Source organism: Helianthus annuus, chromosome 3 (assembly GCF_002127325.2).
Source record: "Helianthus annuus cultivar XRQ/B chromosome 3, HanXRQr2.0-SUNRISE, whole genome shotgun sequence".
NCBI lineage: Eukaryota > Viridiplantae > Streptophyta > Magnoliopsida > Asterales > Asteraceae > Helianthus > Helianthus annuus.
Window position 1 is genome coordinate 152772918 of NC_035435.2, and position 72089 is coordinate 152845006.

At 37.3% G+C, this 72089-nt stretch overlaps 4 protein-coding genes across 4 annotated transcripts; 1 reads left to right on the forward strand and 3 right to left on the reverse strand.

The window, feature by feature from the left end:
* Positions 1-26153: 26153 nt before the first annotated feature.
* LOC110930117 (4-coumarate--CoA ligase-like 6) lies at positions 26154-30224 on the forward strand. The gene is made up of 6 exons (XM_022173344.2): positions 26154-27312; positions 27400-27589; positions 27709-27854; positions 27930-27997; positions 28401-28503; positions 29874-30224. Exons 1-6 carry the CDS (start codon positions 26212-26214, stop codon positions 29985-29987), a joined length of 1722 nt encoding a protein of 573 aa, XP_022029036.1. The 5' UTR covers positions 26154-26211; the 3' UTR covers positions 29988-30224.
* Positions 30225-30329: 105 nt separating this feature from the next.
* LOC110930118 (probable H/ACA ribonucleoprotein complex subunit 1) lies at positions 30330-31918 on the reverse strand. Its single transcript, XM_022173345.2, has 2 exons — positions 30856-31918; positions 30330-30759 (listed from the first exon to the last, which is right to left on the reverse strand). Exons 1-2 carry the CDS (start codon positions 30959-30961, stop codon positions 30479-30481), a joined length of 387 nt encoding a protein of 128 aa, XP_022029037.1. The 5' UTR covers positions 30962-31918; the 3' UTR covers positions 30330-30478.
* Positions 31653-32996, reverse strand: LOC110930116 (glycine-rich cell wall structural protein). Its single transcript, XM_022173341.2, has 2 exons — positions 32817-32996; positions 31653-32734 (listed from the first exon to the last, which is right to left on the reverse strand). Exons 1-2 carry the CDS (start codon positions 32929-32931, stop codon positions 31653-31655), a joined length of 1197 nt encoding a protein of 398 aa, XP_022029033.1. The 5' UTR covers positions 32932-32996.
* Positions 32997-33123: 127 nt separating this feature from the next.
* Positions 33124-37975, reverse strand: LOC110930115 (phosphoribulokinase, chloroplastic). Its single transcript, XM_022173340.2, has 5 exons — positions 37068-37975; positions 35837-35921; positions 35646-35730; positions 34861-35105; positions 33124-33548 (listed from the first exon to the last, which is right to left on the reverse strand). Exons 1-5 carry the CDS (start codon positions 37616-37618, stop codon positions 33297-33299), a joined length of 1218 nt encoding a protein of 405 aa, XP_022029032.1. The 5' UTR covers positions 37619-37975; the 3' UTR covers positions 33124-33296.
* Between the last annotated feature and the right edge of the window lie 34114 nt (positions 37976-72089).

The window sequence follows — 72089 nt, forward strand, 5'->3', positions numbered from 1 at the left end:
AAAAAAGAAGAAGAAGGGCGTCCAGATCGAAAATGTTGCCAGAGACAAAGACAATGAGGTCGAAGACGATGAAGAGGAAGATGAGTTTGAAGATTACAGTAGTGATGATGGATCTGAAGAAGAAGATCAGTGGGAGGAGGTTTCGGAAGATGATGAGGATGAGTAGTTTTTTCTAAATGGACATGCGAATTTATACGAAACACATGTGATTTTCATATTCATCTGTTTATATCAGTTGTCATGCGATTATAGTTTTAAACATGCGATTTTATAATCTTCTGTTTATAATCATTTTTACATACGATTTCACTATTATTACATGCGATTTGTCAGTTATCTTGTTTTTGTTATGTGACAATGATGGCTATATCATTCATGCGATTTAATATTCAGAGCAAACATAATATGTGTTCAAAACATGTACCCAAAATATAATAATAGTTATTGTCTAACACAGCCATAACCACAAAACGATTAAAAAGAGATTTTAGTTACTTGAAGCAAATATTTTGTCACGTTCAGAAGAGCTGAACTCCATCTTCTCCTTCACAGTGTTCAGAGCATCTGTCAGGAAAGAGAAGGCTAAGTCATCAGCTCGAGATTGCTCTTTTATGTGATCCAAAGCTCTGTCTCTGAAGCTTGATGGTGGTTCTTGAAGTAGCTTTTCCCATACTGCTTGTTTTTTCTTGATTTGTTCAAGAATTTTGCCTTGCACATCAAGAACCAGATAAGAAGAGGTGACATCAGTGCTTATTTCTGTCAACGTGCGAGTTGACAATAGCTCTTTGATTGCAATGTTTTTTATTTTGTCTAAATCTTCAGATGCCATTTTTGTTGGTCTGTGTTTTTGTGTGTGTTTTTTTTTTTTTTTGGTCTTCTATGTCTTAATATGGAAGGTAGTTATATCTAGGTTTTTTATATTAATATAGTAAATTTATTATATAGGTAGGGTGGTAAGTTCAGTAGTATTTATTGTAAAAATGATCATTACATGTCAAATTATAGTCACATCGGTAATAAATTAAGTTTTTTTTTTATATAAAATACTACTATTTTTAGTTTTTAAGATTTGTAATTTGTTTTTTTTAGATTTTAAAGTTTTTTTGTACTGTTTTTATTCAAAATCGCATTTGAATGGGAAACAAATTCGCAAACTTTAATAAACCTAAATATAATTATCTTTTTTTCTGATATCGCATGTGTACAAGCTGAAATCGCACACTATATGAAATTTCAAATAATACTTAACATTTTACTGAAATCGCATGTGCACACTATATGAAATTTCAAAGAATACTTAACTTTTTACTGAAATCGCATGTGCATTGTTATGAATTCGCACACTATATGAAATTTCTAAGAATTCTTTTTTCATTGAAATCGCATTTGCATTGTCCATGAATTAGCACATGATATCACAACCTGCATCATCTTCTTTGATAGTTAGTCCATCGATTTGTTTCAGTTCAGAATTTCTAAATTCATCAGAAGTTTATTTTCACAGAAGGATTTGGTGAATAGGAATCGATCGATTTTTTTATTAATTGTTATAATTTCGATTTCGGTTTTGATTTTAGAATCTTACGTTATGATTTTTGAGGTTTTGTTTGTTGATTATCAGGGGTTTTGATCTCGCATTTGACGATTTTAACCTTGGCGGTTTCTTTTTATTAATTTTAATTTGATAAATTTAATAGTAAAACACGCTGTTTAAATGAGATGATCCGACGGTTGTGGATGAGGCGTACATAATGTACGATTAGGTTATTTGTATGATAACCGGCCTCTCTCTCTCTCTCTATATATATATATATATATATATATATATAGGATTAGGTTCAAGAGTGAACACTAGTGTAGCTTGCGAACTGAGTGAATTAATCCTGGCCATACATGTGTATAGATCAATGGCCAGGATTTGATGTTGAAATACACTAGTGTATTTTACGATTTAATGATGAGATCCTGGCCATACACATGTGTAGATCAATGGCCAGGATTTGTTCACTCAGTTCGCAAATACACTAGTGTTCACTCTAGAACCCCACCATATATATATATATATATATATATATAGGGGGCTGCTAGAATGAGAACCACCTCGAGTTGTAAGAACCGCGAGAACTACACCCCACGGAGCGCCGTTCGCCATGATTTTTTTTTTACAAGTAGATGTGTATATTATAAACACAGCCGTAAAAAATCATGGCGAACGGCGCTCCGTGGGGTGTAGTTTTTTACACCACAACTTTGGTGTTTTTAATTTTTTTTCTTTTTTTTTCACCAAACTTGTGGTGTAAAAAACTACACCCCACGGAGCGCCGTTCGCCATGATTTTTTACGGCTGTGTTTATAATATACACATCTACTTGTAAAAAAAAATCATGGCGAACGGCGCTCCGTGGGGTGTAGTTCTCGCGGTTCTTACAACTCGAGGTGGTTTTCATTCTAGCGGCTCCCTATATATATATATATATATAGTATGATATTAAAATTACCGATATCCCACCCCAATAACCGATATCTCAAATATCAGTCCTTAACCGATATCTGATATTTTACCGCATTAACTGCTTAGCTTGGTTGTTTTATCAAAAACTAAGTACTCTAGAAATATAAGAGCAAATACACAAGAATCTTCCACGCCTTTGACAAATTAAATCTCTAGTTAGAGAGGCTTTGGTATTATGTACATATATTTCCCAATATCTTATTGTATGTATAAAATTGGTGAACAAAGTCGGATAACATTGTATGATCAAATGTATCTCTTTATATTAAACACCTTTTATTGTGGTTATATAAGACATGCTTAATGTATCTCTTTATATTAAACATCTTTTATTGTGGTTATATAAGACATGCTCAAAATAATGAGGGTGCAAACTAAATAAAACCAATACTTTAGTATAGGAGATAAGTAGCTACAATGAAATCCATATTATACAATTGTTGTTTTATATAAAACCTTAGTAAAACAATATACCCACTATATATATTAACGTCTCACCATACAAGGTAATATTTTAAGATGTAGTTGATAAATTAATTAAACAATGTTGTGTGACATATCTCTCCTTAGACTAATAGGTGGTCAAAACAAACGGGTAGAATCACGTACGGCGTCACAGTCCGTGTATATTTATTTTTACGATGGTAACAAATTCATCAATTAATAGGTTTTGAGGTCATTTTCAAACTTTCAGTTGAACCTTAATATATTTTTTTGGTAATACAACGGAACAGTATCAAACCTGCAAATATGTTAGCAAAACCCATGACTATCTATGTTTGAACCGAAAACAAACCTGCCGGAAAAAAGAACTGGCAAACGAGCGCACCATGTGCGCCGCCGCCTTTGGTGGTTTGTAAAGCAGAATCTACAAACAAGCCTACAAGGGGAGTCGGTCGTCAGGTGACCACCGGAGGACGCCGAAATTCTGCCGTTCTTAGAGAGAGAGAAAGATGACCGTTCTTAGAGAGAGAGAAAAAAGGGATTTTAGGTGAGATGTGGGCTCATCTATGTTTGTTTATTTTTTTATATCGAGTGGTAATTTAGTAATTTTACATGAATTTAATTGAGAAATCTAAGTAATAAGAATCATCCGAGTGTGAAAATTGCAACCACTGAAACCAACTCTGTAAGGCCCAAGGGGGCGGTTCCGTTATTTTTATCATGGAAAATGTATAACGCGTGGAACAATCAAATTCCCACCCCCACCTCTTGCTATAACGCGTTATAGCATCACGGGAATCGATTTTCGTTATTTTCTTCACGCGTTATTCTTTTGTTTTGTGAGGGTAGTTGTTGGTTGGGGGGAAATTGTTGGGTGTGGTGGCGAGTGATGATCACCCCCACTAAAACAGGTTGCGTGTGATGGAAAAATGGTTGATGACATGGCGAAACTTAATTGGTGCTTGTGAGTGATAGAATTCTATCACTAGTGACCACCTCCCTCCCCTAATTATTGAAGCACTAAGACCAAAACCATAGATACCAACTACACATTTAACCCTTTCCCATTATAATGAAGGTATTTCAAGCTACCAAAGTGAAAATGTTATATTATGCCGACCAAGCTTTTTCAAAGCCTAAAATAAACCTGCCTTTTATCATATAATAAATTACAACTTTTATCCTTTATATGTATAGCAAATTTTTGGTTTCGTTAAATTAATAACATAAATTGTCCTTTACGTTTTTATTTTGTCACATGTTTCGTTCTTTTTATTTGCAAGCTTTATTTTTTATTTTTTAAATCTAGTCATGTGAAACACATGATGGTATTTTAGTTTTTTACCCTAGTAAGAACTATTTGCAAGTAATTGAGATGTTAACATCTTATTTAATTGAAAGCCCCATAAATCAAATATAACTCCTCTATGCGCGCACATTCTCTCCGCCTCTACAAGAGTTTGAAACTCACAAATCTAAAATCTATTTTGACAGTTTTTTTAGACATAAAAAATTTGACATGAAAGTGTAAAACTATACATAAAATTACTCAAGGCATGCTCATTTTATTTTGTATTATCACTTTCACAAATTAAATTTTCAAGGTCATGAAATACAAATTTCAACTTACTACAGTGGATACTCCATGCTACGCGACAGGAATTTGATTGGTATCGTTTCATCTCATTATGTTACAGTACCGACGCTCGTTATAGTAACCAAAAAAGAAAAAAAAAACAAATAAATAAGATTGTGATATGACCAGAAGAATATCAACATATGATCTACATTGATTCAAAACAGTTGTTTGGTAGGAATCGGTTCGGTTCGTCAGGGTACCACCTCGACACTGGCATGCACTCATATAACATATAAAAAATAAAAGTACACTCTATTTTGAATGCAACTCTGCTCTCAACAAAATTTACAACAAAACGCCTGAAAAAAAAATTAAGCAAAGTTACGAATTTAGTTTTTTTTAAGTTAACAAACACGAGTTATTGGAGAAAATTATATAGCATAAATTTAAAAAACAATAAAAAAAAGTTGTCACGTGACAATTTCTTAATGATCAAACCACTATTCATTAGGTTTGTCTTTTAATATATTGATGATAATGATAATAATAATGATACTGATAGTGATAATGATAATGATAATAATTATTTTTTTAAGTTAATAAACACGATTTATTAAAAAAAATTATATAACATAAATAAAGTAAACAATAAAAAAAACGTTGCCACGTGGCAACTTCTTAATGGTCAAACCACTATTCATTAGGTTTGTCTTTTAATATATTGATGATGATGATTGATGAGGTTGATTGATATTGATAATTGTTTTTAGTTAAGGCTGTAATTGAACCAAATGAATACGAACAAGGATATGTTCGTGTTTGTTCCTTAAGGAAATTAGCATGTGCGTGAACTATTCACGAGCGCATATCGAACATAAGTTTATGTTTGTGTTTGTTCGTTAAGGAAACTTCGTTGTTCGCGAACAGTTCGTGAACACTGGTCTCGAGCACAAACGAATAAAAATGAACGTAAACGAACATTTAACTTGAAAACAAAAAATAAAAACATTGTTAACCTTAAACATTGGACATAAGTAGTTAAATACAACGGTCATATGATAAATCAAAACATAAGAAGTCTACTACAAGTTTACAACCACCAAACGACAAATCAATTTTAACTAACTTAGACATAATTATCACAAAAAAAATGTCTTGAATGTCCAAATTTTAATTAACTTAGAAAAAATAAGGGTTCAAGTTTTCAATATATTTAGATAAAAGGTTTATTATTTATTATTTTTTTAATATAATCAACCGAACACGAACAAACGTAAACGGATGAACATGAATGAACGTAACCGAACATATTACCGAACGTTCACATGTAACACCCCAAAAAAAGGGCTTGGTAATTTAGAACCCCGGTAAGATAAAGGAATGGGTAAAGTACCGTTAGTAGTAAAAGTGAACCCATAAATAAAATAACTAGGAATAAACTAGCCTAGTGGTGTCATGTATATAAGTAATAAGATGATAAGTTTTTAGTCTCGTATGCAATCACAACGAAATTGAGGGACCAAAAAGGTTAAGATGGAAAGATGGGTTTTAATTATGAAAGTTAACACACATAAACACACACATACGTGTGTTCTAGAAACGACCAGGAGCTCTCATGAGAGCTCAAGAAACCCTAAACGTGAAGAATCATCAAATTGAAGGGCTAATCAAGGTCTAAATTCATGAATGAACACGGATTAATGATCACCTTCTCATGAGGATCGTAAGGTATGTCTTAAAGATTTGATTGGTGATCTTTCACGAAGTGGGTTATAATGTAAGTTGCGAATTTGTATGAAATTGGGAATGGTTGTGTGTTAGAATCATCATATAGAACATGTAATATGCATGGTTTAGGTTAATTTGATGTTTAAGGGTGAAACCCGTTTGTTATGGTGAAGATGATGACATGGGTGAATCATCCGTGTCCAAATTCTTGCTTATTATTGATGTATTTTGATATATATGATGGATTCTTGTTAGAAGAATTGAAAGAAATATGATACTAGCGGGTTTGATGTTTATATATGAATGATTCATGTTAACTAGTAGGAGGATTTGATGAATTATGTATGAAATTAGGAGATTGTGCATGAATTAGTTGTACTTCATGTTTAGAAGGTAGTACATACACCAAGGGTATGATGAATTAAAAGATAATTGAGTGTAGATCACTAGTAAGTGATTAACAATGCAATTATGAAGTGGGTTTTAGATGATGTAATGTAAATTGATGATTTACTTATGTTAATGATGTTTGAAATCATACATATGTGTGAATGTTTAAAGAAATCGGATAAGAAATGATAGATTAGCATGTTATAAGGTTGAATGATAAATTCCATATAAGATCCATGTAATGAAAAGGTTGTAATGAATGATGAATAAGCTAACTATCTTGAGAATGATATATGATAGTTGATGCTTAATAAGCGACATGGAAGCTCGGGAAAGAAGTGGGTCAAATGGAACTTATATGCACGGGAAGCGTACTCGGATGCAAGGTAAGTTAAGCTTACACCCTCCTTGTAGAATACCTATTCATTGTAGAGATTATAAATGTGATAAGTTTATAAATGAGGTATGAAGTTCCGATAAGTTTTGATACGGGTCGGAACGTGTGTTCATGACAAGAAACTAAGTTTGATGGGTAAAAGGATATATGGTAATTTTGGTTGTAAGTTAACGAAGTAATAAGTTACATGGATGGGATAATGAATAGCTAATATCCCACAAGGATTGAATGGACTTTTAGACTTAACGGGTCAAATGGTGAAGATGTCACCCTTTGGCGTTATCGACTAATGAATTGCTTTGTTAAGTATTATGAATTCATAGAATATATAGGATAAGGATTTGCGTTGCTATTATCTAGCAATTTAGCGGATGAAGTATTAAAACGGGTCATAGCTTTGATCCGAGCCAGGTATGTGCATTTACAGTTGTAGATAAGTCGCATGATTGGTTAATTATGCAATGAAGTCTTTTGTAGTAAAGGATGGGTCAAAGTTGAAAAAATCGCCCTTGATGGGTAAAACGGGCAAATGGTCTTAAAAGTTGATTAGGAACAAACTATTTGATTTAGTGAATGTTTTGAAAAAGTAGGAAAGCGAGAAATATGATTTTCGTAAGCCAAGGACCTTAAAATGCGGAATATACCTTTAACGGGTCAAAATAAGCATATGAGCGAAAACAGGTTAAGAATGCGTAAGAAACACGTAATTCGAACCTAATATGATGGTCAATATTGAAATGATGTATCTCATGAGGTTATAGATCTAATAAACATGTTTGTTTGATATAAACACGAACGGGTCAAAATTTGGTAAAAAGGGTAGTAAGTCGAAGACTTAAAAGTCTGAAATTTTATTAATCCGGATGTTGGGTTTTAACTCCATGAGATGGAGAATTAAATTACGGACGCGTAGGAAAAAGAATCATGTAAAACGGATCAATAACGAGTGAGTTATGGTCGTTTCCGTGAAATCGGGTTGAGCTGGGTATGTACAGCAACTGATTAAGCATCAGGCTGTGAAAAAGGGGGCCTAGCGTCACGCGACGCCCCCCCCCCTGAATCCCAAAAATTGTTGTTTGCTCCGTTTTGTCTTGGGAACTCGTTTAAACGCGTTTTAAGCTGCGTATGATTAATTTAACTTACGTTCTTATGAGCATACGTGTATGCACATATGTAGATAGGTATGTATGTATGTTTGTATGTATCTATACAGGTATGTAGAAGTGTATGTAAGCATGTATGCGCGTAAGTATGTAAGTTTATAAGTGTATGAGCAAATACACGCGAATATATGAAGGTGTATATGAGTAGACACGTATGAGTTGGTTATGTTGCAAATAGGGACATATGTATGTATATATATATAACGTAATGAGTGAGCGTAAAGATGTAGGTATGGGTGTATGTAGATATGCATGTATTAACGTAAATGTGTTTATATGTGGGTATGTATGTATGTATGTATGTAATTGATTATGTATGATCGTAAGCGGGTATGAATGTACGTAAGTAGGTATGTAAGTATGCATGTATGTATGTATGTACGCAAGGTTTCAGTATGCCTGAATGTGGATATTATTATTAATGTACCTTGTGAATGAAGTGTAACGCAGGTACAATAAGAAAGTCTCACCACAGGTTGTATAATCAGATGGAAGGATGGAATGTAAAGAGAATAACAAATTGAAAAGTAAATAAGAATGAATCTTGTATGTTACAATGTGTACTAATGTTATGAATTTTGTGGTGAGCGCAGGTAGTACGAGTCACGAAGGATCATCAAAGAGTCGAGATCGAAGACCGAGTCACAAATGAGATTGTACGGGAACGTTGATGCCTATAATGTAGTAAACATAAGCTATGTATTTACTTGGTAAATAAGTCGATTGATGGATTTATGTGAAAGAGTTATGTTAAAGTTAAATTTTAAATGAGTCAATGTATTCATAATGAAAGAAATTTTATGGCACGAATTTCCGCTGCGACTCTTTGTTAAATACGTATTAGGGTCTTACATCACAAACACAGTCGAACGAACAAAACCTTTGTTCATGTTCATTCGCTAAGCTAACCGAACGAAATATTTTGTTCGTGTTCATTCGTTAAGTTAATCAAATGAACATAAACAAACTTCTCGCAAAACGGCTCATGAACTGTTCGCTAAACGTTCAGCTCATTCACAACCCTATATTTAGTTATTAATAATAACCCTGTTACCCACCTCCAAAATCACATATGTGTTGCAACTATTAGGGTGAAGGGGGCGGTTGCGGGGTGAAGGGTGGTGAACCACTTCACCGTGCGGCAACATGAAAAAGCGGGGAGGAGTCACCGCATGAAAAGATGACCGTTGGAGCATGTCGTTTGACTTCAACGGCTATATAGCCGTTAATATTAAAAAAAAAGGTTTTTTTATATATTTAAACTATATAAACCCAACCCATTTTAAACAAATTCACACCAACCTATTTCCTCATTTCTCCAAAACTAAATCTCTACCCTATTTTATTTAAAAATGGTGGAAGAAATACCATTGTTTTTCCCACCGATAGCAATGATTTATCCGATAGTAACATAATTTTTTTCCAAAATCTCATCGAAGAAGCCGGACTACAAGACACGTGCACATCTAATAAGAAACATTTTCGTCGTAATCGTGAGAGTGGCCACGAAACCCTTATGGCGGATTATTTTGTCGAGGACCCGAAATACAACGAAGATATTTTTCGTCATAGGTTTTGTATGTCAAAACATTTGTTTCTAAAAATTGTGAGTGACGTGGAAGAGAATAACCTGTGATTTGAAGAGGGCGTGGATGCGAGAATTAAGAAGGGTTTTACACCGTTGCAAAAAGTTACATCAGCTATTAAACAACTTGCAATCGGTAACCCTCCAGACGAGAACAACGAATATTTACATATGGCCTAAAAGACTTCCCGCGAGTGTCTATAATATTTCTGCGAAACGGTATGTAAAATATACGCTACCGAGTTCTCACGTAGGCCAACAAGCCACGACATGGCGCTTTTGTACCAAGCTAATGAGGATAAACATCACCTTCCTAGTATGGTAGGTAGCCTTGATTGCACCCATTTCGTATGGAGAATGTGTCCCACAAAGTTTTGGGGCCAATGTATGAGAGGAGATCACCGTTACCCTACAGTTACGCTCGAAGTGGTGGCCTCTCAAGATCTGTGGGTTTGACATGCTTTTTGCGGTCCACCAGGTGCACAAAACGACATCAATGTGCTTCAACAATCTCCATTATTTCATACCGAATGAATGAAATGGAACGGCCCTAAAGTCCATTTTACGTTAACAACCACTTATACAAACGTGGTTACTATCTCGTGGATGGAATCTACCCTACATGGTCCGTGTTTGTCAAATCATTTCCATATCCTCACCTACTAGACAAAAAGAAGTTCAAGAAGCAACACGAGATGGCAAGAAAAGACGTGGAACGGACTTTTGGTGCTTTTAAGTCAAAATGGTGTGTAATGAATCGGCCAATGCGTGCTAGGAGTGTGAAAAAAATTAGGTACGTGGTGTATTATTTTACATAACATGATTTTAAAAAAACGAAGGAAATGCGATAGCATCGGTACACATTCGAGATCCCCCAGTCGAGCCGCTCTTTATGACAGTGTGTTAAACGAGCTTATGAATGAAGATACGCATTGGAGAATAAAACATGATCTCGTTGAGCATTTCGGAAGAATAGATTTACCCCACCTATTGGTGGAATCCGACGAAAAGTAGTAATTTTAGTTAGTTTAATCTTGTTTATTTTAAGTATTTTTAATTAATGTAATGTTTTTTATTTTATTTTTAATTTAATGTAATGTTTTTTTAATTTATTATATTTTTATTAATTAAGTAGTTTAACAAAAAGAAAAAAAAAATATTTTACCCCATGACATGAGTGGTGACCACCCCGTATAATTTTTTGGCAAAAGCGGTGTAAAATAGGGGAATTGACATGTCATCTTATGATTGGATAGGTGAAAATTTTACCAAGTTCACAAAATTTTGCTACATTAATTACAAAACGAAAATTGTCAAACTTCAATTATATCTCTAATTAACAGAAACGAAACTTGTCAAATTTCAATTTCTTTGTCATCATTGTATATCAATTATATCAACATCAAAACCCTAGTACCAACCAAAATAAATCAAGAGCCTATTTCTTATATGCAATAGGCCTTAGGTGAATAGACGTTACTTGTCCCAATCGGTGACTAGGGTTCCCGCTTTGACAGCGGCGGTGTTCCCGATCGGTGACTAGGGTCACCGAACCCCCTTCCCGCGAACGCCCCGTACACCCTAACAAGATGAAAGTCTTACACATGAGCATAAATTAACGCATAATCATATATCCTATGAACGCATACATAACATCTCATCTCTGGATTATAAGTTATCCTGTAACCCGACCCGTGTCGTCCCCGCCCCACAAGGAGTCTGATTCCCATAAACCTTTCTTCCACATTCTTTTTTTTCAAAATCTTGCAATTCGCTTCTTTAAAACACAATCAAATTAATTTTGTTATCATGAAAGCGATGAATGGCATTCCCACCTATGACTATTATTGTGAACATAGATTTGTTTTGGTTTATTATTTCTGGTTAATTTTATGACTTTTCTGCTACAATAGTTTTATACCATTCTAGTTTGAACTATGTATGCTTATGATTTACCAGCTGTGAGGCCTCCCGGCTCCCGAGTTTATGATCTTACGATGGGTACATCCATTGCTTTTGCTCACTTTCCAGAGTTCTGCATCCGATGCCCCATGAACGCTACTTAAATCGCTCTCTCAATTTTCTAACGTCACCATCAATCTTTTTGTCACTCTCACTAGATTTTCTGACGAAATCCCTTCAAGTTCAGGGAAGTTGTCACTCTCACTATATTTTCTGACGAAATCCCTTCAAGTTCAGGGAATGCAATCACTCGATTTAGAACCATAGATCTGTGATGACCGTCATTCAAGTCATGCAAAAATCTAATTAACTTAGTTAAGTAGAGTAAGTAGGGTTTGGTATCCAGTAGCAGCTTTTGGTCAATATTATACGTGTCGTTTGATTACTTATACCAATCCTTACTTTAACTTGAACTTTCATAAGATGATCACCCTTAGGTTCAGTCAGCTTTGTAAGAGTCGTTAGGCGTTACTCAGTCGGTGGGGTACGAACTAGCGATTATTCGGGATTAATCGCGATTAATCGGATTAAGATTTTTATATGTAATCTTTAGTTTTATATATACACACACATACATTTTTATGTGTATTTTTTTAGCAAGACAAGTTTTAACCCCATATCGGCATATACTTTTAAGCAGACAAGATTAATCACCGAAATTTACAAGGTTTGACTGGAAAATGATCAGGATTTGACCTGTAATTGGCCAGAATGTTAATCGGTGAACCTCTGACGATCAATTAATAGACGATTAATCAGATGCTAGTCAAGATATTTACAACCATGGATTCAGGTTTAGAAGCTAAAAGTATAACTTAGGTTAATTACTAAATTGGATGATTACATAGACATAATGTCATAATCATATTCATATCATGGTTTTGAAGGATAAATGCAAGACCGAAGACCCGGTTGCAAAATACTTGCTAGGACACTATTAAACCAATTATCTCTTAACCAAAGTCCAAAGACCCAACCTATTGTCATGGTTGTTGATGTCTCAGTTACAAAATAACCGCCAGATCATAAAGTTGAGTTATAGAAAACTAGATTCTTATGCTCTTCAAAATAAACACATAAACTCTTATAATCAAATACAAAGTTCAATGATTAAACACGTGCCTTAACATTCCCGAATCTGCCTCGGGCAACGTGCAACACCTGCATGTAAGATTTAATATATTATGTTTAATATTTAATCTATAGCCATCTTAATCATTTACATTATAGAGATCAAAATATATTAGAACCTATTATTTAATTAGTTGGTAATTGTTGATGGACCATATTACCCTTAGTAACTAATTAGGTTTCCACCTGGGTGCTTATATAAGGAGAGTTATGTGGAGGTTAAAGGGTTACTCAGTTACACAATTCACACACCCCATAAGCCATAACATCATCACGAAACCTCCTCTCCTAAACCGATACCCTTTTCGGTTTCTAAGTCACCATCATCAGTCAGCACCCTAAGGAGGAACCAAATCAAGATGACAGGCATGTCGAACTCCCTCACTGGATTCTCCTCTGCATTGTCTGCGGTGACAGGTATGATTTATATTGTTTTCCTTTATGCACAAACAGAACTGAACCAACATGTGGTATCAGAGCATATGTTGATTAGTCAGTTCTGTTTTGTATCCATAAATCTGGAATAAAACTGGAAAACAGGATTTGAAAAACCATAAGAAAAAAATTTTCGGTTTTATCATCCGAGACGTTCATCTCGGATCTGTTAAACAAACCACGGATCATGTATTGATTCGTTACAAGTGTTCCGAAATCATCAGTTTAAGAAACATGTTTAAATGTGTAATTAAATTCCAGATTTCGGATGAATATTTAAGTATTTTTATGATTAGGGTTCATCATGTTCATGTGAAAATTCGAAAATTCTGTTATGATTTGGAATGATTTAGGATTAATGGGTGTTTTTTCCATGTTTGATCTAATTTTATCTTTTAATTTTATTCGAAACTGTTATTAGATAAACGGTTATTATTTTTCGAAATATGTTGATAAAATTAGATCACTTTAAAACAGGAAATAATATCCCATAATCCCTTAGATTTCGAATTTTCGGTTATGATATCACAATTAACAGCTGTTAGCGAGGTTGCTACTCGCAACCATGAGGTTGCTACTCGCAACCATGAGGTTGCTACTCGCAACCATTACGTCATCACTCGAGACCATGAGGTTGCGACTCGCAACCATAACGTGATTAGTCGAGACCGTAGTTGCGACTCGCAACCATAACGTGATTAGTCGAGACCGTAGTTGCGACTCGCAACCATAACGTGATTAGTCGAGACCGTAGTTGCGACTCGCAACCATAACGTCATTAGTCGATCCGCGCTAACGGGTAGTTTGCTATTAAATAAATGGTTTTGTAATTTACTTAGTTAATTAATCAGAATCAGATAATGTAATGTTTTACAAAACCAGAAATAGCTTAACTTGAATGAGCTTTTGATATATCATTTCTGGCTAAAGCTGACTTGATACATCTACTTATCATTCAAGTATTACGAAAGCTATGCTAAGTGTGCATCATAAGCATGAATATTTTAATATCTGGCCAAAGCTGATTTAATTCTTTCATAGATGGCATACCTAGCAAGTGCATAACTAAAGTGATTGTTTCAATTTCTGGCCAAAGCTGATTTGTTACAACCACTTTGCACATATGCTTAAATGATTACACTTCTGGCCAAAGCTGTTTTGTTTTCGTTTAAGTAGAATTTTTTAGTTAAGTCTATTATTTTGATGTTAGTAATAGACATTATCACAGCTTCGTTATGTAAAATGGTCATTATTTTGCCTGCCTTAGTTTAACGTGCCCATAGATCACATTAGTTTTTCTTCCTTAGTATCATAACTTGCTCATCTTATTTCCACTATCAGCACCCAACTGCGGGATTCCACCTTTGACTGGTGATAACTTTGCTGCATGGAAGGATGCTCTCATGCTTACTCTCGGCTTGCTTGATTTTGATTATGCTCTAAGAGAGAAAAAGCCAGCGGACCTTACCACTCAAAGTACTGCTGCTGAGCAGTTAACTCATGAAAAGTGGACTAGGTGTAACCGCATGTCTCTCATGTTTATGAAGCAATCCATAAGCAATGCAATCAGGGGAGCTATTCCTGACTCTGAAGATGCTAAAACCTACTTGGAACATGTGGAGGCTCAGTTCAAAGGGACGTCTAAGGCGCACGCTAGTACTCTTATTCTCAAGCTGGTGACAACTAAGTATGATGGGAGGAGCGGCATTCGCGAGCACATCATGATGATGAATGACATGGCCAATAAGCTGAAGGGGCTGGAAATGGAAATCAGTGATGGTTTCCTTGTTCATTTCATCATTACTTCGCTTCCTTCTTCTTTTGAAGCATTCAAGATCAACTACAACACTCAGAAGGAAAAATGGACGATGAGTGAGCTGGTCGCTATGTGCGTACAGGAGGAGGAGCGTATGAGGATGGATCGCCATACTGATGTTGCCAATTTCACTACCTCCAATCCTAAGAAAAGGAAGCACAATTATCAGAGGAAGGATGCTTCTAAAGTCCATAAGTCTAATCCTAACCCTAATACAAGTGCACCTTCCAGCTCTAAGAACTCCTTAGGCAGTATCCGCTGCAAGTTCTGTAAAAAGACAGGACACATGCAGAAGGAATGCCCTGACTTTAAGGAGTGGCTGGCTAAGAAAGGTAACGATTATTTTATGATACTTGAGTCCTATAATTTAAGTGTTCCTGCTAATTCTTGGTGGTTTGATTCTGGTTCTATGGTTCATGTTACCAATTCTACTCAGGGATTCCTTTCAATCCGGAAGCTGGAAAGAAACCAAAGAACGCTTAAGGTTGGGGATGATCGAGAATTAGAAGTGAAGGCCATTGGAACATTACAATTAGTTATGAAAACTGGTTTATGTATTAAACTTTATGATACCTTATATGTTCCTGAGGTAACTCGGAACCTTGTATCAGGACCAAAGTTAGACATGGACGGTTTTATTGTTTCCCATGGTCATCGCAAACTCTCTATCCATTATGATTCTGTTCTTTATGGTACTGGTGTTCTGGATGGAGGTCTCTATAGATTAGAACTAGATGATGGCTTTTCCAAATCTTTGTTGTCATATAACATTAATGAATCACTCACAAAGATGGAAGAGAAACGAGACTTAGAGACTTCATCCATGTTGTGGCATCAGCGTTTAGGCCACATTTCAAAAGAGCGATTAAATCGTCTCGTAAAGGATGAAGTCTTACCTCCTCTCGATTTCTCTGACTTTGGAACATGTGTCAAATGTCTTAAAGGTAAAATGACATTAGCGAATAAGAAAGGTGCCACTAGGAGTTCTAATTTATTAGAACTCATTCACACTGACATTAGTGGTCCCTACCAAATCGCTGGCATAACAGGACATACTTCATTTATCACTTTTATTGATGATTATTCTCGTTACATGTACTTGTATCTTATTAAGGAGAAATCTGAATCTCTTACAACTTTTAAAGATTATAAGGCTGAAGTTGAAAAGCAATTAGATCGTCATATTAAAGTTGTGAGATCAGATAGAGGCGGTGAGTATTATGGAAGACATACTGATGTGGGTCAAGCTCCTGGTCCATTTTATGAGTTTTGTAAGGGCCAGGGGATTGTGAACCAATACACCATGCCTGGTACACCTCAGCAGAACGGTGTCGCTGAAAGAAGAAACCGTACCCTTATGAACATGGTGCGCAGTATGTTAGCCAACACTAACTTACCATTATTCCTCTGGACTGAAGCGTTAAAAGCAGCTGTTCATATACTCAATAGAGTTCCTTCTAAGTCTGTCCCTAAAACTCCTTATGAACTTTGGACAGGAAGGAAACCGAGTCTTAAATATATGAAAGTATGGGGCTGCATTGCTGAAGCAAAACTTTACAATCCTTTCCTAAGGAAACTTGACCCTAAGACAGTTACCTGTTTCTTTATCGGGTATCCTGAGAACTCTAAGGGTTATCGTTTCTATTGTCCTTCCCATGTCACCCGTATTGTTGAAACCAAGCGTGCCGCGTTCCTGGAGGATTTCAAGGTCAGTGGGAGCAGTACCAACCCTTACGAAGAATTGCAAGAAGTACAAGACGCGGGGGGGAGAGACTCGTCGCTTACCATTACTCCGATTACTCCTCTTGTACCCAATGCAACTATTGCACCTGAAGCTACTGCACCAACTCCAATTTCACCTCTACAATCAGAACCCATTATACCTCATGACGAAGGCACATCAAACGCTCAAAACCAAGACAACGCTGAACCCGATAATCTACTCAGGAGGTCATCCAGGCAAAGAAGGCCTCCTAATTGGGATGATTATGTTACCTACCTGACTGAAATGGATCCCGGAAAGCTCAATGATCCTATCTCTTACAATGAAGCCATTAGCAGTGATCAGTCTTCTGAATGGAATAAAGCAATGATTGATGAGCTTGATTCCATGAAGAAAAATGACGTTTGGGATTTGGTAGAATTACCCAACGGAGTCAAACCCGTAGGATGCAAATGGGTGTTCAAAACAAAACTGGATCCGAATGGGAACGTTGAACGCTACAAAGCGAGATTGGTTGCAAAGGGCTACACTCAGAAAGAGGGAATTGATTATCAAGAGACGTTTTCACCTGTCTCTCGTAAAGATTCATTAAGGATCGTCATGGCCCTAGTAGCTCATTTCGACTTAGAGCTGCATCAGATGGACGTTAAAACTGCTTTCCTTAACGGAGACTTGGACGAAGATGTTTACATGAAGCAACCTGAAGGCTTTGAGCCTGAAGGTCAGGAGCATCTAGTCTGTAAGCTGAAGAAATCCATTTACGGGTTAAAACAAGCATCACGTCAGTGGTACCTCAAGTTTGATGAAGTCATGAAGAAGCAAGGTTTTATGAAGAATCAAGTGGATCAATGCACCTACCTCAAGATGAGTGGGAGCAACTTTACTATACTTGTCCTTTACGTTGACGACATTCTATTGGCAAGTAATAGTTTAGACATGTTGCATGAGTCGAAGCGGTTACTCTCGCATAACTTCGACATGAAGGATCTCGGAGATGCATCTTACGTCATTGGCATCGAAATTCACCGAGATAGAAACAAAGGGATCTTAGGATTGTCCCAAAGGGCCTACATAGATCGTGTCCTTACACGGTATAACATGCAATAGTGCAAACCCTCCGTCGCTCCAGTAGTTAAGGGAGATGTTTTCGGTTCGTTTCAGTGTCCGACAACAGAGGTTGAGAAGGAGCAAATGAGCCAGATACCTTATGCATCAGTAGTCGGGAGCTTGATGTATGCTCAAGTCTGTACTCGTCCAGATATCGCTTATATTGCTGGAATGCTAGGCCGTTATCAGACTAATCCTGGCCTAGATCATTGGAAAGCAGCTAAGAAGGTACTTCGATATCTGCAAGGGACGAAAGACTATAAGCTGACTTATAGAAGAAGTGATCATTTAGAAGTGGTGGGCTATTCTGATTCTGACTTTGCCAAATGCAAAGATGACAAGAAATCCACTTCGGGCTATATCTTTATGTTAGCAGGCGGCCCTATCTCTTGGAAGAGTCATAAACAACAGTTGACCACAACTTCCACAATGATGGCAGAGTACATTGCTGTCTATAACGCAACCTGTCATGGAATGTTGATTAGAAACCTGGTCACTGGACTCAAAATTGTTAATTCCATTTCTAGACCATTGAAGCTTTACTGTGATAATTCAGCTGCTGTTAGTTTCTTGAACAGTAACAGTTCGACTGGAGCTGGTTTATATCTCGATACGAAATATCTATTTGTACGTGAACGTGTTGAGGAAAATAATCTTTGTATCGAGTATATTAGTACTAAGGATATGCTTGCGGATCCGATGACTAAAGGTCTCCCTCCTAAGGTTTATGAAGAACATGTTCGGAATATGGGATTATGTAAAGACCTTATTTGAGCATATTGTACTAGCTTATGTTTTATGTTTAATGAAATTTCCTCAAGTTTGATTTTGTATGTCTATTAGAATATGTTCAACCGGTATAATGGCATATAGACAAATAAAAGTTACAAATCAAACAAAGGGCTTACGCGTATTTTGATCATGACGACTAGGTTTTAAATTAAGGCTATAGTATGATTAATGGGGGTCCTGAGTCGCATAATGATTCAACGGCTGTATTTTTCTGCTATAGTACTTGTTTAAGGCTAAAATGAGTGTTAACTCCTGATCAGGCTTATCTAATACTCATAGTAAATGATTACTCGGCTAAGTGGGAGAATGTAAGATTAAATATATTATGTTTAATATTTAATCTATAGCCATCTTAATCATTTACATTATAGAGATCAAAATATATTAGAACCTATTATTTAATTAGTTGGTAATTGTTGATGGACCATATTACCCTTAGTAACTAATTAGGTTTCCACCTGGGTGCTTATATAAGGAGAGTTATGTGGAGGTTTAAGGGTTACTCAGTTACACAATTCACACACTCCATAAGCCATAACATCATCACGAAACCTCCTCTCCTAAACCGATACCCTTTTCGGTTTCTAAGTCACCATCATCAGTCAGCACCCTAAGGAGGAACCAAATCAAGATGACAGGCATGTCGAACTCCCTCACTGGATTCTCCTCTGCATTGTCTGCGGTGACAGGTATGATTTATATTGTTTTCCTTTATGCACAAACAGAACTGAACCAACACTGCAGCCAAGAGGCCGAGCCTCTTTTTCCTTGTCAACCTCGTAGCGGTCGAACTCTTACTGCCCAAGAGAAACCCGTTAAATCTTCGTTCGTTTTGGTCCAGTAACAACACATCATGCCAAACCATCAAGCCGATTTAACTATTTGATTTACAGCCCATGTTTTCACCTGCCAATTCTACTTTGGCCGGCGCTGAGAATTCGTGTACCATGTTCGAGCTCGAAAAAATGTGCTCTTAGGCCTTAACGAAATTGAGTATTAGGCTCACTAAAGGTCTAAACCTAATGCCAATTTGCTAATAACTAATTTAAACCATAAAATAGTTTTGTAAGTGGGCCTATGTTGGCGTTTGTATGGGTATACCCCATTAATTTATTTTTTTACATATACATATCGATTTTTTTAAATAACGTGTACTTCGAAATATCGAACTCTGTCCGATGGTCCTCCTAACCCACCCTCAGGGCCGGCCATGCACTTTGATTTTTTCAAATTCAATTTTTTTTTTAATTCTGTTTACTCATTCCAGCAGCCAAGACAAATTAATTGGCTAAACTAATTAATTAGCCACCACTATGCACCAACTGGCAACTACTTATGCCATACGACTATTATTATTATTAGTATCTATGCACCAACTGTAGACAAAGTGAAATGAAAGTATCTCTTAATAATCAAATGAAAATAAAAAAATAATATGAATTACTTCAAATGTTAATATCTAATATTCTCAATTTAATATTCTCTTCATTGTCTCTATATTTTCAATGAACCATTGGTAATTCATTGGTTTGAATTATTTTTACTATTTTTACTAATAATAGACAAAGTGAAATGAACAGTATCTCTTAACAATCAAATGAAAATAAAAAGATAATATGAATTACTTCACAAAGTGAAATGAACAGTATCTCTTAACAATCAAATGAAAATAAAAAGATAATATGAATTACTTCAAATGTTATTATCTAATATTCTCAATTTAATATTTTCTTCATTGTCTCTATATTTTCAATGAACCATTGGTAATTCATTGGTTTGAATTATTTTTACGCAATTTAACACATATATTTAAAGCTGCACCATAATAAAAAATAACAACTTTGCAAATTAAATTTTGGTTATTAGATTTCAGTGAATATAATAGGATTTATGGCTACCCAAACTATTAAGAACGGTTCTACATCTGGTTCAAGACGAACTACTGTAGGTATTCAATCTATGTAATGTAATGTAATGTACTATGTAATTTCAGTTATATTAATAATATTTTAAGTATTTAACCCGTATAATGTACGGGCTATTATGGTATTTTAATGTAACTAATTATATAGAGGGCGATTTTTATGGTAGATTCAAATTATATCGTAATAAAAAACCTCAGTGATTTTTTTTAGATTATATAATTATATTATTTTATTGTATAACACCTTGTAATACACGAGTTTATACTCTACTTTCCATCAAATGAAATAATCTTCACAATTGAAAAACCTCACCAAAAAACCTGACATAAGATTTGAATGTCAATCATCCATATCTCTGTTTTGGTAGCTAAATTGCATATTTTTATTCGTTTTCATCTCGAATCTCAATAAAAATAAAACCACATCAAACTAATATATTTGTTTCAAAATAGTGATGTAACATGAGACTCTGAAGGTGCGCTAAGGTGTACACAGAATTCTCCTATCAAACATCCTCAATTTAATCTTTTCCGTTCTAGAAAAGAATTGCAAACCATCCATATGTTATGAAAAAAATATATGGGAAATTGGATTTTAATAATTTCAATTTGTATCGGCCGGGATTAATTTAAACTCGAGAAATGTTTACAGATAGTCCCAACTGTTTTCCTCTAGCGGTCCCATACTAACTGAAAGTCTGAAACCAACTTTAAAAAATTAATGAGGTTAACTTTCAATATGAGATCGTTAGAGAAAAATACATTCAAATTTGGTATTGTCTATAAACATTTCCTGAATTGGGATTATTATTAGGCTAACAGGTTAAAGTTGGGATTATTAAAATTTGATTTCCCAAAAGGCACAAAAAAGATTGAAAACTTTAAAGTTTTATATAGAGATATATAATCCATTAATCCATGACTCTGTAGTCTAGTAATATTTTGTTTGTCCCTACAAGAATGATATGAATTCAAATCATCATTAAGTAAGTGTAATGCTAGGTTGTTATTTTGAAAAATAATATTTCTTATATTATTTTAATGTTATTAGACATTTTCTTCCTACTTGAGCATATAAATACGAACTAGAGAATACAAAATTATAGAGATATATAATATGTCTTATATTAACTTAATGACACTGATTAGACATTTTCTCCCACTTGTAAAAATATAAATATGAGCTAGAGAATACAAAATTGTAAATACTACGTCCAGCGGCGGATCTAGAAAATCCGCCAAGCCGTAACATTTTATAAATAAGCCGTAACGAAATCGAAAAAACCTCAAATTTTTCCAAAATTTACACTAATTTTTCCAAATTTTTCCGCGCCAAGCCGTAGCGGGCGTTGCCCCCCGGCCTAAGGTATATCCGCCACTGACTACGTCAACTTTGTATCATATATATACCCCGTTTACTGGTCATTTCTAATGCTACGAAAGTGATAAAGGTATGCAAGGGTTGACTAAATGTTTTTAAGGGCTTATTACGAATCTTCCTTTTAAAATAATGAAATTATCAAGTGGAAAGCAAGTTTTGAAGAAATTGTCAAAGACATGAAAACAACACATAAAAAAAAAAAAAAAATACTCTAAGACATGTTCAATTCACTTTATAAAATCAATCAACTTGTTAAGTTCACCAACTTATTGTTTAAAGTCAATCATAATAATCCTACTATCCACCTTGACAATCAGATAATCACTATTAATGGAATATTGGATTTTCATAATCTCAGCTATTTGTTATTGGTCGTCAACAGTCCTAACTTAAAAAATAATCACTGACAGTCCCAACTATTGACATATTGGCCACCAATGGACCCTGACTAACAGAATCCTAATGTCTTCGGTCGCCGAAAAACCATTTTTGGCCAGAAAAAAGTTTCTAAGGTCCGATCTAAGGTTACAAAGAGATTTGGGACGAAAAATGTTGAGTTTTCCGGCCAAAAAGTTGAGATTTCCGGCCAAAAAGAAGTTTTACGACGAAAAAAGAGTTTTCTAGTGACTTCAATAATTGAGGTTTTTACTAGAAAAAGGTTACTAAAGACTCGTAATAAGGTTAGAAAGAGGTTTGGGACAACAAAATGTTGAGTTTTCCGGCGAAAAACGTTTTTCCGGTGATCAGAGACTAACGGCGTTAGGGTTCTGTTAGTTAGGGTCCATTGGAGGCCAATAGGTTAATAGTTGGGACTGTCAGTGGTTATTTTTGAAGTTGAGACTGTTGGCGGCCAACGACGAATAGTTGGGATTATTAAAATCCAATATTTCTTAATTAATGTATCTAATTTTTTTAACGGTTAAATATTACACTCCTCGGGTAATGAACCCATAATCTTCCCTTTTCTAAGGCTAGTCGATGTGGGGACGTCCCCGGGCCGGCTAAGTGCGGCGCCGTTCCTGCACCCCGCCCCCCTCGGGGCGTTCCCATTTTCTCTGTCACCCCAAGGACGATAGTGCCGGGCCTCTTTTCAAAAGTATAGCCGTTACTAACGTCTAGTTTCCAATAAAGAAATTTATTTAATTTCTTTATAAATAATAACAATTTACCCAACTTTTCAAATCAAATCAACCCAATCTCTCTCTCTCTTTTATACAATTCTTCAACTTTTATTAAATTTTAGCCATGGATCCATACAATCAAAACAACCCGAATCCGAACCCGAACCAAAACGTTTTCTCGGTACCCGGCTACTATCCAATGATGGATCCGAGTTGGTCAGCATCGTAGTTTTCTCCCAACAGAAGGAACTATGGAATAAGAAAGAAAAGAAAACCATGCCTGAAATGAGAGGGTGAGGCCTTTATTTATCAGGGTCTGAGAGGCAAGTGTGCACGGTCGTGCTTTGTACTGTTGTCCCCCAGAATCTTCAAGAAAAGATCCTTTTTGTCTTCGTTATGGTACTATGCACGGGTGTGACAACATATACATGACCGTACATAGGACATATGTCCTGACAAATCTCGCAACAGAAGTACTTCTGGTCACCTAGATTTTGTCTTGTCTGAAATTCTGAATTGTCTTTAGTAGGACGCACGGTCTTACATAGGGTATGCATGAGATTGTTTGTCCTTCTAATCTTTCCCACCACGATTATATGATTTTTGTTAATTTTTCTTTAGGCAGGCTGAGGCGCTTAGGCATTGCCATGCACCTTGGGGTGCATAAGTGTTCATCTTGGAAAGTTGTATTTTTCGTCCGTTTTTCATTGTCTTTTTCTTCTTTTTAGTTATGGACCTTCAAATCTTACAAAAACCGAAAAGGAACGATTTAGGTAGTCTTTCCTCATAATATCACCTTAAAATTACCTATAAATGAAGATAAATATGCAATAAATATGTATAATTGGTGGCACATCAAGACCCCATTGACGATGAAAAAGCTCATTTTAAAAAAAAGTTCAAGAGTCGTCAAGAAAATATATCAAAAGGGTTTTCGGTGTTCTTTAGAAATGTGGGCATTTTGTAAAGTAACAGTATCGACTTTTGACAAAGGATAAAATAAGAAATGTTATGTATGCCTCTATCATCTTACATGATATGATTCTAGAGAACGAGAATATAATTCATTATTAGTACTTAGTAGAAGTACCAATGTTTTAAAAAACCAGATTTTTAATCGTACTGGGTTGAGCTTAGAAAGGGTAGAAATACCAATGTTTTTTACAAATGATGTTGTAAGAAGTATTATTGTAATTAATTGAAAATTAATATCTTATTAAATTATAAAACCAAATTTGACTTCCTCTAGTCTCTACTCTCCTTGTCTCTTTACAAAGAATGATTGGAACCCACAAATCTAAAACTCATGTTTTGTGGTTTTGGGATTTTGGTCTCTACTCTCCTTGTCTCTTTACAAAGATTGATTGGAACCCACAAATCTAAAACTCATGTTTTGTGGTTTTGGGATTTAATAGTTGAAATACGACATTCACGTGAAAGATAACAAAGACGGTGGGTTGTGATCTCAAACTCTAAAGATCATCTTTCACCTCATTTTTACTTTGTTGCTTCTTCATTATTTCACATTCGGGTGCAAATTTTTCAATATAACCTTTTTTTTAGTTATAGAGCAATTTTTAGACGTAAAATAAGTTGACATGAAACTATACATAAAAATACCCAAGACATGCTCATTTTCTATTACTTTTCAAAGTAATGAAATTCACATTTCAACTTATTGTTTCTTGTGTTTACAGTCATTTATAATAACCCTACTACCCACCTCCAAAATCACATACGTAATGCAACTATTAAGTATTAGAAATTTTCCTACATTAATTATAAAATAGATGAACTATCAAACTTTGTCAAACTTCAATTATATATCTATAATTAACATTAATTAACACAATATTATATTGCAACACCAAACCCCTAATATTAAACAAATTCAATTGGCGACCTAGTTCTTAGAAGCAATAGATTAACCTTAAGTTATACATGTTACATGTCACATATTATACGTATTTGTATACACCTTAACAAGATTAAAATCTTACAAGTGAGCATAAATTAATGTACAATGCTATAACCATAATCCTATAAACCTATATATATAATATTTCATCTCTGAGTTAAATTTTAACTTATTTGTTTATAGTCATTAAAAGTATACCTACTACCCACTTCCAAAATTACATACGTAATGCAACTATCAAGTATACTAATATGAACTAACAAACTTTGTCAAACTTCAATTATATATCTCAAATTACCACTAACACAATATTATATAGCAATACCAAAACCCTAATATTAAACAAAATTTATTGACTATTAACTATATAGCAATACCAAAACCCCAATATTAAACAAACTTTATTTGACTATCAACTTCTTACAAGCAATAGGTTGACCTTTTAAGTTACACGTAACCTGTCACATATCATACTTTTTTATATACACAGTAAGAAAATTAAAGTCTTACGCGTGAGAATAAATTAACACACAATACTATAACCATGATCATTATCCTATAAACAAATACATAATATCTCATCTGGAATTTGAGGTGGGCAGTGACGAAACTTGACCCGAATAACGGGGGTTGAAAAATTTCTATAGAAACGGGGAGGGGGGGGGGGTGGGTCGAAAACGTATACACCCAAAAATTTCTATACGAAAACTACATATATAACACTACTGAGCGAAAAGTTCGGGGGGAACGGGCGCCCCCTCCCGCCCCTTCTATACTTCGCCCCTGAAGGTGGGATAAGGCTTATGACCATCAGCCCATCAGGTCATGAGTTCGATTCTCACAAGGGGGTTTTTCTCAGACTTATTGGTTTCCTCCTGGAATTGGTGTATAAGCATTATCGGCATGATTTTACTCCAGTGATCCGTCAGTGATCCAAATTTGTCGTTAAAAAATGTTATACCTTATCCGGTAACCCAACAACTATCCGACCCGACCCGAATCCCCTATATATACTCCCCACATGGTAATCACAATATCTCGTTCCCACCCATAAACCTTTCTTCTTCCACCATAATTCAAAAATCTTGCGATTCTCACCGTCAATGGCTACTACTAGCTTCCCAAAAACGCAATCAAATTACACTCATTCTTCTTCAACAAAACATGCTGAATTCGCAACCTCAAATCACCAATCAAACCCTCATAAATGGTACTCTGATCAAACTGGAGTATACAGCAGCAAACACCCACCAGTCAGCCTCCCTCAAGACACATTTCTTGACGTTGTTTCCCACGTTTTCTCCCACAAACACAACGGAAAAACCGCACTCATTGACGCTGCATCCGGGTTTTCAATCTCGTATCCGGAGCTCCAACGGTTGGTGAAATCAATGGCCAGTGGACTTCATCAAATGGGTGTTTCAAAAGGTGATGTTGTGTTGATTCTTTTGCCGAATTCTGTTTATTACCCTGTGATTCTTTTGGGTGTGTTGTATCTTGGTGCTGTTGTGACTACAATGAATCCGTTTAGTAGTTTCTCTGAGGTAAAAAAACAAACACTTGGTACGCATGTAACTATGGCTTTTACTCTTGTTGATAAAGTTGATGAATTGAAGTCATTGGGGATTCAAACTGTTGTGGTGCCGGAAAACGTTCCGTTTGACGCAACCCATGTTCGGTTTAAGCGTTTTTACAAGCTTATTTCGGGTGATCATGGGTTGGTTCCGCGTAGAACGGTTAGGCAAGATGATACTGCTGTTATTTTGTATTCATCTGGTACTACTGGTGCTAGTAAAGGTGTTGTTTTAAGTCATAGGAATTTGATATCCGGGGTTGAGCTTTTCGTTCGGTTTGAGGATTCGTGTTATCCGCTTGTACCCGAGGAGAACGTTTATTTAGCGGTTATACCGATGTTTCATATCTACGGGCTTACGCTTTTCAACTTGGGGATTTTGTCTTTGGGGACGAAAATTGTTGTTATGAAAAGGTTTATCCCCGATGAGATGGTTCGGTCTATAGATAGGTATGGGGTGACTCATTTTCCTGGCGTGCCGCCGTTGTTGACCGCCTTGACCAAGGCGGCAAAGGGTGCTCTTGGTAGAAGTTTGAAAAGCTTGAAGCAGGTTTCTTGTGGTGCTGCACCGTTGAGCACAAGGACTATTGAGGAGTTTATGACTTATTTTCCTCAAGTTGATTTCATTCAGGTAAGGAAATTATAATTCTTTCCTATTGTATATGCGCATTAAAACTGGCGTTTTGCACAATTTACGTGTTTAAGTTCTTGTTTTCAGGGTTATGGCTTGAGTGAATCGACGGCTGTGGGAACACGTGGATTTAACACGCGAGATCTGCAGAATTATACGTCTGCTGGATTATTAGCTCCGAATACGCAAGCCAGAGTGGTGGATTTCGTTACTGGTTTGTATCTGCCACCTGGAAAAACCGGTGAACTTTGGTTAAGTGGACCGGCTATAATGAAAGGTAAATATTCCATTCCACATATTATAATTCATGAAATATCCTTTATTTCCTTATTAGTTTATGTTTCATTCAACATATGATTTGCTTGTGACATGTTTTTCGATATAAAAATTTGCTAGAATATTTGAACGACGTGGAAGCAACTTCATCGACTATTGATAAAGATGGCTGGCTACATACGGGAGATATTGTTTATTTTGACCAAGATGGTTATTTGCATATTGTTGGACGTGTTAAAGAAATAATAAAGTACAACGGGTTTCAGGTAATCGAGCGAACTGGAAATTAAAAGTTATTAAACGTGATTCCGACGGAAATTAATAATATGATTGGACTGCAGATCGCTCCTGCTGATTTAGAGGATGTTCTAGCAACTCATCCAGCCATTCTTGACGCTGCAGTAACAGGGTGAGTGTGACTAATTTCTTCCTGATCTTGAAATCAGTCACAAAAAAAAAAAAAAAAAAAAAAAAAAAAAAAGAAAACACAAGTTTTGTTGCATTCATGGGGAGTTAAATGTCATTAAATATCATTAAAAGCGATATCTAATATGTTGAGTTACTACTCTTGAAAGAATATTGATTTGTAGGCATATATCATAGTCAAACTCTGTTTGTACTTCTTGTAATGATATTTTATGTGGTCATTAATTAGCTCTTGAAAATGTACCAAATCATATTAATATGGAAGTCAAAGCATACATTTTTTTGACAAAAAGGATGACCAAAATCCCATTAAGTAATAAGAATTTGAAATTTATTTCGTATTTCATTTGGATTTATGATTGTTGTTGGTTCTCTCTATCATGCAGAGTCAGAGATGATGAAGCCGGAGAGGTTCCGGTGGCTTTTGTAGTGTTGAAGCCTGGAGCCGAAGCTTCCGAGTCTAGCATCATTGACTTTGTAGCAAAACAGGTCTGAATTCATAGTCCTGACCCATATTAAAAGTTACTTGCTTTAAGTTTAACCCGTAATTAGTCAACCCAAAACCTGTTTTAAACGGTCAACCTGAACACGACCCGTTTTAAAAGTTGCCTGCTTTGTAGCAAAACTGATCAACCCGAACACGGCCGTTTTTAAACGGGTCGAGTTCATCAACCCAAAATCTGTTTATTTTTGTATAGTTATTATTTTGCAAAATAATAATTTAAGAACCATATTATTACATAATAAATTATTTTTTGGCAGTTGAATTCACATTGGATGACTTTTAACCAGTTTGACCTTCTCGACCCATATTATTATTCGTTTTAAGGATCTCAACTCTAACCCGCACACACATAAATTCGGGTCAACCCAAACACGGCCCGTTTAAACCATTTTTTTTAAATGAGTCATACACGTTGACAAGTTATAAGTGGGCCGTTAGGTTGTAGGTTATCGGTAACGTGTTTAATGATGGGTATGAGTGTGGTGTGATGAAACTAACATTATTATGTCTAAACATGTAAAACGGAAAAGGGGAAAAACAAAAATAAAACTATAAAAGTTTTTTTTTCTAAATACTTATACGGGCTAACAGGTCAACCCGAAGCCAGCCTGTTTTTAAAACGGGTCAACCCAAACATAACCCGTTTTTTAAACGGGTCGAATTAGTCAACCCAAAACCTGTTTTTTTATGTCGTGTTCGGGTTGTGTCAAGAAGTGCCGCCGTGGGTCAAAACGGGTAGGCCCGTGCTAGCAGACCCACAATCACTTGTTTTATTATTGTATAGTTATTCTTTTGCAAAATAGGGGATGGTTCAAATGAAAACCACTTTTATTGTGAAAACTCGAAAACTAACTAAAAAAAGCTTAAAAAACACACAAATTTTTTTTTTCAATTTTTTTTTATAAAAATCGCTGGTTTTTATATATGAAAAAAAACTTTTTTTCAAAAAAAAAAAAATTGTAGTACCTACACAATTTTTTTTTTGAAATTTTTTTTATATAAAAAAACCTGCGAAAATTATTATGCAAAAATAAAAAAAAATTTGGTATGCTTTTTGGCTTTTTTAATTAGTTTTCGAGTTTTAATAACTAGTGGTTTTCATTTGAACCTTCCCCTTGCAAAAATAATACTATAAGAACTATATTATTACATAAGTAATTTGTTTTTTGGCATTTGAATTGACATCGGATGACTTTTAACCAGTTTGACCTTCTCGACCCGTTTTGACCTGTTTCTCTTTCAGATAAACCTTTTAGATTAACCCATTTGACCCGTTATAGATGAAACATAACTCAGTATCTATAGCACTATGTTTTCAATTCATATTGATGCTTATTGATTGGCAATGTGACAGGTGGCACCATACAAGAAGGTGAGAAGAGTGATTTTCGTGAAAATGATTCCTAGATCCGCTGCAGGAAAGATTCTGAGGAGGGAATTGAAGGAGCCAACATATTCTAGGCTTTAATGCGTCGTTTTTCTATCTCTCTTGGACCAATAACCCGAAGCGCGATTTAAAATGCAAAAAGCATATGATAACTGGTAATTGTTTTTGGTCCTGGTTATGATCTGTTCAGTATATTAAGTTTTACAAAATATGTTCTTGATTCATGATGTTTTTTTACCCATTAAATCGGGTCAAACCCGTATATTGTAATGCAGTAGATACCATGAAATGGAATAAAAAAAATTCACTTTATGTTTGTCTTGGGTTTATGAATAATGTTCAGTGAAATCCCATAATTTATTAACAACTATGACATGCATGCATAAAATGTAACTGAATCAAACAAACTATATTTATATGGCCTGAAATGGTATAACTACAAGCACACAGAAAACAAAACTGAATCAAACAAACTATATACATATGGTCGTTGGCCCACGGCCTTATTCTCCAAACTAGTCGTGTTTTAAGTTACTTCCGAGAGCTCCCCTGCCTCCACCACTACTACCACTTTATCCTCCAATTTCACCGCCGCCACCACCACGCCTTCCCCTGTCACGTCTTCCTCCCCTCCTTCCCTTATCACCTTTTCCACCGCGCGATCCCTTGTCACCTCTTCCTCCCCTTGCTTCTTTGTCGCCTCCACTGCTCCGTCCTCCCCTGTCACCGCCAGTCAATCCTCCCTTATCACCTCCATGATCCCCGCCAAACCACCCGCCACCGTTTCCTCCACTTCCATATCCACCCCAACCATCCTTACCTCCACCTACTTGCATTTTTCCAGCCGATTCCCCTAGTCAAACGTAGACACAAATGAGAAGAAACCCATCAAAAGTTCAAAACATCTTATTACAAAAAAAAAAAAAAAAAAAAAAAAAAAATCGCTTACTTCTTTTCTCGTCATTTTCATAGCTTTCAGCTGTCACCAGTGATGTAATAAGAACAAACGCGCACACAAAAACCAACACCACCACAAAACCGCCCTTTGATTTCATTTTCAGAATCTGCGCATGCTAATACTGCGTCTTTTGGGCCCTTTTTATATACTAAAAAGCATTAAATGAAGCATGCCTGCTACTTACCTCCTACTTCAAAACCTATCCTCATTCAAATTCAAGCCGCCTGCATCATCTCATGCTTTCTTGACTATATTTAGAAAGACGGCCAACCCACCCTCGAGACAAGTGGCGATAAAACTGACACGCAGCATACGAGAATGATAAAACAATCATAATTATCAGGGATTCATTTAGACCCATTTGATTTGTTGCCTTTTGAGATAAACCTTTTAGATTAATCCATTTGACCTGTTATAGATGAAACAAAACTCGGATTGATCCATAAGTACCAGATAACTGGTAACTCTTTCTGGTTCTGGTCTTGATTTATGCAGCATATTTTGTTTTACAGAATATGTTTATAACGCGTTAGATCGGGTCAACACCATGTAATAAAATAAGGAAATTCACATCATGTTTGTTTTTAGTTTACAAATAGTAATGAAATTTAACATTTTAGTAGGCAGATATAGATTCAGACTTCATTTATTATATTATTATTGAATAGGATACATAATGAAATGGTATAACAGGCTGCTCCATATATACTGAAAATGGATCTGAATCAAACAAACTATGTTTATATGGCCGTTCGCCTATGGCCTTATTCTCCATACTAGTTATGGTTTCAGTTACCTCCCGGACCTCCCTTGCCTCCACCACCACCGCCACCGCCACCGCTCCATCCTCCCTTGTCACCTCCTCCATGGCCACCACCACTGCCCCCACCCTTGTCACCCCCTCCATGGCCACCACCACCGCCGCTCCATCCTCCCTTGCCACCTCCTCCTTGACCACCACCGCCGCCGCTCCAACCTCCCTTGCCACCTCCTCCTTGACCACCACCGCCACCACTCCATCCTCCCTTGCTACCTCCTCCTTGACCGCCGCCGCCGCTCCATCCTCCCTTGCCACCTCCTTGACCTCCACCTCCGCCTCCGCCTCCACCACTCCAACCTCCCTTGTCACCTCCACCACCTCCACCTCCGCCTCCACCACTCCATCCTCCCTTGTCCCCTCCATGACCACCACCTTTGCCGCCACTCCCTCCTCCCTTACCACCTCCATGATCACCTCCACCACTCCATCCTCCCTTGTCCCCTCCGTGACCACCACCTTTGCCGCCACTCCCCCCTCCCTTACCACCTCCATGATCACCACCACCACTCCATCCTCCCTTGTCCCCTCCATGACCACCACCTTTGCCGCCACTCCCTCCTCCCTTACCACCTCCATGGTCACCACCACCACTCCATCCTCCCTTGTCGCCGCCATGACCTCCACCACCTCCACCTCCGCCTCCACCACTCCATCCTCCTTTATCACCTCCTCCTTGGCCACCACCTTTGCCGCCACTCCCTCCTCCCTTACCACCTCCATGATCACCACCACCACTCCATTCTCCCTTGTCGCCTTCATGGTCACCAGCAATCCACCCCCCACCACCTGACCATCCTCCCTTACCTCCGCCTCCATGACCACACCATCCTCCAATACAACCACCACCCAACCCACCACCATTTCCTCCACTTCCATACCCAAACCAACCATCCTTACCTCCACCTCCCGACCCACCACCATTTCCTCCACTTCCATACCCAAACCAACCATCCTTACCTCCACCTCCCGACCCACCACCATTTCCTCCACTTCCATACCCAAACCAACCATCCTTACCTCCACCTACTTGCGTTTTTCCAGCCGAATCCCCTAGAAACATACACAAAAATGAGAGCAAACCCATCAAATCATTCAAAACATCTTATCACAAAACATACTAACAATAACTTACTTCTTTTCTCATCATTTTCATAACTTTCAGCCGATGCAATAAGAACAAATGCACATACAAAAACCAACACCACCACCGCAAAACCACCCTTTGATTTCATTTTCAGAAACTGCATGCTAATACTGCCTCTTTTGGTCCCTTTTTATATGCTAACAAGCATTAAAAGAAGCATGCCTACTACTTACCTCCTACCCATTTCAGATTAGACTTCAAAATCTATCCTCAATCAAATTCAAACCTCTTTCATCATCTCATGTTTTCTTGACTATATTTAGAAACACACGTGGCAACAAAATCGACACGCGCCTTACAAGAATAATAATAAAGCTTTTAATAAACATAATTACCAGGGTTACATTTATGAACTGGTGTACTTATATTACATATAGCGAAGGAATACATACATACATAAATGGAATAAAATACATATAATGTGATCACAACATGAACTCATAATAATAACTCTTTGTTTATGTATGATCATGCTTTTGAAGCTTCAAGTGAGACAGCTCCTTTACCGGCTGCAATTTGTTCAAACAAATCTCGGATCTTCAACCCGACTATGGTTTGAAACAAACCAGTACCATTGTTACTACCGGGGAAGTCAGAATGTTTCAACATTTGTTGCGTGATTTCACCGTAGAATTTTGTCGAAATGTTGCTCAAATGGCTTTCAACATAGATGAGTTCATCTAGTCTGTCAAATTGTCCATCCATCTCCAACACTGAAACCTGCATAAAAATAGATTTATAGCATTGTTTCATGACCAGACCATATATATTTAATATTTTTAGTTACTTAAGTCTTCATATCTTATTAAATTGTAAATTCATACCAAAACATAAAGTATTTTTGAATTTTGTTTTAAATAAAAGACAATTTTTTTGCTAGAACAAAATAAATCGCTTATTTTTATAAATTGAAAAAAAAAAATCAATTCAAGAAAATAGTTAGAATGCAATGTCTTTGCATCTCTTCTAACATTCTAAATATATATAAACAAATTTCATTTATTTATGAAACATGATTCATGTGTGTTTAAATATAACCTACACATGTGTGGTAAACTTTTAAAAACAAAATAAGCATATAAACAAGTTAGTTTGATGGTATTTATGTCTATTTGTATGTAAGAGTTAATTCTTTATTTTTAAAATATGAACCATTGATAGAAAAATTTAAACAATTCAAGTTTTTTTATTTATGAATTGTGATATTATCCGGTTCTTATACCTAGGGGTGTTCAGAATTCGTTTCGAATTTGAAAAATTCGAAATTCGTTTAAATTCGATTCGATTATCAAGAATTCGTTTCGATTATAAGAATTCGAATTCGATTCAATTCGAGTCAAGTAAATCGAATACGAATCGAATACGAATTTATAATTTCAAATTCGATTCGAAATTCGAATAAAAATTATACATTTTTATTTATTATTTTTATATAATACATATATAACTTTTATTAGGCTATACTATAAATTATTTTCAATATTTATTCCAAGTGTTAAAATTACCGATTACCAAACCCACTACATGGCTCATAATTAAAACCTAAGTAACAAATCTATCAATGGATTTCTAACCCTAAAAATATTATCTTGTAATGTGAAGTGGTTATTCCCGACTTCTCGTTTTGAATTTTAGACTTATAATACTTTATTTGGAACTTTTTAATGTGATATCGTGCTTTATGGCTGCTTTAAAATTTATGTTTCATTTTGATAGTTATTTACATGTTTTTAAAGAATCTAAATCAAAACGAATTTATTCGAATTCGATTCGAATTCGAATTTTTAATCGAATACGAATTGGGTTTTTTATTCGAATACGAATTCGAATCGAATTCGATAAGTTTTAATCGAATTCGAATCGAATACGAATTCAAGGAAAAATAAAAATTATTCGAATAATTCGATTCGAATAATTCGAAAATTCGATATTCGATTCGATGAACACCCTTACTTATACCCGGTCCAACCAGTGGACCTGTAAATGGACTAGTTCACTGTCTGATCCAGTTCTGAAAACATTGTATATCTACCTCATGGCCGAAATAGCTGTCTGGACCATAGGCGAATTTGATGCCAGGGTACGAGCAAGTGAGCTTTCTTCCACATGGGATCCATGAAACAGTGGAACCTTCATCGAATAAGTAGACAGGGTTGAAGTATTTAACGCCTTCTTTCATGATGAGCTTCACTCTCAACACTTTTCCCTCGTTGTCATCGGGAATCAACTGGGTTGGCAACACTTCGATTACTGCATCCGCGTATTGCTTTTGCGGGTCTACATTTGATATCATGAAGTAATGATCAATCATGCTTTTAGTACACATTATAACCAACCCAAATTAATAACAAACCGTTCGATTTTTATTAAATGCCGAAAACTATTGGGGGCTGTTATGCCTCACTCTAAAGCCGACTAGTACCATACCAAAACCGAGTCACACTAAACTTGTTTATAATGTTTGTTATTGGATTTATGTCCCAAACTCATTATTTGAACCAAAAGTTTGGGTCCAAACTATTTAGCAAGTGGTTAACCAAATACTTTTGGCCAGAGGTTTCGGGCCCAATAACCTTTTTTCAGGCCCAAACATTTCACGCCTGAATGTAAATTCAAAAACCGACTCATAACCGAACTTAACCTATGCTAAAATAATAGATTATTAATGGATAATATAAAAATTTCAGCCGTTTATGACACACTAGTTAACTATAAATATATAGTTAACTATGGAGCGAGTGACGCAGTATTCATGTAAAAGTGATGCCTAGGTGGCACTCCCCTTTCACATTCACGGACCATAACGTTTGGTCTTACCGATATAAGCGTCAAAATCTGGTTTTCTGGCCTCAATGCTAGCTTTAATGCTTTCAAGACTATGTCCTCTCTCTGCCATGTCTCTCTACATACAATCAGTAAACCATGAGCTTTTTCATTGTTCTACATTTTTAGTGTTATATATGTTGTACTTAATTATATGATAACAAAGATTTGTTTACACATGATACCTGGATTTTCCATGCAAATTTAACCTCGTTACTAATGTCCAGGTAAATACTGAAGTCCAGTAGGTCTCTTACTCTCTCATCATACCTATATATATTTAAACATATATGATCATAAGTCAAACTTTGACCATACCCATATCATATGCCTGATCTTTGCATCTTTAAGTTATGAATTTAAATGTATATATGCACAAAATTACCCACTACTCGCGAAATTTTTTTAATGGTAGTCTAATCTACTACTAAATCTACCACTATGCAGTTAATATCGGTTATATGTTGATGATATATCAATGATATCGGTCCCCTAGTAAAATATCGGTGTCAAATATCAGTAAGAATATCGGTACCGATATTATTGGCGATATTGACCGATATAAGAATATATACTTCACTGAATTATTAGTGTTACATTGCTATATATATATAAAGAGTTAACTTCCGTTTTGCTCCCTATGGTTTGGTCACTTTAACGGTTTTGCCCCAATCATTTAAAAACGGTCATTTTCCTCCTTAATGTTTCAATCTTGTCACCAGTTTGCTCCCTGGCTCTAACTCCATCCGTATTGTATGCTAATTGAAAGAGTATTTTTGTAATTTCAAGTTAACATACAAGATCCAAGTACCTTTATGTTATACTTGAAATTACCAAAATACCCTTCCAGTTAACATACAATATGGATGTAGTTAAAGCCGGGGAGCAAACTGGCGACAAGATCACATCAAGAAGGAAAATGGTCTTTTTTAAATGATTGGAACAAAACCGTTAAAATGACCAAACCACATGGAGCAAAACGGAAGTTGACTCATATATAAATTCTGCATGATACTAAAATTACCGATATCTCGCCAAGATAACCTATATCTTAAATATCGATCTTAACCGATATCTGATATTTTACCGCATTAACTACGTAGATCTACCATTCTACACACGCCATAGTAGACCATAGGCGCTTTGGTACCATACGTCTAATAAACCTTAAAAATAATCATTTTATATTATCTTCATTATGGCCCAATAGTTTTACGAAGATATCATCATATTCTCAGCCATACAAATAACTTCTTTTCCTATCCTCCACAACACAAACAAACACACATCACATACTTTCTTAAACATTCAAAATTCAACAATGGATCAACACCATCTAACCTACTGATCAATCCAACAAAGATTTTAACCAAAATCTTCACAAAACATAAACAAAAGTTACAAAACAATACTTACATTGGGTGCAAACCTTCAATGACAAGAATCTTAGGTGGTTTAATGAGCTCAGGAGGGTCCAAAAGCCCAGAAACATGGTTATAAATAGGCTTCTCAACAGCCACACCATCTTTAAGAGCCTTAACCTGTTCATACATAAGATCAAAGTCATTGGCTCTAGGGTCAAGTGCAGTCACACCCTTTTCTTTCCTTCCAGTTCTATCCAATGAATGATAATCATCTAAACATATGACAGTGGTTGTGTCACTTATAAGTGTGTTTGAGTCAGGGTTCCCACCCTTTGGTGGAGAGGCTGCACCACCAAACACACTGGTTAACCTTCTCATGAAGGTGCTTTTTCCACACCCAGAGTCTGCTGCTAGTCCTATTACTATTGTGTCACCAGAGCATGTGATCTCACCACTTCTAAACCTCCCACTTTTGGTCTTTTTGCCACTATTGTTGTAGAACAACACCTGTTTTGGGCTCAATCCCATGTGGGTTTTTGTGGGTGATGAGATTGAGCATGATGAGCTTAGAGCTTGGACTGTGTACACTGTGCACACTGCCATTGTTGGTTTGTTTCTCTCTCTTGTTTCTCGAGTTCTAGAGAGAGAGAGAGAATATAAGATAAGTAGATAAAAGGTTAGAGCTTTCCAATCTTGAAATTCAAGATTTGTGTTGTGTATTGTGTGTTGTGTGTTGTGTGGTTAATTTCTTTAAAAGATCAGTGGGGTATACCACTATACCTATATGGCTTATAAGTTATATGTCTTCAGATAATGGAAAAGTAAGGAGGGTATGGTTTAAATAGGCAGTGTACAAGTTAAGTTGCACAGAGTACAACTCCATTTGAAGTACAAAAAACAGATGAAAGTATAGAAATGATTGATTTAGGGGGTAATTAGTTTTATGGGTTTCTATGACTACCCTTGGTTTTGGACAAAATTGGAGGTAATTTTAAGGTTGGGAGAGAGGGGTGTAGTTGTGGTTTCTATAAAGGGTAAAGGGTATATGTGTCATTTTAAAAGATGAGTTATTTTAGGTGATGATAAGTAGATGAGATGATAACATGGGCATGGATGGCCATTTGGCATGACACGTGACATGGTATTATTGGCTGATTAGAGATGAGGGTGGTAATGTGTGGAGTGAATGAGATAGAGATATTTGTTTTCTGGTAACACCATTCCTCCTTATGCTTTGGTCAATTTGTATTTCGTTTCTATGGTTTTCATAAGTTGCATTTTAACCCTTAACTAGTGGGTTATCACCTGTGTTTCACGACAGGTTCAAAACGTAAACAAAAATAAGAATTATGACAGGACATTCTACCTGATAATAAAAAAACCATGTCACGGTGACATAATTGAAAGTCACGTTACGATATCGCTATTCATTATAACCATAAAGATGAATACAAGCGGCAGGTTCGGAAGGAAAATAAAATAACCTACCTACGACGGTACATATGGAAACATTATGTTTGGGAAAAAACAAAAAAGAAACGACAAAAATTAAGTAAAACGAAAAATATTATGTTAAGGGTTTAACTAGTGATTATAATAAAGTATAAGAGTAAATAATAAAAATTAAAAAAAAAAACCTATTAAAGTTAAGAGGATAAAATTATTATTACCAAAGTTAGGCCAAAGTAACTATTAAAAAGTATAAGGCTTATTAAACTTATGAGGTTTTGTCAGTTTAACCTTTTCAGTCCATCGAGGAATCTTTTGACACATCAAACTTTAAGTTTGCATTTTGTAATAATTTTGACACTTAACACTAACTTTGTTACACTTTTTATTAAGTGTAAAAGTATTTGTCATTTTACACATCGGGTGTTGTTTATGTAATTTACAAAGTTTTTTCTTTTTGAGTAAATTGTCAAAATCGTCTCTGAGGTTTTGGCATATTTGTCATTTTCATCCAAAACAATTTTTTGTACCATATAGTCTTTCACTTTTGGGATTTTTTGTCATTTTCACATAGACTTAAGTAAGAAAACTAACGACCATCCACTCCAGGGACTATTCGAGTAACAACTGAGTAAACCACATGGAGTAAGAGGGTAATTTTCAAAAGTTTAGGACTATAGATGTTATTTTACAAAACCACAAGGACTATCCGTGCATTTTACTCTTTATATAATAAATAATAAAAAAGATATATCTTTAAAAAATACTCGTATATTGCACGTGTTTAATAAATATAATGTTATATGTTAATACATACAGTCGTCAAGATTTATCTTTTAAAAATGAACTTTAATGTACTATTTACTTATTATAACATTTTACTTTATTAAATATGTATTCTATTATTATTATTATTATTTAATATGATCATAATAAAAATAATCGTTTATATTCTTATCTATTTTTTTGTCTAATATTATTGTTATTTAATTTGATTATAATAAAAACAAATGTTTATCCTTATCTAAATATTTATTCTTATCTAATATTTTTGTTTAAAATTATTATTATTATTTAATATGAGATATAAATAAGAAAATAAAGTGTCAGAAATTGACACGTGTTCAAAAAAGATTTTCATTTATTAGTATAGGAAAATTTTTGTAGTACAGAATTTACGCTATAACAATACTTGCTTTGTTTTCAAAGTCTATTAAATTTAAACAATTATAGACACCAAAATTACATATGTTTTCAGTTAGTCTACATCAACTATGTTTCGACATTAATTTTGTTTCTAGATAGTGTACGTTTCGACTGGTCGCGCGACGGATAAAATGCTAGTTAAGCTTATTTAAAAGTTGTTAGTAGTTGGGTATGAAATAAATAAAATAAAACTACCCAAAAAATTGACTCCAAAAATGTTTAAAAATACAAATTACAGGTGTTACTGGCTGGGTGGCTTGCTGTTGTCCTGTTAAGAAACATGGAATTTGTTTAAAACAAATAGAAGGCCGATTTACTGGACCTATAATCACATGAGAATGTGAGTTTGGGCTTAGCCCATTTTTTTTTACTTCAAGTACGTAAGTGAACAGTTTATAACTTATTATGTGTCTATATATACACTAAATATGGAAAAAAAATCATAATATACTTGAAGTACCTAAATTAAAACAGTTTAACTTATTATGTGTCTGTATATACACTAAAAATTGAAAAAAAAAAATCATAATAAATTCTAATGGTCCTAGTTTTATACAGTTGCTTTTCGCTATAAACGATTAACCAGACTGTTTGCTACAATTTGAAATATTTGAAATAGAACGGCTGAATGTTAAGAAAAAACCGACCGTAAAACCGGTGACCGGTTGTGATATAACGCCCCAAAATCCGAATGTTAATATTTGTTGTGTTTCCTATGAGACACGTCATGAAATAAATAACTAGGCTATTTAAACTAGTTAAGAGTATGGTCAAGAGTATTAAATGATGAAGGTTGTGTCAATTATGTTTTAGTGGTATACACGAGGGACTAAAGTGGGGTAAATGAAAGTTGAATTATCAACTTAAAAGAAAATATCAACACACACTACACACACTTCATGTGTGTGTGTTCTGGATCGTTCCAGAGCTCCCCAAGGGAGCCAAACCCTAACTCAACAATATTCATCAAATTAAAGGGTGAATCGAAGCTCAAATTCACAACCGAACGTGAACTAGTGATCACCTTCCCGAGGGGATCATAAGGTATGTTTTAAATTTAAGATTGGTGATCATGTGTAAAGTGGGTTATGTTCTAATCCATGAATTTAAGTGAAATTGAGCATGAGTAGATACTAGAATCATCATATAGAACATAGGTTACGTATGGTTTGTGTTAACTGTTTAGGGGTGAAACCCATTAGTTATGGTGATGATGATGCCTTGAATCACCACCTATGCCCAATTCTTGTTGAAAGACTTATGTATTTTGTGGGTACGATGAATTGTTGTTAAATGAATGGAATGAAATGTGGTGTTGATATGTTTGATGTTTATGTGTGAATGATACATATTGATTAGGAGTAGGATTTGATGAGTTATGTATGAATTTAGAAGATTTATGCATGAATTAGTTGTACATTATGCTTAGATAGTAGTACGCACGCCAATTGTTTGATGAAATGACTAAGCGACGATATTATACGAAAAATGTATGCAAGTAGTGGATGAACATACATATAATGTGTAAATGACTAAATTGTTAGTAAACTTACACAAGGAACATGTGTAAGATTGAATCCATGTGGAGGTTTTGTTGATATCTTGTTTGGGTAGAAATGTGCACTAGTGTCTTTCATTGTTCACCCACATTGTATGGTACACATTATATGCTTAGTTGATGGTTTAGTTGGGATTTCGAAATGAAATTGGTGTTAATGTATAGCAAGGATGGTAAAATCATGTTGATTATTTCCTCCAAATACGGTCGTCCATTACGGGATCCCGAAAGCTTTAGTATATGTTGTATTGATAATATATATGTGTGTATGTATGTATGTAATTGATTGATCATGTGGTAGTAAGCATATTACATCATGAATATGGAGTGTATATAATGTCATTGTTATAGCCTAATATGATGACACGGATATAGGAGGTTAAGTCGAAAGTTCACTTGACAAACCGTTGACTTCTGAAAGTCACCTAAGCATAAGAAGCATAACTAGACTTGTTGTCATAATTGTAAGATTTTAGAAAGTCATATGGTATATGTTATGTCAATATGTGTTACATAGAATGACATGATGAATTATATGAGTTTAAAAGAATGTGATTTTGAAGGTCAAATGTGAGATATGCATTTGTTATGATCGTTGATATGTAATATCTCGTATGCTAACAAGAATGTAAATGCGGTGACATGTATGCATAAGCATTTGGTCAAAGTGACGCAAGCACGGAAGGCTCACAGGTCAAAGGGACACAAGGAAGCGAACGCGAATACGGACGCAAATAGGTAAGTGATTTCCGTAATTACTTCTTAGTTGGTTTAAGTAATGTAGTGTTTTAATTAATTAAACATGTTGTTTGAAGTCAATTATAGATTTTGTAGTATGAAATTGATGACGTTCGCTAAGGAGACCAAACGGGTCAAAATGAGGCCTTATGATTATTATATTGAAATGTTTCATGGGAAATGGCTACGGTAGTATAACCGGTAATTGGGTAGAATTTCATATAAGCATGCAATCCGGAAATCAGAGAGGCGGTGTAATAGTCAACGGACTCGGATGTGAGCTTGGTTTAATAGATAACCAATTACGTAAGTGGAAATTTTAGTAACAAAGTTCGGTTCGTAGATTTGAATGAAATATATGAGTGTACCGAATACCGGGGGTCGGGTGCGTAAACCCCAGGTACGGAACTCCGGATAATGTAAAAGTATTATGGTTATAATGTTCATATAAGTTTTGGGTTAAAAACAAATGAGTAGTTTGGTGAAATCATGAACGGGTCGAATAAATCGTAATTGAATAATAAGCCGATAGTGTGTAAGTTAAGGATTTCCTTAATCCGGATGTGAGATGTTGAGTCCATATGATAGAGGGTCAATTTACGATCATGTAGGAAGAAACGGGAGGTTAAACGGATAAACGGGTTGAAATTTATGCGAGTTTTAGTGCGTATGAACGACGAAACAACACAGCAGGAAAAAACCATTTTCTAGAGGCCGTCGCTGACGCCCTCTAGAAAGTCAGTTTTTGGCTGACGGGTTATTTGGCTGTCTACGGAAGTTTTGGGCTATGGGCAATTGCAAGGGCCGTCGCCGACGGCCTCCCCATGTTCAAAAACCTGAAATTTGTTATCTAAGTTGATTTGGGTATTGTAGGCTTCGGTTTGTTATCCGTGGACCACGACGGGCCTCCCAAACATGATTTTGATCGTTCCTTTGACGTTTATGGGCTATAAATCTAAGTCTAAGTACCATGTAATTAATATATGGATATATAAGAGGTATATAAGATCTTGAACGTGTACGTAAGAGTGTATGTACATATGTAGACGTGTATTTAAGTATATATGAAGGCACGTATGAGCGGATGCAAGTAAGTAGAGATGTAGTAATGTATGTAAGTATGTAGACGTGTATTTATGTATATGTGAATATACGTATGTGTATATGTACGTATGTAGAGACGTAGTGATGTATGTGCGAATGTAGATGTGTATATGGTATATATGAAGGTACGTATGAGTGTATACATGTATGTAGAGATATAGGAAGGTATGTACGTATGTAGATGTGTATGTATGCATGTAAGAATGTATGTATGCATGATTTAGATACGTCGAGTAATACGTTATTAATAGTGTGCCTTGAGAATGAAAAGTAATGCAGGTACATTATTGAAGCCTCACCAGGATATGGATACACAGATGAAATGCTTAAAGTTAGAAAGATAAGGAAATGGGAAGTGTACGAGATTGAATCTTGTTTATGTATTATGTACTAATGTTATGAATGTATGTGGTGAGTGCAGGTTGTACGAATCACGGGCGGTTATCACGAAGAATAGAGATCAAAGACCGAGTCACAAGATAGATTGTACGGGAATAATTGAGTATGTGCTTTAGCAAACAGGACTTGTACTTTATTTTTGTAAAAGATACATATTAAAACGAACTTTCAAGTAAGTCAAGATGTTTGTAATGAAAGAAACTTTATGGCACGAATTTCCGCTGCGACTTTTCGTCAAATACGTAGTAGGGTCTTACAAGTTGGTATCAGAGCCCTGTTTTGAGAGAAATCAAGTATGAGGAGGTGAATACTTGAACTCAAACCCGTGTGCTCTCGTGACCAGGAACCCGTACAATCCAAGACTCGATCAAGATCTAAAGGTAGAAGTGAATGTAATTATGTACTCGAATAGGCATATAAAGAAAACTAACAATATGTTGTGTGTAAGGTAACCATGATTATTTGGAGAGGATGATCTGCGAACGCGGTCTAGGACCGACACCAAGGCGTGTAATAAGACAAATTTAAACCTAGGTACATAAATTCATATGTGGATACATGTAATGGTAAAACCTATTAAAGGAAGGATAATGATGAAATAGTAATGAAGTTTTGAAATGTTACACGTGCCGAAATCTAATCCTTCGGACATAAGGTGATGATTACATGAAGGCACAAAACCAGTATGTGGATTGCGTACCTAGCCAGTACACGAGAAACTTATGACGTTCGTGAGACCGTGATAATTGTTGCAGGTATGTCTGAAGGGATTGGGTATTAGGTGGGCGTGTGGGTGAGAATAATAAGACTCTCAAGAAAATTTAAAGCACCATATTTAAATGGAACGTATGAATGGTATGTTTGAACCCGCGAAACGGATTCAAACATGGAAGTAATGGAATGAATGAATGATATGTTTGAACCCGCGAGACGGATTCAAACATAGAAGTAATGGAATGAATGAATGATATGTTTGAACCCGTGAGATGGACTCAAACATAGAAGTAATGGAATGTGTAAGGAATGCCAAAAATGTCCCTAAACGACCCGTAAGTGAAAACCAGGACCCTTGAAACCCTAATCCATGTCAAAAATCAAGAAATCAAGATCCTTGGTCCTCTCGCGGGCCGCGTAAAGGATGACCAGACCCTTACGCGGGCCGCGTCAACTAGAAATTTGACCGGATAAGCATCCGGGTCACGCGTTGACCATCTGGCACACCTACTCGTGACACCTCAGCCTTACACGTAGACTAGGCGGCCTCGCGGGCCGCATAACAGCCTGTTAAGGCTTACGCGGGCCGCTTAAGACCCAAATTTTTGCTATAAATTGCCTGGGCATCGGGCTTTCATTCTGTGTCGAAATCTTTTCACAAAAAACGAAGTTGAAGTTTTCCTGCTCAAATTCGAAGTTTACACTTACAGTAGTGAGGTACTGCTACGATACCGGGTATTAACTCGATCGCTGCTACGATTCAATGTCCGATCGATTGAAACTATCCAATGAATGTTTAAGTGCTGCCCACCTTAGGGTTATACTTTGTCATTCGTCGTGAATTCGATGGATGTTTATTATCGCACTTTGTCATTCATTGTGAGGGTTTGTATCTCGTGAGTTATCGTAAATGCTGTATTAGTTACTAACCTAGTTCGTGTGCATTGTGGTTTAAATTAGGTTATCAGGCTTATCAGTAGGCTAAACTCTGCCCGTTTAAACTTGCAATGTGAGTCATTCTCTTTTTCTCAATAATGTATTTTACAATACTCCAATCATTTTCAAAAGGGTATAATTACAGGGATTAAGTTGTGGTTATCTTAATCACTGGCTAGTGGGGTATTGTGCACATTACTAATTTCTCACGGTTTGGCTAATAAATCCTAAAAGTGATAATCATCACTACTTGGGTGAAAGGACCCAATAGTGGTATGACCATCATCACCAGGAGGTGACACGGCGCCAGATAAAAATAAGATAGAAGCCATTGTAATCGCTCTTATGCTGTAATTTATAGCTATGTGTCATTTCATCAAATGGAGTGACTCACCAGTATTTCCCCGCTGACAAAAATATTTTTAAAACATGTTTCAGGTGATCTACTGTGAATCAAGGAAAAGTGCTACGGAGCACTCTCAAGCTTGAAGTAGTGGCTCAAATAAATAAATAAACATGTTTTGTAAAATAAGGGAATTCCTGTGAAATTCCTCTATTGTAAATTACGGGGTTTATCCTGAATTATGAAATAATATAATAATCGGGCATTTTCAAGTTTAAACGATCCTGCTAGACTTCCGCTGTAAACGGGTGAAACCAGGTCGAGGCCCGTGACAGAAAAAGGTGGTATCAGAGCCACTGGTTTAAGCCAATTAAGTATTTAGAAATACTTAATTTATCTGATTGCCATTCTGTGATTTTGTGAAAATTTTACTTTGCAAAATTTTAACTTAAGGTTGTGTGCGTCTTCGTGTGTGCTAACGGCATGAATGAACTATCAGAAGCCCTTCAAAATTTTTCTATCCATAGCACAGATATGGATACCACTGATACTACTACTGGGTACCAGGCGAATATCAAGGAGCCTATGGTGTTCGAAGCCCAACCTCAGGAGAAACCAAAAGTAGTGAAAAAAGAGGCGGAGGTTTGTAGGTTAGAGGCTTGTACGCAGGAAGAAACCAGCAACACAGAAAACTATCAAAAAGGAAGACCCAAAAGATAAGGGAAAAGGAATAGAGACTGGGGAAAGTTCCAGGCAAACCCACGGAATGTTATCCTGGGAGGAAGAGTTGGATCGTAAATTGGCACTTGGCGACATCATCGGACCTGCCGATGAAACTTTCTTTAATTACCCAGCTGAAGCCCTACTTCCTGTTAACCTAGAACCTGCCATTCCAGACCCCATTGTTCACCCTAGGCCTCTACCAGGAGCACTGGAAGAATGGTGGACTACCGACTGGCAATTCCAGAACCTAATGAATAACCCTAATACCTTCTTCCCTCAGTTCGACCCGGAACCTGCACCGAACCCACCAATGAGCAATGAAAATTTGGCTGAACTCCGCCATTATGGCGAGGAGCTGGTGGATGCCAGAAATAGGATTCGGGAAGTGGGAGAACAGATCTCCTGGAAGTACGACGAGAGGGAACGTCGTTATTGAAGTGCCAGCTAACAGGGATAGCATGGGGTGGTGTGGTTGTAGTTGTATAATAATAATAATAATAATAATAATAATAATAATAATAATAATAATAATAATAATAATAATAATAATAATAATAATAATAGTAAAAATATAAATCCTGTAAAATAACTTAAAAATAAAACTTTGTAAGATAACGGGTGTGTACGGACGCATAATATAATATATAAAAATCGGATAGTCGCAAGGTCGACAATTTTGGCTATACGTGTTAGTGTGATTATGAGTGTTTTTGTGTTATTTGACTATTTGTTAATTTACAATATGGGTAAGCAAAAGCTTTTGGACATCTATCGTCAACTAGATAGTGCCCAAAAGGATAAGGGAACCTCATCTCAATCAGATTCCTCAAGATATTCAGTAAATACTAAGAAAGGAATATTTATTCGTAAGGCACAGTTTGAGAACCCACTTACTGCCAAGAAAAGAAATTGGATTATTAGAAAAAGCCACGAGAAAATAGGGACGTCCAATTCAAAAGAAGTAATAGTTAATAAGGAGACTCAGGAAATAGGCAAAAACCCGCCTTGGGAAGATGAATTAGATGAAAAATGGGCAGATCTCTATATGTTAGCCACTACAGCAGTAAATCTTGATTCTTAATTAAGATAAACTGCCAAATCTAGACCAACCATGGAAGTTAGATAAATAAATAAGAGGCAATAAAATAAATACGGAGCATAATCGTCCTAGCTAAATTAAAATAATAGTATATTTTGAATTTCAGTTATAAGTTGTAATAGATATATAAGGTTGTTGTGTATGCTATTTGAAATAAAATCTGGTTGTACAGTTATACCCAAAATGTTTGTACTAAATAATAGTTGTGATTGATAAACATCCAGGTGGAACATGCGGTTAATGAACCAGTTAATGAAGTTAATCAATCGGAACACAATAACGAGGATCACTTTCTAAACCGGCAAGATATAGAAAACATCGTCGCTCAAGGAATAGTTAATGCTATTCCAGCAATCGTCGTTGCAGTAAAAAGCCCCGCTGAGCCTTCGCAAGCTCACCCCAGTAAACGCACGCGCGACGATAATTCCAGTAATAGTATTAATGGAGGTGGTAACAATAATAATAACGGAATTCAAGCCCCAGTATACAAAAGAATGAAAGCTACAACACCTGGTTGCACTTACAAGGAATTTCTTGCCTGTAAACCAGCCGAATTTGCAGGCAATGAAGGGGCAACTGTGGCACTGCGTTGGTTGGAGAAAACCGAGGCCGTAATCAAAATAATAAATGTGCCGAGGAGGATAAAGTTATGTATGCTTCTCACCTTTTCAAGGAAGAAGCATTAGAATGGTGGAATACGGTACTACAAGCCAAAGGAAGTGACTTGGCTTATGCCATGAATTGGGAAGAATTTAGGCAATTGGTGGAAAGAAAATTATGTCCTGAATATGAAAAAGAACAAATGGCAAACAAGTTCCTGAGCCACCGAATGGTGGATGTTGACTGTCGAGGGTATACTTCAAAATTCTTTGAGTATGCCAGAATTGTGCCAACTCTGGCCTCGCCAGAGCCGGTACTTATTTCTCGCTACATTTGGGGTTTAATTAGCGAGATTCATGATATCGTCAAGGCTGCTAGACCCCGCACGATTGACGATGTGGTGGAATTAGCCAACACCTTGACCGACGGACTGGTGCGCACGCGAGAAGAAAATAGAAGGAAGGCAGTGGCCCAAAAGATTACCCAAGGATTTCGTGTGGGTAATCGCAGTAATTTCAAGAAAAGAGGAACCGGGCGATCTTCCACTGTTCCATTCTGCGGTACCTGGAAAAGAAAGCATTTTGGAAAATGCAAAGGGTACTGTAATTTCTGCAAAATTCCAGGACATCAAGAAGAAGATTGCAGGAAGAAGAAAGCAACAGTCTGTTACAACTGCGGGGAATCTTGACACTTTAGGCCAGACTGCCCGAAATTAGTTAAACCAGCAGATAACAAGGCTAAACCTACATAAGGAACTACTAAAAAGAACGCAAGAGCCTTTCAATTGACTACGCAGGAAGCCGAACTGATCCCTGACGTCATAGCTGGTGCGTTCTTAGTTCACAACGTTTATGCGAAAGTATTATTTGACTCTGGTGCGAACCAAAGTTTTATAAATACTTCGTTCTGCCAAGCTCTTAATTTACCTTTAACCAACCTTAGGCAGATTTTTACAGTCGAAACAGCAGATGGTAACACTCTTAAAATCGATAAGGTATTGCGAGAAGAAAAGATAGAGCTCTTAGGTCATAAATTTTCTGCAAACTTGTTACCTATGGATTTAGCTGGATTTGATGTGGTGTTAGGAATGGATTGGTTAGTAGCCAACCATGCTCGAATTCTTTGTGATAAAAATTCCATAGAAATCCATACAGCCACAGGAGAATTAGTGGTGATTACAGTAGATAAGCCACAAAAGCCACTAAAATTCATTTCAGTAATAAAGTTGGCCAGTTATTCAAAAAAAAAAGGGATAGCATATATGATTTCGGTAGCTGTTAATACCAAAAGTAAGAAACTTAAGGACATTCCAGTAGTATCAGAATACCCGGATGTCTTTCCGGAAGACCTACCAGGATTACCACCTGATAGAGAAGTAGAATTCAGAAGTCATCTAATTCCAGGAACTATACCGATAGCCAAGACACCTTATCGGTTAGCACCCACTGAAATGCTAGAATTAAAGAAACAATTAGATGAATTACTAAGCAAAGGATTTATATAACCTAGTTCCTCTCCGTGGGGAGCTCCAGTGTTGTTTGTAAAGAAGAAGGATGGGTCGATGAGAATGTGTATCGATTATAGGGAATTGAATAAGGTTACAAATAAAAATCGATACCCATAACCTAGGATTGATGATCTTTTTGATCAATTGCAAGGAGCTAGATATTTTTCTAAAATAGATTTACGCTCCGGATATCATCAATTGAAGGTGCAAGAAGAAGACATACCTAAAACTGCTTTCCGAACTAGGTATGGACATTACGAGTTTACAGTCATGCCCTTCAGACTAACAAATGCTCCTACAGCATTCATGGACATGATGAATAGGGTTTGTAAACCGTATTTGGATAAATTTGTAATTGTTTTCATCGACGATATACTTATTTATTTCAAAAGTCAGGATGAGCATTGTGAGCGATGCATGCACTCTTAACTTTGTTAAGAAGGGAAAAGCTTTACACCAAATTCTCGAAGTATGAATTTTGGCTACAGGAGGTGCAATTTTTAGGTCACATGGTGAATCACGAAGGTATTCACGTAGATCCCTCTAAGATAGAAGCGATCACCAAATGGAAAGCCCCGCAATCGGCTACGGAAGTTAGAAGTTTTCTAGGATTAGCCGGATACTATAGGCGTTTCATTAAAGATTTTTCTAAGATAGCCGTACCTTTAACTAAGCTAACCTGTAAAGTCGTAAAATTTGAATTGGGACCCAGGCAGGAGGAGGCCTTTAGGACTTTAAAGCAAAAGTTAACAAACGCCCCAATCTTAGCATTGCCAGAAGGAACAGAAGATTTGAAGTCTACTGCTACGCTTCTAAGCTAGGATTAGGATGTGTGTTAATGCAACGCAAAAAGGTAATTGCGTATGCCTCAAGGCAATTGAAAAAGCACGAAGAAAACTATACAAATCATGACTTAGAATTAGGAGCGGTAATCTTTGCCCTTAAGATTTGGAGGCATTATCTGTATGGAAGTAAGTTTACTGTCTATACGGATCATAAAAGCTTAAGGTACATATTTGGGCAAAAAGAATTAAACATGAGGCAAAGAAGATGGATGGAAATTTTAAGTGATTACGACTATGATATTCAAGATCACGAAGGAAAAGCAAATGTAGTCGCAGATGCCTTAAGTCGTAAGTATCATGAAAAGCAAAAACGAGTTCGTGCTCTTAGATTAAATCTACAGTCAGATTTAATGGAAGAACTGAAAAATGTTCAAGAAACAGCAATCAAATATGATTCCGAAGGAATGAAAGGACGAATAAAAGAATTAGAGCAAGGAGCTGATGGAATTTGGAGATTCCACAAGAAAAGGATTTGGGTACCTAAGCAGGGAGATTTAAGAAATAAGATTTTAGAGGAAGCCCATGAATCTAGGTATACTATGCATCCAGGAAATAATAAGATGTACCAAGATTTAAGAAATAATTTCTGGTGGATAGGAATGAAAAAGGATATAGCTAAATATGTATCTAAGTGTCTTACTTGTTCGCAAGTAAAGGCAGAACACCAGAAACCTTCAGGGTTACTTCAACAATTAGAAATGCCTGTTTGGAAATGGGAACTAATAACCATGGATTTTGTTACCAAGTTGCCCAAAACCAGAAAAGGTAATGATGCGATTAGGGTAATCATGGATCGATTAACAAAATCAGCTCATTTTCTACCCATGAAAGAAACTTTCAGCATGGAAAGGTTAGCAAAACTATACGTAGATGAAATAGTATCCTTACATGGAGTTCCACTCTCTATTGTATTGGATAGAGATAGTCGTTTCACTTCACATTTCTGGACAAGTTTCCAAGAAGCCATGGGGACACGATTAAATTTAAGTACAGCTTATCATCCTCAAACAGACGGACAAAGTGAAAGAACGATTCAAACCCTGGAAGACATGCTCAGGGCATGTGTAATAGATTTTGGTGGAAACTGGGATGATCATCTACCCTTAATTGAATTCTCCTACAACAATAGCTATCATGCAAGTATTGAAGCTGCCCCGTTCGAAGCACTGTATGGACGAAAATGTAGAACTCCAGTTTGTTGGGCAGAAATAGGAGAAAGTCAATTATCAGGTCCTGAAATAGTACAAGAAACTACCGACAAGATCACACAAATCAAGAAAAGACTAAAAACGGCCCGCGTCAACTAGAAATTTGACCGGATAAGCATCCGGGCCACGCGTTGACCATCTGGCACACCTACTCGTGATACCTCAGCCCTACACGTAGACTAGGCGGCCTCGCGGGCCGCGTAACATCCTGTTAAGGCTTACGCGGGCCGCGTAAGACCCAATTTTTTTGCTATAAATTGCCTGGGCATCGGGCTTTCATTCTGTGTCGAAATCTTTTCACAAAAACGAAGTTTTGCTGCTCAAATTCGAAGTTTACACTTACAGTAGTGAGGTACTGCTACGATACCGGGTATTAACTCGATCGCTGCTACGATTCAATGTCCGATCGATTGAAACTATCCAATGAATGTTTAAGTGCTGCCCACATTAGGGTTATACTTTGTCATTCATCGTGAATTCGATGGATGTTTAGTATCGCACTCTATCATTCGTTGTGAGGGTTTGTATCTCGTGAGTTATCGTAAATGTTGTATTAGTTACTAACCTAGTTCGTGTGCATTGTGCTTTAAATTAGGTTATCAGGCTTATCAGTAGGCTAAACTCTGCCCGTTTAAACTTGCAATGTGAGTCATTCTCTTTTTCTCAATAATGTATTTTACAATACTCCAATCATTTTCAAAAGGTTATAATTACAGGGATTAAGTCGTGGTTATCTTAATCACTAGCTAGTGGGGTATTGTGCACATTACTAATTTCTCACGGTTAGGCTAATAAATCCTAAAAGTGATAATCATCACTACTTGGGTGAAAGGACCCAATAGTGGTATGACCATCATCACCAGGAGGTGACACGGCGCCAGATAAAAATAAGATAGAAGCCATTGTAATCGCTCTTATGCTGTAATTTATAGATATGTGTCATTTCATCAAATGGAGTGACTCACCAGTATTTCCCCGCTGACAAAAATATTTTTAAAACATGTTTCAGGTGATCTACTGTGAATCAAGGAAAAGTGCTACGGAGCACTCTCAAGCTTGAAGTAGTGGCTCAAATAAATAAATAAACATGTTTTGTAAAATAAGGGAATTCCTGTGAAATTCCTCTATTGTAAATTACGGGGTTTATCCCGAATTATGAAATAAAATAATAATCAGGCATTTTCAAGTTTAAACGATCCTGCTAGACTTCCGCTGTAAACATAAATACCACGGGTTTCTGTCCCGCGGCTCCTGAAACGGGTCAAACCGGGTCGAGGGCCGTGACAGAATGTATGAATGATATGTTTGAACTCGCGAGACGAACTCAAACATAGAAGTAATGGAATGTATGAATGATATGTGTGAACCCGCGAGACGGATTCAAACATAGAAGCGATGGAATGTATGAATGATATGTTGAAATCCGCGAGGCGGATTCAAAACATAAAAGAGATGAAAGGTATGAGCGATATGTATGAATCCGCGAGATGGATTTAAGAACGAAAGAATGACCATAAATAGCACGCAAACCTAAATTTGAGTTAAGGAAAGAAGTTTCGATTAAGCTACATGTTAAATGTGTTGGTAAATGACTCTTGGGAGTCGGAATGAATGACGGGCTACGACCCGAACAATAACTAGGTAAGGATGGAAAGGGGAAGTTTTGCAAAAAGGTTAATGAAAGAATTGTGAGCATTTAAAACCCCGAGTAAAATAAATTTGGAGAAAATGTAATAATGACAAGTACCGATGGAAAATGCTAATTTCGATGTTGGGCTTGTTAGCCATGTTCATCTGAACAAGACATTGTTGAAAGGATGCGCATAGGCGGATGCTCAACAAATCAATGGAAGCAATCAATGTAGGTATTGCATGAACTCATGAAGAAACGAGCCGATTCGGGCCACAAACCGTTGGGATACGCAACGAAATCAAGGTTAGTAAGATGTTTAGCTTGTGATTATGAGTAAGCATTGATATAATTAAAGGTTTATAGTATGCCTATGATGATATGTTGACCTCTCGTATGCACATGAAGATAACTAGAAGTAACATTAGTAACGGATGTTAAGGATAACTCAAAGCGAACAAAATGAAAGATCGTATATGATGTATGAGTAGAATGGAATAAATCGATTTAGTTCGATTAGTAAATGTATGAATGTATTATGCTTAATTTGAAAGGTAGAAACAAACCGTAAATTTAGGTTTCTGCGAGCAAAAAACCTGGATATAACCTCGAGTACGGTTTTGCATTAGTATGCATATTGAATTAATTCAATGAATGAATCGCTAGTAAGGATGTTTGCTAGGAACTAGCGTCATACAATGAAAATGACACTAATAAGAGCTCTGGGTCAGATTCTGAGTTTTATGTGATTATGAAAGTAACTTACATAATTTTAGAACGTAAGGACAATGCGTACAATCATGTTTAGGTATGAAACGAACTTCTGACCAAGATCCCAAATGTATTCATGTTGTAATGAGCATCGTGAATGAATAGATGAAAAGTAAGAGTAGTATTGGTCTACTAAGAATGAGAAAGGTTTCGGGGACGAAACCTTCTTTAAGAGGGGTAGACTTGTAACGCCCCAAAATCCGAATGTTAATATTTGCCGTGTATTCCTATGAGACACGTCATGAAATAAACAACTAGGCTATTTAAACTAGTTAAGAGTATGGTCAAAAGTATTAAATGACGAAGGTTGTGTCAATTATATTTTAGTGGTATACACGAGGGACTAAAGTGGGTTAAATGAAAGTTGAATTATCAACTTAAAAGAAAATATCAACACACACTACACACACTTCATGTGTGTGTGTTCTGGATCGTTCCAGAGCTCCCCAAGGGAGCCAAACCCTAACTCAACAATATTCACCAAATTAAAGGGTGAATCGCAGCTCAAATTCACAACCGAACGTGAATTAGTGATCACCTTCCCGAGGGGATCACAAGGTATGTTCTAAATCTAGGATTAGTGATCATGTGTAAAGTGGGTTATGTTCTAATCCATGAATTTAAGTGAAATTGAGCATGAGTAGATGCTAGAATCATCATATAGAACATATGTTATGTATGGTTTGTGTTAATTTGATGTTTAGGGGTGAAACTCATTAGTTATGGTGATGATGATGCCTTGAATCACCATCTATGCCCAATTCTTGTTGAAAGACTTATGTATTTTGTGGGTATAATGAATTGTTGTTAAATGAATGGAACGAAATGTGGTGTTGATATGTTTGATGTTTATGTGTGAATGATACATGTTGATTAGGAGTAGTATTTGATGAGTTATGTATGAATTTAGAAGATTTATGCATGAATTAGTTGTACATTATGCTTAGATAGTAGTACGCACGTCAAGTGTTTGATGAAATGACTAAGCGACGATATTATATGAAAATGTATGCAAGTAGTGGATGAACATACATATAATGTGTAAATGACTAAATTGTTAGTAAACTTACACAAGGAACATGTGTAAGATTGAATCCATGTGGAGGTTTTGTTGATATCTTGTTTGGGTAGAAATGTGCACTAGTGTCTTTCATTGTTCACCCACATTGTATGGTACACATTATGTGCTTAGTTGATGGTTTAGTTGGGATTTCGAAATGAAATTGGTGTTAATGTATAGCAAGTAAGGATGGTAAAATCATGTTGATTATTTACTCCAAATACGGTCGTCCATTACGGGATCCCGAAAGTTTTAGTATATGTTGTATTGATAATATATATGTGTGTATGTATGTAATTCATTGATCATGTGGTAGTAAGCATATTACATCATGAATATGGAGTGTATATAATGTCATTGTTATAGCCTAATATGATGACACGGATATAGGAGGTTAAGTCGAAAGTTCACTTGACAAACCGTTAACTTCTGAAAGTCAACTAAGCATAAGAAGCATAACTAGACTTGTTGTCATAATTGTAAGATTTTAGAAAGTCATATAGTATATGTTATGTCAATATGTGTTATATAGAATGACATGATGAACTATATGAGTTTAAAAGAATGTGATTTTGAATATAGGCCTTATATATGTTAGAATTGACTAATGAAGGTCAAATGTGAGATATGCATTTGTTATGATCGTTGATATGTAATATCTCGTATGCTAACAAGAATGTAAATGCGGTGACATGTAGGCATAAGCATTTGGTCAAAGTGACGCAAGCACGGAAGGCTCACGGGTCAAAGGGACACAACGAAGCGAACGCGAATACGGACGCAAATAGATAAGTGATTTCCGTAATCACTTCTTAGTTGGTTTAAGTAATGTAGCGTTTTAATTCATTAAACATGTTGTTTGAAGTCAATTATATATTTTGTAGTATGAAATCGATGACGTTCGCTAAGGAGACCAAACGGGTCAAAATGAGGCCTTATGATTATATCGAAATGTTTCATAGGAAATGGCTACGGTAGTATAACCGGTAATTGGGTAGAATTTCATATAAGCATGCAATCAGGAAATCAGAGAGGCGGTGTAATAGTCAACGGACTCGGATGTGAGCTTGGTTTAATAGACAAGTAATTACGTAAGTGGAAATTTTAGTAACAAAGTTCGGTTCATAGATTTGAATGAAATATATGAGTTTAACGAATACCGGGGGGTCGGGTGCGTAAACCCCAGGTACGGAACTCCGGATAATGTAAAAGTATTATGGTTATAATGTTCATATAAGTTTTGGGTTAAAAACAAATGAGTAGTTTGGTGAAATCATGAACGGGTCGAATAAATCGTAATTGAATAATAAGCCGATAGTGTGTACGTTAAGGATTTCCTTAATCCGGATGTGAGATGTTGAGTCCATATGATAGAGGGTCAATTTACGATCATGTAGGAAGAAACGGAAGGTTAAACGGATAAACGTGTTGAAAGTTATGCGAGTTTTAGTGCATACGAACGAAGAAACAACACAGCAGGAAAAAACCATTTTCTAGAGGCCGTCGCCGACGCCCTCTGGAAAGTCAGTTTTTGGCTGACGGGTTATTTGGCTGTCTACGGAAGGTATGTACGTATGTAGATGTGTATGTATGCATGTAAGAATGTATGTATGCATGATTTAGATACGTCAAGTAATACGTTATTAATAGTGTACCTTGAGAATGAAAAGTAATGCATGTACATTATTGAAGCCTCACCAGGATATGGATACACAGATGAAATGCTTAAAGTTAGAAAGATAACGAAATGGGAAGGGTACAAGATTAAATCTTGTTTATGTATTATGTACTAATGTTATGAATGTTGTGGTGAGTGCAGGTTGTACGAATCACAGGCGGTTATCACGAAGAATAGAGATCGAAGACCGAGTCACAAGATAGATTGTACGGGAATAATTGAGTATGTGCTTTAGCAAACATGACTTATACTTTATTTTTGTAAAAGATACATATTAAAACGAACTTTCAAGTAAGTCAAGATGTTTGTAATGAAAGAAATTTTATGGCACGAATTTTCGCTGCAACTTTTTGTCAAATACGTATTAGGGTCTTACATGTGACGGTTTTAAACTGAACTAAGAACACCCATGTGGATCGAAGTTATTTCAATTTTCATGAGCCTTAGTATTATTGTTAGATCGAGTGTTATGGGCTCATGCTCAATGATACCTCAACCCTCTAAGGAGTTAATCACCCCTTAAGGGGGTCATCGAGATGTTAACAAGCCTGGCTATTCACGGGGGTTGGGATCACCCCTTAAGGGGCGTTATCGAGATGTTAACAAGCCCGGCTATTCACGGGGATTGGGGAAAAAGCGAAGGTTGGGATTCGATTTTTGATGGGAAAGTAGTTATTGGCTACTTAAATAAGAAAAAATTAATTATGTAAAATCTGTAAATTAAAATGATGAACTGCCCTTTTAGTTAACAGAATTACATATAAATGACCGAATTGCCCTTCTTGTTAACAGAAAAAATAGATTAAGTTAACCCGGTGGTCTAAAATGGCAACGGTGAAACCTTTTTGAACCCACTAGCGAAAAATGAAACATTTGGACTAAACTGTCAAAATGACCCAAACCACGGGACTAAATTGACATTTAACTCTTAAACAAACCTTTAACCTTTTTATACTTACACAATTCATCATCTTCGTTTTCTAAATCCAATATTTCTCACCCACACAAATTTAACCAACCTTCAAGTCTTCAACCATGAATCCTTGGGACACAAGCAACCCATTTTTTCGAAACCTTCAATAGAACAACCCAAACAACTCTTCAATGCTAACCTTTTCAACTAAACCTATGTTTAATGTTACGTACTCGAAACCGACACATTCAACCAAACCCAATACACACAAAAATAATTCCCGAAATCAGACCGACACACGAAATGGGTTGACGAAGCAAACAAAAAAAATCGGATACCCAGCCCATCGAGAGGTGGTCGGGTGAGGAGGAACTCGCTTTGTCTAGGGATGGCAAAAAAACCCGAGCCCGACGGGTATACCCGAAACCCGACACAAATGGGACGGGTATATCCGATACCCGATGGGTATTGGGCCGGGTATGGGATTAATTTTAAAAATTTTCACGGGTATGGGTCGGGTATGGGATTAGGTGATACGGGACCCGATTACCCGAAATCACATACCCGCTTACCCGAACTATATACCCGATCATATACCCGATTTTTTTTTAATTTATACTTTTATTTCCATTAACCCTTGTTTATTAGTGATTTTTTTAGTATGTTCATAATGTGAAAAAATAATTTTACTTTTAGTATATGCATTTGATAATAGTATTTATATTTTGTATGTTGTGAAGTATATGCATGTGAGTGTATAAGTATTATAAACTTATTATTAATTTATGATAAAACTTATATGTATGTAATGTACATTTTTAATTTATAATAGTTGTTGTATAAATAATAATAATAATATAATAATATAATATATGTATGTAATGTAGAAATCCGAACGTATATCTTTTAACAAACTAATGGGTAAACCCGATACCCTTGGGTATACCCGATATCCGACGGATAATTACCCGACAAATACCCGACGTGTATTGGGTCGGGTATGGGACGCGATTTTATAACCGGGTACGGGTATGGGACGACCCGAACCCGACCCGAACCCGACCCATTGCCATCCCTAGCTTTGTCACATGCGTGGATCGACGTGTCCGAGGATCCAAACAGGGGCACAACTTAAGAGGGGCCCGGGGGCGCCCGCCCCCCCTCCCCCCCGAATTTTTCGCTCAGTAGTGTTATATATGTAGTTTTCGTATATACGTTTTCGACCCTCCGGTTCTATAGAATTTTTTATGTATATACGTTTTCGACCCCCCCTCTTCATTGTCAAGCTTTGCCACTGGATCCAAAGACTGGTAATTTTTAGTTTGTGGTGTTTATAAATTATATTTCTTTTTTATATTTTTTTACTAATGTTTATTTTTTTTTTCTCAATAGGAAATAGTCAAAAAGGAGAGAAATTTTGGGCTCGGGTTCGTGATAAATTTCACATCGGCCATCGCAATAGGCAAGAGAGAATATCGGAACGCCGACAAGATATCGGGCAAATGGAGAGATATACGTTCAAAGCTTGGACACTTTATTGGTATTTGTTGATGCAACAAACACGAGACCAAAGATGGTAGCTGAGTTGGTTAGGAAAAAAGGTTGAAGGGTTCAACCTTGCCTAACGCAGGTCACGGGGTCCCCCCACGTTTGCAAGACGTGGAAGGAGGTTTACTAGTTTGTAATTGTTGTTTGTTGAAAGTTCTTTCTCCGAGACGTGCTCGAATCCAGAAGTGAGAGCAAACAGAATGTGTGTGGTGGATGTGATAAGGAGTAACTTAGAAGTGAGCAAGTACTCTACGAATGACCAGAGATGAGAGAATCTCAACTGGTCAGAGGATGTTTTTTGGAGTAAATGAGATGTCTTTTTATAAGGGAAGACATCTTCCAATGTGGCATGTACAAGACTAGTAATCCTGCTTGCAGTGGAGGGTTTCCCCTTCTGGGGTTGAAGGCTTTTAACCCCTGGGTAATAACGTGTATTGTGCAGACCTGCTTTGCTTTTGCGGTCGTGGGTTGGTGAAGCAAGCTCTGGATGTGATTGATTACTGTTCACTCCTCGCTTTTCCCATCTTACAGCTTTTCAACCGGTGAACCATTTAACCATTTAAGCATTTGCATATCTAGTCACTTTATTTAATCTTGGGCTACCCCCGTCATCAGCCCCCCAAGTCAGAGGCTTTTGGGTAGTATGCTCAAAGACTTCTGACTTTTATGCATGTGTTTTATTGCTTGAAGGTTTCAAGGGTTCGTTGCTTGACGGGTTGGAAGGCTGAAGGCAGTTAATATTTGAATTTGAATTTTAAATGATTGACAGTTGATTTGATTGATGTATGGCAGTAGATAGGGTGGCGGTTTTGCAGAAGTTATTATTTGCCTTTATTACCCCTATTGTAGGTTCATATTTATTTTATAATTGCAAATCTTTTCCATTTTACTCATAACTTCTCCAAGTTTCTGCCATTTATCTTCCTTCTCTAAGGTTAGTTTTCTTTACGCCTTTCACTCTTCGTTTTCTGTTTCTTCGAAAATGGGTGCTCTTAAGGACTTAGCGAAATCATTTTCTTGGATAACACAAGAGGAGGTAGATTTATTTTGTATGGAATATGGCATTGATAAAAAATTTAACCCAACTGCCCCTGCTTGCGATGTTTCTGTTGATAAACCGAACCCTGGTTCGATTGCTCTTTACTGTCGTCATTTTCAATGGTCGAATCTTCGTTATCCCTTTTCATTTTTCGTTTTAAACTTGCTGGAGTATTATCGGGTTTCTTTTGGGCAAGTTCATCCGAAGGGGATGGCTAGGGTTTTACATTTTGAGGTTTTGTGTCGTGCTCTTGGGTATGATCCATCTTTGTTGCTTTTCCGGCGGTTTTTTCGCCTGGCTAAGAATGGTGACTGGTTCACCTTTGAGACATCAAAGGTTGACACTTGTCTTATTTCATCCATGGTTACAACACTTGGATCCTGGAAAGATCGCTTTTTCTGGGTTTCCGAGTCTATTGTTCCTTTCAAAATGGTGTGGAGGCATCCGGATGCTGTTCTCAATGATCCGGAGCCTTCTGAATCTGAGTTGAACGATGCCTTTCTTTCAGCCATTCGGGGATGCCCTTCGAGGGTTCGTCCCTTCCCAGAACATTTGTTAGTGCTTTTAGGGATTAGTAACATTTGGGGGAAAGCCGATCGGGATCCGGTACTAATGAGAAATGGCATTGGTATGAATTTTCCCCTTTTGCCCTTTACTCATTTCTTTTTACTTATGACTTATTTGCTTTTATTTTGTTTTTGTCAGTCATGTCTGCTTTGGATTTCATCAAGAGTGATGACACTTCTGATGTTGTGTTTGAGGATGCTCCGTCTGTTCCGGGTGAGAATGTTGTGGTTAGGACTGCCGAGCAAAGGTTTGAGGGCACGGGCTATGCTAGTGTTGCCAATGTCAAGGGTTTTTCTAAGTCCAACGCTCCCAAGTCTTCGACCCGCCGATCTTCTCGTCGTTTGTTGAAAGCTGGTCCTCAATCCACTTCTACTGAACCAGTGGAGTTGAGTGATGATATTGAAGTTTCGGAAGATCAAGGCATTGAAGCAGATGCTGAGAAGGACAAGGAGTTGATTGTTCGTGGTAAAAAGGTTTCAAGCAAGAAGGTTGTTTCTACCCCTGTTCAGGAATCTTCAAGCAGGGACGTTGAAGGGTTGGATCCTGAAGGGACTTATGTGCCTGCTTGGTTAGTGAAAAATGACGACACCTTCAAAGATGCTGCTGTTTGTGAGGATGCTCTTAGTCATCTCGCTCCTCCTTCTGTGCACAAGACCATTGCTGGGATGGATGATGACTTGATGTTGTCTCGGATGGTTTTGAGCACTTGCAACCTTGCTGCTATGCTTCCTCAAGGTATTACTCGTTTTCGTCAAAGGATGCAAGAATATGAGGACTTCTCCAAGAAGAAGGATAAGATGAAATCCTCCATAGCATCGATGAAAAAGGAGATAGCTGGTTTTGCCGAGAAGGAAGCGGCATGGCGGAAGGAGGTTGGTGATTTGAAGAAGATGCACGAGATTGAGATGGGTGATTTGAAGAAGAGTTTTGAAGCAAACTTGTTGAAGTTAAAAGCTGACCGGGAAGCTTTAGCTGTTCAGCAACAGGCTTTTCGTGAGGAGAAAGAAGGGTTGAAAGCTTCAGTTGGTCGTGCTACTGCTGACAATCAGTGGTTAATTGAGCATGGTTTCCAGCAGGTTGTTACTTATCTTTTACATTCCAAGGAGTTCAATTCTGCCCTTGGTGATGTTTATACTAAGCTTCTTAACCTGGGGAAACACCAAGGCCTTATTGCTGGTTACAAGCTTCACGAATCCGGACATCCTTTGGAGAAGTCACCTCTGTTTCGTCCCGAGGCCTCTGATGTTTTTAAAGGCTCCGTTGAGCAAATGGAGAGGCTAACCTATCCTTACGTTCATGAGGTTTCCTCTTGCTTTGGTAAGCCTTTATCTGTCTTACAGGATTTGAAACCTGAGGGGCTGAATGAAAAGGTGTGTGCTGAGGTTTTGGGCTCCCTTTCAAAGAAGAGATCTTATTCCGGAGATAGTGATGATACCCTCTCGAGTCAGCCTGATGTTTCAAAGGATGTTGGTTTAGAGGCCTCTGCGGTTGGTGGTGATGATGGTGCTAAGGCCAAGAAGTCTAAGAAAGCCAAGAGGTCCAAAGCTGAAGGTTCCAAGCCTTCTGCCATCTGATGTTTATTCGTAGCTTTCTTAGCAAAACACTTTATGGTCTGTAATATTTTAAACAATATTAGGTTTCCAGGAACCCTTAAGGTTCCTGTTGGTGGTTTGTTGGGCCTATATGGCCGTTTGAACAATAGTTTCTCTTGCAAGTTACTAGAACTTGCTTTAACTCTTGTCTGAAGGTCTTTTGTGGCTTTCTTTGCTATGATATGATGGTTATTATGTTACTTGTGTTATGTTTTTGTGCTTGCTTTGCTTGATTTGTTCAGTAGGCTCTTAACCCTTCAAGCCTTTTGGTTAGCTGTTTTTTGGGTTGAAGCCTTCAACGTTTCAAGCTTATTATCTGGGTGGCTTGAAGCCTTGGTAGCTTCTGGTTTGGTTTGCATGTTTTATTGATGGGTCTGCTTATTTTTCCTTTGGCAATTGTCATTCTTTTTTAGCCTTGTCTTTGTTGAGTTTACTTTGTCTTTATGTTTTTTACACTTTAAAGGGTTCAGTGCTGCAGACACTTAGCCTTAGTGTTTATGAACAAGAAGACGTAGTATCTATCCTCTTTATCATTTCTTTGTAATTTATTCGATTTCGTAAGCCTATTTGTTGGTTATATTTCTAAGGCTTAAGGAACGATTGGTGTAGGTTGTTTAAACCTGTCTATGAGACATTATTGTTTTTGCTTAATAAGTCTCATGAAGTTGTATTGATTTAGGAACTCACCCCTTATATAGGTTCATTCAACCCTTGAACCTATTGAGCGATATGGCCTGGGAGCTCATCCCCTTACATGGCCCTTGCCATGGAGTTTTTTGCTAGGTTCTCAACCTGATATTAGGATAGAAAGACACGTTTGATAAATCAACTTCATTCATTCAAGCAGTACCTGCTTTTTACAAAAGGTTTTCATTTTGATACAAACCAAACTTTTCTGTCTAAACATAGAATTTTCTCAGGGTTTTTTCGTTCCAATGTCTTGGAAGCCTTTTCCCTTCTGAGTCTGCTAGCTTGTAGGATCCGCCCTTGTGTGCTTCGAGGATAGTATATGGACCTTCCCATTTTGGGCCCAGCTTCCCTTGATTTTCCTTTTTGCTAGCTTCGTTGTTTCTGAGGACTAGATCTCCTGGTTTGAATCGTTCATTCTTAACCTTTTTGTTGTAGTAGGCTTCCATCTTCTGTTTGTACTTGGCTTCTTGTATTGCCGCTTGATCTCGGGCTTCCTCTAGGAGTTGTAAATTCAACATGGTCTCTTGTTGATTTGTTTCGGGATCCATGTTGACAACTCGTTGGGTTACAACTCCTATTTCAGCAGGGATTACGGCCTCGGATCCAAATACCAAGCTATAAGGTGTTTTCTTGTGACTTGTTTTTTCGGTTGTTCTAATTGCCCATAGAACACTAGGCAATTCTTCGAGCCAATTGCTTTCATATCTTCCTAATCTCGTCTTGATGCCTTCCACTATGCTTCGGTTGGCCCTTTCAACCTGGCCGTTTGATTGCGGGTAAGCCACTGAGCTAAAGATCTGGTTGATCCTGTATTCTTTGCACCAAAGGCTGAAAGGTTTCTCAGCAAATTGCTTTCCATTGTCGGTGACAATTACTCCCGGCAACCCATAGCGGCAGATGATGTTTTCCCAAACGAAGTCTATGACTTGTTTTCCTGTGATCTTGGCAAGGGGTTTAACCTCTGGCCATTTGCTAAAATAGTCAATTGCTACTAACAAGAATTTTACTCCCCCTTTGCTCGGAGGGAACGACCCAACAATGTCCATTCCCCACTTATGGAATGGCCATGCCGAGGTTATTGGAACAAGATCATGTTTGGGGCTTCTTGGGATTGGGGCATGGATTTGACAGGCATCACATTTCTTCAATTGCTCAATGGTGTCACGATGCATCGACGACCAGAAATATCCAAGGTTCATGAGCTTTGCAACCACCGACCTAGCTCCAAAATGAGCTCCGCATACTCCTTCGTGTATTTCCTTGATCAAATACTTGCTTTGTTCAGGACCAACACATCTTAGCAAGGGGGAAAGGTAACCTTTTTTTGTAGAGGGTTTCTCCTTGCAACACATATTGTCTTGCTTTGATTTTAACCCTTTTGGCTTCTATTTGATCATTGGGTAGTTCATCATTTTGAAGGAATTTTTTGATGGGAGTCATCCAATTTGGATCTTCCTCGGTGACTACATCTTGTACTTCCAATTCATCGATCGATGGGGCCTTCAACACTTCAACCAACACCTTTTTAGTGAGGTGGGCAAAGGTGAGGGATGCTAATTTACTCAAGGCATCGGCCTTTTTGTTTTGGGACCTTGGAATTTGCTTGATGCTGCATGTTTGGAAGGTGTTCATTAACTCCTTGGACTTCTCTTTGTATCTTCTCATGTTGGGTTCTTTAGCAATGTAGCTGTCGTTAACTTGGCTTGAGACTAGCAATGAATCTGTGAACACTTCAAGCTTCTGAACTTTCATTTCTTTGGCCAGTCTTAAACCAGCGATCAATGCCTCGTATTCAGCCTCGTTATTGGTGGTCTGAAAATTAAAATGGAGAGCATATGTGAATTCTAACCCTTCAGGGTTGATTAGAACTAAACCGGCTCCTGACCCTTCAACGCTTGAAGCCCCATCAGTAAATAATTTCCAGGCTTCAGGGTTGGAGGGTTCAGTGGTTGTGGTGTTTACTTCGTCAATTGTTTGGCTTGGGACTTCTACCAGGAAGTCGGCCAGAACTTGAGCTTTAATGGCTTTTCGTGGGACATAGGTGATGTTGTGTTCACCCAGTTCCACTGCCCATTTTGCTAGCATTCCAGAGTTTTCAGGTTTTTCAAGCACATTCTTGACGGGTTGGTCAGTGACCACTTGTATAGGATGTGCTTGGAAGTACCTCCTAAGCCTTCTAGCTGTTTGGACCAGAGCTAGGGCAAGTTTTTTGAGGGGAGGATATTTGGTTTCAGCTAATTTTAGAGTTTTGCTGAAAAAATAAACGGGTACCTGGGCCTTGTCTCGCTCAATGATGAGGACTGCACTGATGGCTTCGTCAGCGATTGAAATGTACACCGATATTACCTCCCCAGTTTCTGGTGCTGCAATATCTGGTAGGGAAGCTAAGTGTTGCTTCATTTGATTGAAAGCTTCTTCAGCTTCGTCAGTCCATTTGAAATCCTTCTTGTCTGAGCAGTTTTTGAGTGTTTTGTAGAAGGGCAGAGATCTTTCGGCCAGTTTTGAGGTAAAATGCTTCAAGGCTGCAAGCTTCCCATTTAAGCTTTCAACCTCCTTCTTGGTTCTTGGTGGTTTAGCTTCGAGGACGGCTTTTACTTTGTTAGGGTTGGCCTTGATGCTTTGCTTTCCGACAATGTGACCCAAGAATTTTCCCTCCTCGAATCCAAATGAGCATTTTTCCGGATTAAGCTTCATGTTGACCTTTCTGAGGTTCTTGAAAGTTTCTTGAATATCGTCAAGCATTTGGTGTTCCGTCTTGCTTTTAATTACCAAGTCGTCAACGTATGCCTCCATGTTTTTGCCAATTTGGTTTTCGAAGGCCTTGTCGACGAGTCGTTGATAGGTGGCTCCTGCATTTTTGAGGCCAAAAGGCATCTTTTGATAACAAAAGATCCCTTTATCCGTGTGAAAGGCTGTTTTTTCTTCATCCTCCTTCTTCATGAGGATTTGGTGATAGCCTTTGTATGCATCAAGAAAGCATTTAAACGAATATCCTGTGAGGGAATCGACCTTGAGATCAATTTCCGGTAGTGGGTAACAATCTTTGGGACAAGCTTTGTTAAGATCTTTAAAATCTATGCACATTCTCCAAGAGTTGTCGGGTTTCTTGACCATAACCGGGCTGGCAACCCATGATTGGTACTTGACTTCTCGGAGAATGCCGGCCGACACAAGTTTTTCAACCTCTTGGCAAGCTGCCAGGCTTCTTTCGGGTGCCGGGCTTCTTTTCTTTTGGACCACCGGTTTGACATCCGGTGGTATTCTTAATTCGTGCTCGGCAATGTTCCGAGGGATCCCGGTCATATCTTCTGGACACCAAGCGAATACATCACTGTAATGTGTTAGCAGCTTTTCAAGGTATGAAAGGGTCTCCTGAGAAAGGTTTGGGTTGACTCTTATCCGTTGCTCAGGGTATTTAGGGTTTATGACCAACCCTTGCCTGTCTTCTTCACTGTTTGAGCTTTCACCCTCAATCATGTAAGCTTCCTGCGAGGGTTGAAGGGTTGCTATCCCCCTTTCAGTAGGGAATTTGACCGTGCCATGGCCAACAGACACTGCCATGTAAAATGCACATTGTCCGGGCCTCCCTATGATCACGTCATAACTTGAGGGGATGTTGATAACCACAAAGGTTAATGACTGGGTTCTCTCTTTTAATCCTTCACTGAAACGAACATCAAGGGTTAGCTGCCCCAAAGGCTTGAGGGGTATATCGGCGATACCTTTTATAGAGGTTCCCGAAGGTTGAAGCCTTGAACGTTCTTCATTGCTTAAACGGTTGAAGAACTTTTCGAACATGATTTCAGTGGCTGCCCCAGTATCTATGTATGCTTTACATGTTTGCAGTGTTCCCACAGTGGCTTCTACCATAAGGGGACTGGGAAGTGGATCCTTCTTCGTTGGGGGGAAGCAGACACACTGAAGCTCCCAGGCTTCCAACCGCTGCTTCTTGTGAGGAACCTTTTCATCAGAGTATACCATATTGACTTCCTTTCCCTTGCCTTTAGCCATCTTGTCTCGAACTCCTTTTACCAAATGGGCGAGTTCTCCTGACTTAACAGCCTCTTCAATTCTCTTTTTTAGTTGGAAGCAATCGTTGGTGTGATGTCCCTTTTCTTCATGAAACTCACAGAATTGCGTGGAGTTCTCATTTTTTCTGCTTTTGGGGAGAGGCCTGGGAGGTCTAAAGTTTTGTTTGACTTCTTCTGTTGCCAGGATTTCCTGAGGGGTTTTGGTGAGGGGAGTGAAACTCATGCCTTTGTCTCTGCTTGAAGGGTTCCGACCTTCAGACCTTCGAGAGTCTGAACCCTTTGGGCGCCTATCATAGGAGTTGAAGTTTCCCCTCTTTCTGGCTGGGCTATTGCTTCGCCAGCCAGACCCTCTTTTCCTTTGTTCCTTGATGTCTACAGCTTCCTCTCCCCGAATGTGAGCTTCGGCCCTTTCAAGGGCTTTTTCCAAGGTTTTGGGCAGAGATTTGTTGAAATCTCGTGTGAGGTATTTGGAGGTTATGGCATTCATAAAGCCAGCCACTCTCATTTTCTCATCTGCCCCTACATAGGCCAGACCTTCCTTCTTGTATCGTTCAATGAATGCTCGAAGACTTTCATCATCACGTTGTTTTATCTGGAAGATTACTGTGGCGTCTTTGACATATCGCCTTTGTTGGGAGAAGTTTGCCAGAAAACCCCTGCTGAGATCGTCAAAGCTTCAAATGCTTTGAGCAGGTAGGTCGTTGAACCAGATTCTGGCGGATCCAACAAGAGTCTGCATGAACATTAGGCAACATTCAGCATTTGACCATTTTTCTATTCGAGCTGCACCAGTGAAGATCTGGAGATGGTCCTCGGGATCTTTAGTCCCATCATACGTTCTGATGTGGGTTGGCATCTTGATTTTTGATTGAAAATCATAATCGGCTATCTGCCTTGAGAAGCATGAAAGGTTGCTTGGCTTATAGGGTTTAGCCAAGTCCTCTTCAGGCCTTGTATCTACATTGTTACTATTGCCGTGATTCCCCTGAGTGGCTAGCACTTGATTAATGAAGTGTTGCCACGGGAAGTTGGCCATCATCTGGGTCATCATATTGGGTATGAGGTTGAAGCCTTGAAGGCTTCCTGGACCAACCGAGCAGTTTATTCCAAGAGGGGTGCTAGTAACAGCACTTCGTGCTAAAGGGAGCACGGACAGAGCTTGCTCCCATGTGGTTGTTACAGAAGCTGGATAGCTTGTCACTGGGGACTGTAGGAGCTGGTCAAGCGTTAGCTCGTGTCCCAGAGGAGCACCACTAGTAATTGGTTGGGAAGAGAGGATAGGATGTACAGTAGGATTTGTCAAAATGGACAGATAAGGGTGAGGGTTTGGAGGGTTGCTGGGACCAGCCTCACTTCTTGTGGTAAAAGGTGGTAGGGGTGGTCCGGGAGACAGCGTTGGCTCAGGTTCGTCATAATCTAAACGAATCCTTATACCCTTTTCCCTTTCTTTACTCACATGCTGGTTAAGAAGTGACCTTAACTCGAGGAAATTATTAGCGACCCCCTCGGGGGTAAGTTCAACACGCGTTGGGGTGTCAGATACACCGACATTGGGAGATGGAGCCCCAGATCTGGATGGGGTTGGTGTGTTGAAGGTAAGGAACTCGGGTGTGCTCCCCGGAGTCGAGAAAGGTGTTGTTATAGTCATATGAGCTTGGCTACTACCCGGGGTAGAAGTGTTTGGAATCTGGTTTACTTCTCCCGGAGATCCACTTTCAGACATGGTGACTTTAAGTGAAGAGAGCTACACTACTAGGTCTATTTTGAGAAGAAATAGCGGCGTAGCCCCACGGTGGGCGCCAACTTGTTGATGCAACAAACACGAGACCAAAGATGGTAGCTGAGTTGGTTAGGCAAAAAGGTTGAAGGGTTCAACCTTGCCTAACGCAGGTCGCGGGGTCCCCCCACGTTTGCAAGACGTGGAAGGAGGTTTACTAGTTTGTAATTGTTGTTTGCTGAAAGTTCTTTCTCCGAGACGTGCTCGAATCCAGAAGTGAGAGCAAACAGAATGTGTGTGGTGGATGTGATAAGGAGTAACTTGGAAGTGAGCAAGTACTCCACGAATGACCAGAGATGAGATAATCTCAACTGGTCAGAGGATGTTTTTTGGAGTAAATGAGATGTCTTTTTATAAGGGAAGACATCTCCCAAAGTGGCATGTACAAGACTAGTAATCCTGCTTGCAGTGGAGGGTTTCCCCTTTTGGGGTTGAAGGCTTTTAACCCCTGGGTAATAACGTGTATTGTGCAGACCTGCTTTGCTTTTGCGGTCGTGGGTTGGTGAAGCAAGCTCTGGATGTGATTGATTACTGTTCACTCCTCGCTTTTCCCATCTTACAGCTTTTCAACCGGTGAACCATTTAACCATTTAAGCATTTGCATATCTAGTCACTTTATTTAATCTTGGGCTACCCCGTCATCAGTATTTTCAATCAGATTTATAATAACTCTCCAAGAGAAAGTGGTACAAGTGACGTAAGCATTTTAGTTGAGACGCATCAACAATTCAAAGACGAAACGAAGTACGTTAACTATGGAAAAACTTTGGGACATTTTGAGAAGTTCAAAATGGCACCTCGTTCCATTGATGGGCCGATAGTCTAAATGGACGAAGACGTCATCATCCAACTATTACGCTTCCACTTAAGCCGCTTCAGATGCACGTTCTCATATCAAGCTTAATGATACGAGTGGAGTTTGATCTCCTAGAGGAACCGGTTCACCTACCCAGGAGAGGTAGAAGCAAAAAAAGGAAAAAAAACCATCATCTTCATCTTCATTTTCAATCAATCTGGGGCACACAACACATATTGAAACTTTAGACGCGAAAACTGAACTCCTACTCGGGTTTAAGGAAGAAAAACAAAAGGACATTTATCTTCAATTCCTCGCGTCTAATGTTGCCTATTTGATGGGGGTGGATCGTGATATACTGTAACAAAGGAAAACCGAAATAAGAGAAAAACACCGGGAGAAATAATTGTAGTAGTTTCGTTTTTTTTTTTTTTTTTCATTTTTAGTACCTTTTTTATTTTATTTTTTTGTTAATTTCTTTTTTTTTTTGTAGTTTGGTCTTTATTTAATTGTAACGTTTTTATAAGTATTTATAGTTCTTTTTTTGTCGTATTAAATAATTAATATTAGTTTTTATGAAAACAATATATTTAAATAAATAAAGACTAATGGATTAGCTAACGGTTAGAAAATAATTGTGATTGGGTGAAACTATAATAGGAAAAAATGAATGAAAGTGATTGATATCAAAGGGTTGGTCAAAAATATTTTCTAAATCAATGTTATATTCATTTTTAGTAAGGCCAAGTCAGTTGTCGAATCGTAAAGAATATTGTTTATAAGGTCATGATGTGTAGTCATAAAGCTCATTCTGTAGTGTTATGCGGCAAGTAAGGAAACGCGTAAAAGAAAAGCTTTATAAGGCTTTATATCACAAGTGACAAGATAGTGTAGTGGTAAGGGGGTTATCTAACCTCTACAATAATGTTAGGCTCATTGGGTTCGAATCAACCCGCATGATGTAAGACTATTACAATTTACCTTTTAAAGTAGGTCTTCAATCACCTTCTAAAGAGTTATTTATTTATGTTTTACAGCTCGAATATGTATTTTGGGAACACTAGGTGTAGCTCAACTTGACGAGATAGCTTGGCCCAGAGTCATGTGTGGCATCATATTCATTGACTTCAACTTTATGAATAGGAGGATTGTACCTAAGACTCTACAACATTTCAATTAAACTAGTAATTTTACCAGCCGTGTTTTGCAGTGGCGTCGAAACGTACGAAAACTCGAATTTATACCGTCGAATTAAAACGTATTATATTTGACTCAACTTGTTTTCAAACAAAATTTATGTCAAAACATAAATCAAGTGAAAACATACATAAAAATAAGCTTGAAAAAGTATTCATGTGCGGCCTTGAGAGTGGGCGGGGAGGACCACCGTCAGTGCCCGATATTTCGAAGGGCACGTTATTTTAAAAAATGTCTGATATGTAAATGTCTGATACGTATTATATATGACACTACTCGTTTTGAAAATTAAGTCGACGCGTAAACCAACTAGAATTTTTATCGACACGTACATAAAAATAAGTCTGTAAAAAATTAGTGTTTTTTAGTTAAAGATGAAAGTACAAGGGTAAACTTGAAACTTTAGAAACTCAAAGGGGTCAAAATAACATTTTACAAAGTTTATTAAAGGTCAATATTGAAACGGTACTGGTTGAAACGGTTCGTGTCGAAACGGTACGGGTCAAAAAAGTTCGCGTTGAAACGGTACTGGTCGAAACGGTACGAGTCGAAACTACCAGTAAATTCAGCACCAAGCTACAAAAGAAATTTAGAAATCCATGACCATTGACAACATCACCAAGCTACGAAAAGCCACAAACTGGATTGTCGTCGCCAGTCACCTGAAAACATCACAGGATACCATTGTTTGAACAGTTAATTAACTGGGAATATAAATGATAAAATGAATCATATCAACCAGATTAACAAAGTCTGTTAGTAGAGATGAGCATAATCGGGTATTCTGAATACCCGGAACCGGGTACTACCCGTACCCGGGTACTGACATTACTTAGCGGAACCGGGTACACTTAGGAACCGGGTCCGGGTTGAACCCGGGTAGAACTATAAAAAAACGGAACCGTTGTAACCAGTTACGAGTATTTTCGAACCGGGTTCGGGTACAGTTTGGAACCGCGTATTCCGGGTACTGACAGGAACCTGTTCTGTCGGGTACTTTCAAACCAAAAGCTCAATATCACTGTTTGAAACCGGTTCCAACGGGTATATGACAGTTGGGACCGATTTTATATTAAAAAAATTGTTTTTTTCCTATAAAACCCCAAATTCTCGGAAGGGTTTATCAAGGAAACTATGTATGTTGAGTACGAATGGAGTCCGCATAGATGTGCTACTTGCTGTGTCTTTGGTCATTCGGAAGATGGCTGCCCAAAACAAAAGAAAAAACAGGTGAAAGTTGTTCGTCAAGACAACCAGCACAAACCTATGAACTCGTGTACACGACAAAACAAGGAAGGCCCTAGTGTTGATGATGAGGGATATATGGGGGTTCCTGATAAATGAGTGGCTAGAAAA

Coding starts and splice junctions, on each gene's coding strand:
- LOC110930115 (XM_022173340.2), bottom strand. CDS start 37,618: ATGGCAGTGTGCACAGTGTACACAGTCCAAGCTCTAAGCTCATCATGC. Junction 35,731..35,836: donor AATTTGCATGGAAAATCCAG/GTATCATGTGTA, acceptor GATTGTATGTAG/AGAGACATGGCAGAGAGAGG. Junction 33,549..34,860: donor ACAGCTATTTCGGCCATGAG/GTAGATATACAA, acceptor ATTTTTATGCAG/GTTTCAGTGTTGGAGATGGA.
- LOC110930118 (XM_022173345.2), bottom strand. CDS start 30,961: ATGAAATCAAAGGGCGGTTTTGTGGTGGTGTTGGTTTTTGTGTGCGCG. Junction 30,760..30,855: donor TGAAAATGACGAGAAAAGAA/GTAAGCGATTTT, acceptor ACGTTTGACTAG/GGGAATCGGCTGGAAAAATG.
- LOC110930116 (XM_022173341.2), bottom strand. CDS start 32,931: ATGCAGTTTCTGAAAATGAAATCAAAGGGTGGTTTTGCGGTGGTGGTG. Junction 32,735..32,816: donor TGAAAATGATGAGAAAAGAA/GTAAGTTATTGT, acceptor GTATGTTTCTAG/GGGATTCGGCTGGAAAAACG.
- LOC110930117 (XM_022173344.2), top strand. CDS start 26,212: ATGGCTACTACTAGCTTCCCAAAAACGCAATCAAATTACACTCATTCT. Junction 27,590..27,708: donor TGGACCGGCTATAATGAAAG/GTAAATATTCCA, acceptor AAAATTTGCTAG/AATATTTGAACGACGTGGAA. Junction 28,504..29,873: donor TTGACTTTGTAGCAAAACAG/GTCTGAATTCAT, acceptor GCAATGTGACAG/GTGGCACCATACAAGAAGGT.